This window comes from Carassius carassius, chromosome 13 (genome assembly GCF_963082965.1).
Source record: "Carassius carassius chromosome 13, fCarCar2.1, whole genome shotgun sequence".
Taxonomy (NCBI): Eukaryota; Metazoa; Chordata; class Actinopteri; order Cypriniformes; family Cyprinidae; genus Carassius; species Carassius carassius.
In genome coordinates, this window is record NC_081767.1 from 29,751,280 (window position 1) to 29,823,368 (window position 72,089).

The following is a 72,089-nucleotide window of genomic DNA, read 5'->3' on the forward strand; positions in this document are numbered from 1 at the left end:
AACAGTAATACTCACTCTCTCAAGAAAGTAACTCGTAGTCTTGAACGCAAATGGAGAAAAACTAACTTGGAAGTTTTTAAAATTGCATGGAAAAACAGTATGTCCAGGTATAGACAGGCTCTAAAAACTGCTAGGGCAGAGCATATCCACAAACTCATTGAAAATAACCAAAACAATCCAAGGTTTTTATTTAGCACAGTGGCTAAATTAACAAATTACCAGACGCCACCTGATTCAAATATTCCACCAACGTTAAATAGTAATGACTTTATGAATTTCTTCACTGATAAAATAGATAACATTAGAAATACAATAGCGAATGTAGATTCTACAGCGTCTAACACTTCAGTTTCATCCATCGCACCCAAAGATAAACTGCAGTGCTTTACAAATATAGGACAGGAAGAGCTAAATAAACTTATCACTGTATCTAAACCAACAACATGTTTATTAGATCCTGTACCCACTAAATTACTAAAAGAGCTGTTACCTGTAGCCGAAGAACCGCTTCTCAATATCATTAACTCGTCGTTATCTTTAGGTCACGTCCCAAAACCATTCAAGCTGGCGGTTATCAAGCCTCTTATTAAGAAACCAAAACTAGATCCTAGTGTACTGGCAAATTATAGGCCTATTTCAAATCTTCCATTTATGTCTAAAATTTTAGAAAAAGTTGTGTCTGCTCAATTGAGCACCTTCCTGCATAAAAATGATCTGTATGAAGAATTTCAGTCAGGTTTTAGGCCCCACCATAGCACAGAAACTGCACTTGTTAAAATTACAAATGACCTGCTTCTTGCGTCAGATCAAGGCTGCGTCTCATTTCTAGTCTTACTTGATCTTAGTGCTGCGTTCGACACCATAGATCATGACATACTCATAGATCGATTACAAAACTATACAGGTATTCAAGGGCAGGCTCTAAGATGGTTTAGATCCTACCTGTCCGATCGCTACCATTTTGTTTACTTAAATGGGGTGTCATCTCATTTATCATCAGTAAAATATGGAGTGCCACAAGGATCCGTCCTAGGTCCCCTTCTATTTTCAATATACATGTTGCCCCTTGGTAATATTATTAGAAAATACGGAATTAGCTTCCACTGTTATGCTGATGATACTCAGCTATATATTTCAACGAGACCAGATGAAACTTCCCAATTATCTAAGCTAACAGAGTGTGTTAAAAATGTAAAAGATTGGATGACAAATAATTTTCTCCAATTAAATTCGGATAAGACAGAGATATTAATTATTGGACCAAAAAACACCACACAGAATCTTGTAGATTACAATCTGCAACTAGACGGATGTACTGTTACTTCCTCTACAGTCAGAAATCTGGGTATTATATTGGACAGCAATTTGTCTTTTGAAAATCATATTTCCAATGTTACAAAAACCGCATTCTTCCATCTTAGAAACATTGCCAAGCTACGAAACATGTTATCTGTTTCTGATGCAGAAAAGCTAGTTCATGCTTTCATGACCTCTAGACTGGACTATTGTAATGGACTTCTAGGTGGTTGTCCTGCTTCGTCAATAAACAAGCTACAGGTCGTCCAAAATGCAGCAGCTAGAGTCCTTACCAGGTCAAGAAAATATGATCATATTACCCCTATTTTACAGTCTCTGCACTGGCTACCTATTAAGTTCCGTATCAGTTACAAATTATCATTACTTACCTATAAGGCCCTAAATGGTTTAGCTCCTGCGTACCTAACTAGCCTTCTACCACGCTACAACCCATCACGCACCCTAAGGTCACAAAACGCTGGACTTTTGGTAGTTCCTAGGATAGCAAAGTCCACTAAAGGAGGTAGAGCTTTTTCACATTTGGCTCCCAAACTCTGGAATAGCCTTCCTGATAATGTTCGGGGTTCAGACACACTCTCTCTGTTTAAATCTAGATTAAAAACGCATCTCTTTCGCCAAGCATTCGAATAATGTATCTCTTAAATTGTGAGTGTAGTTGCATCTGCATTTTTATTCTTTAGCTTGGGTTAAACTAATTTTACTTTGTTGGATCAGCAGCTATGCTAATGATGTCTCTATTTTGTTTCTATGTTTTGCCACGGGATTTACATCCCGTGGTAACTAGGATTTACACAAGCTCCAGTCTGGATCCAGAACACCTGAGAAGAGATGATGCTGACCCTCAGAGGACCCCAGATGATGCTAACCTTGAATCAACAAACAGAACTAACAATTATTGCTACATGTGTGACTGCATCCTATAATTACTATTAATTAATAATATTGATAGTTCATCATCTAGCTGACTACGTCTTGTATTATTATTATTTTTATTTTTCTAAAATCCTGTCAAACGTGCACAAACTACTAGCTACTACTAAATATTGTAGAAACATAATTTTCTGTAAAGTTGCTTTGTAACGATTTGTATTGTAAAAAGCGCTATACAAATAAACTTGAATTGAATTGAATTGACAATGGAGGACCTACAAAAGGCCGAATTTGTTAGCCTTACAGCTGACATGTGGTCCTCCATTAATATGGATGGATATCTTGGTGTGACTTGCCATTACATAACACCAGAGGCAAAAATGGCAACTGTTGTACTGGGTGTAAGGAGGTTTTACCAAACCCACACAGCCCAGCATCTCATGGAGGCTAAAGCCTTGCTAATGGCTGAGTGGGGAATAACCTCCAAAGTTCAGTGCATGGTGACTGACAATGCATCTAACATGATCCTAAGTGCCCAGCTACTCCACCTTCGCCATGTCCCATGTTTTGCTCATACTTTAAATTTGATTGTGAAAAAGGCACTAGATCAAACCCCAGTCATCAATGAAATACGCCAGAAGGCCAGAAAGATAGTGGGGTTGTTCAGATCCAGCTGCAAAGCAAAGGACAAGCTTGTGGAGATGCAGAGCTTGATGGGAAGACCAACTCTGAAACTGATACAGGAGGTTGACACGAGATGGAACAGCACATTTGACATGCTACAGCGCTTGTATGACCAACGTGAACCAGTGGCTGCTGCACTTTCCAACTTAAACAATGATACTGCTCCCCTGACAAGTATTGATTATGACATTATTGAACAATCATTGTCAATACTGCAACCATTCAAACTCGCAACAACAGAGATGTCAGAGGAAAAGAGAGTGTCTGCTTCAAAGCTTATACCACTGTACAGGATGTTGCAGCACAAGCTTGCACAGAAAAAAGGAAATGCAACGCAGGAATCAACTGTTCAATTAGGTAGGCCACAATGACCATACTACCCGTGTGATTGGCCATAACTGTCATATTATTGTCATTATTATAAATATGTGTTTCTCCTGTTTTGGCTCATAGGCTCACATCTGCAAGAAGGTCTGCACTCCAGATGTGGAGGTTATGAGAGTTTTAGAGCCTTGGCACTGGCTACACTGCTGGACCCAAGGTTCAAAAATGTGGCATTTGGAAATGCTGCAAAAGCCCAGGAAGCTGAAAAGCATATCACACTGGAGTGTGCTTCACTGATGCGTTCAAACACAAATCCTGGTGAGCAGTTTCAGTCTGTGTTATGTTATGTAATCTGAATCATGTAATATAATATATCCTTCATATATGCCGTCAGTTTAGGATTTGTTACTAATTGCTGTTTTCATTTTTATTCAGACCCAGAAATGTCAACATCACACCCATCATCATCATCATCATCACCATCACCATCAACATCAACACCAGTAGAAACACAGGACAGTTTATGGGAACTTTTTGATACTCGCATCCATCAAACCAAGATGATACACAATGCTACAGCTGATGCCACAGTGGAAGTGAAAAAATACATCAATGATGCGTATTTGCACAGAACTCATGATCCACTAACTTACTGGAAAGAGAGAGCAGTAATCTTTCCTCATTTGTATGTCCTTGCAAAAAAATATCTTTGTATGCCAGCAACAAGTGTCCCTCGTGAGAGGATTTTTTCAAAGGCTGGAGAAATTATCTGTAAAAAAAGAAGTAGGCTAAGTCCTTCCACAGCAGATAAATTAATATTTTTGAATAAAAATCTCTAAAAAAGTGAGACATTGTGGCTTGATTTCTTTTATTAATATTAATTTTTCATGACCAAAATAACATTATGCACAGTGAGGAGCCTATAGGTTACAAGCTTCACATATTAGAACATTATAATAATAAAAAAACAACACATTTTTTTAATGGCTCGTCAAGGTTGTTTCAGATCAACACCTGCAAGTGACCACTAGGTGTCACCGTTGAGACGGGTATCGGATTGATTCGAAGCCTCGAAACAATATGGCACATTTGGTTCAACTGTTTCATTGGTTCACGAGGCCTCGATTTTGCCATCACTAGTCACAGTGACGTGGGCGATTAAGGGGGTCGACTTTTGCTAATGAGCCAAATAATTTCTGCTAAACTCCTTTATGCAATGCTCAGTTTGATGTTAGAATGACAAAAATGTTTAAATAAAAAAAAAATAGGCTACTCAAGACGCTCCTCAATGTCAAAATTATTGAGATGGCCAATTAAATCAGAGTAGGCGGGGTTAAGAGAGCGGAGTAAAATGAAAGCAGCTGGACATTTAATATTTCACACCTGTTTTACCACAGTAAAATGTCACAATATAGAATATGTATTAATATGTAATTCCTCACATTTCAAAAACCTTTTTTTAATCAAAAATATGGTATTATTTACGTGATTCCTAGTTTTCCTAAGCAACCTTTTTGTTTTAACCCCAAAAAAGCGCAACCCTCAACCTTGTTTTTTTCTTCTTCACGCAACTTAACCAAAATAGAAGCCCAAAGTCACGTATTAAAAGCGGCCACTCTGACCTAGAACACAAGGGCACTGCCAAGGCAACCAGAAACAAACGCACCCAGTGGGTCCAGCTCTCTGAAACAGGTTCTTTAGAAGAGACATTTATTTGAACAGCAGAATGCATGCCAGAAATGAATAATTTACAGCAGCATTTTCATGTCTTTGTCCCTCATTTCCAGTTCAGGGGATTACCTGAAAAAAGTCAAAGCAAGGCATGTGTCCTTTTCTGCCCAAAGTCCATCCAAACAGGGCAACCAAGTTCAAGTGCTGTTGAGTTTTGCATTTTAAATCCTTTCATTTAAAACGGTTTCCTGTTGGTTGGATAATTAGCTACAAAGGGAGATAATTTTTCAGGCAGAAATTATGCCTGTCAATAACACCATCTGTCATTATTAGCAGAATATTTTTCAGCACCGCCTGGAATCCAACGCCAGACAAATCACTCAGTAACAAGAGCAGCTACTGTAAACGAGTATAGAAATGAGTGATGCTGTAAATTCACATGCAGTTTGTACTCAGTGGCATATATTTTGGGCCATTTTTTCATAAACAGTCTATATGTTCACAGCTACATTCAAATATATGTGTGCTGTAGGTGTGAGTATGTGTGTGGCCTTAACAAAAAAGGAACAAAAAAACAACTTGATAAAACTAATTCAGTGGGAGAAGTGAAAGTAGGACTTCTCAAGCAGTCTGAGTCCTGTCCCAGCTGTTCTAGCTCTGATACCAGGAGTTCCGGTCACACAGCTGTCCTTTCCTCAGCCAAGGGACAGGCTCGGAATATTGTATAACAGTTGTAAATTTGTCCTCCATTGCCCTCTCATAAAGTCAAGAGAAAATCTAAATCATCCCCATTTACTCTTTTGATACATGCTTCTGGTCTTATTTCATGCTTCATGATTGAGTCCATAAGGTATTTTCAAGTAAAGTAGAAAGAAATAGTCTGTTTTCGTAATCTCTCTTAAAAAAATGTAATAATTGGCTCTTTGAGATTTATATATTTAACATCTCTGAGATTATGTATATAGAGAGCAGGGACAGGCAAGCTCGGTCCTAAAGTGCCATCTGTTATGTTTTCTTTTTTGTGTGTGTGTTTTTTTTTTTTCAAAATAAAAAGTAAATTCTTTTTTTTGTACATGTAGTGAAAACCAGTATTTTCCCAAGTATGTGTGACAAACATGACAACATGATGGCAATACCCCTTAATAAACGCCATCGTATTTCACATACTCGACCACAATCCTTTTATATAAACGCGAATGTGAACATAGACAAAATCATGTCAACAAATAACTTAACTGAGAAGAAAAAAAAATAGTGAAGAGGGCTTGTTGACCCTCATGGTGCCGTGGTTTACAATGAGGACAACTAATAATAAAATTAATCTAGTATGTAATATTTTAGATATACTCTGGCAAGGTACAAAATTAAATAGAAATCTAAATAAAATAGTAGAAAAGATTTTTTGTTATTTTTTTCTCGTCAAGAAGAGCTTATTCAGAGGATCAACACAGTTCCATTAATGGATTTGCCGAGTCGTTGCTTTTGCAGCAGATGAACATAGAAAACACAAGGAGGAAGATAGAAAGATGGAAAAAGAAAGAAGAATAAAACCTAAATGAACAATTCCTTAATTAATGGATATGTACATAAATAGATGGGCCTACTATTTCGAAACAAAGATATACAGTATATGTTAAGGTCAACACACTCTATACACATAATATTATTGACACGTTTATTACCCAGAATGCGTTGTGCTTCAGCTAAATGGAGGTTAAACGGTGGTCTTTCAGCATCCATGTTTTGTCCCTCATAAAATGAAAGACTGAAACCTGTCTCACAGTATATTTTTGTATTTATGTTGTATTTACAGGTATTTCAGTATCTGTTTGCATCTTGTGTCCTGTTAAGTCCTCTCAGAGAGTCTCGATATGTGTGAATGAAGATGTGCGCTCTGGTTCATAAGTAAATCTCTTCCACACACTACAGGAAGTGAAATTCCGTTCTTCCTGTCTCCAGTCTCAAATAGAAGTCTGTTGGATTTCCTCTTCCTTTTTTATGTAGAGTCTATGTCACACGCTACGGGGCGTCCGCTGCATCTCGTGGGTCCTGCGATTGCGTCCTTTCTTGTTTTCCTGAAGCAGCTTCCACTTACTGGTGTGTGATTGGCTGGAGTGGATTAGCTGGCTGGCATGTGATTGGCTGGCGTGCAGCAGATTGGCTTTCTGTCTACGCTGTTTCCGTTCTCTTTTCCAAACCTGCTCGCAGAGCTGGTCGACGCTGTTTGGGCTCGGTGGATTGATAAGGGATAGGAAGTCACGGTACCACATCTTGCCGTTGGCCGGGTCGTTGCTGTCGGCCGTGTCTCGGTGCAGGAGGTCATCCAGGTGTTCGGTGGGAATGACGTTGAGCGTGAGGCGGAGGAGGGTCTGGATGAAGCCGTGTTCAACAGCATGGCAGTAATATACACCTGAGTCCTTCTGATGGAGGGTTCGGATCAACAGACCCTGTTCTGTGCCCAACACCCGCTCATCTGACTTTATCTAAACAAAAACATGTAGACATGCAGATCAGATCACATGCTCTGAGTACTGTAAACATTATTGACAACATCAGTCTCAGCATTATTGGCTACGTTCACCCCATAAACCAATATTATATAGTGATACTTTTTTAGGATACTTTGATGAATAAAAAGTAAAAAAAAAAAAGAAGCTGTTTTTAAATTTATATTTTTAAATTTATATATATTTAAATTTATAAATTTATAAATATTTTGTAATAACAATATACACTACTGGTCAGTAATTTGGGGTCAGTAATTTTTTTTCTTTCTTTTTTTTTTTAAATAAAATCAATACTTTTATTCAGCAAGGATGTGTTAAATTGATAAAAAGTGATAGTAAAGAAAATATATTATTAGAATATATATTATTAGAATTTTTTTTTTATTTTGAATAAATGCAGTTCTTTTTAACCTTTTTTTCATCAAATATATTAGACAGCAGAACTGTTTCCAACACTCATAATAAATCAGAATATTAGGATGATTTCTAAATGATCATGTGATAGACTGGATGTTACATGTGGCATTGAAGGCTGGAGTAATGATGCTGAAAATTCAGCTTTGCATCACAGGAATAAATTATTTTTTAAAGTATATTCAAATAGAAAACTATTATTTTAAGTTGTAATAATATTTCACAATATTACAGTTTTTTCTGTATTTTTGATCAAATAAATGCAGGCTTGATGAGTAGAAGAAACTCCTTTCAAAAACATTAAAAATAGTAATGTTTCCAAACTTTTGGTCTGTACTGTATATATATATATATATATATATATATAAATATATATATATTAAGATTGTTTATGAATTTCTCTACATGAACTTTGTAACATGAACAATACCTGACACTGCTCTGGCAGTCAACATTATTGATACCATGTTGATCATATCAACAAATTTCATAATTTCATCCAATATATATATATATATATATATATATATATATATATATATATATATTTATTTATTTATTTATTACAGCATATGAAATTGTAAAAACTTTACAGTATTTGTGCATTAACATTAGTATTTTAACTTATTAACTTCACAAAATTTGATACCTAACGTACATCCATGTATATTTAAATAAATTTATTTTGCACTATTCTGTGATCTTTAAATACAATTAAGAATATATTTAATGCAGTTCATAAATAATTTTATGATATCAGGGTAAATCAATCACACACCTTGAGGAATTGATGAAAGATTGTTGGAAAGCTTGCATGAATTATGACCTGACATTTAACACTGCAAATATCAAATGTAAATCTGATTTATTTCCACACTGGACAAAATGAAATCTGTCAGATTCAGTGTGACTTTTCTGGTCATACAGTCTTTATTCATTATTTTTTTTTATTTAAGAAAATATTTATATTTCTAGGTCACTAATCAAGTATATGTAACATTGATCATGTGATCTCCTTTACAAGGTCACTTTTTGCTTCCATTTAAGCACATAAGGCTCTTTCTTTGATGGACCATTCTTAAATCTTGCTGGAGATCGTGATCATGAAGTCTAAGAAACTCGGTAAAAGAGGGACAAACCAAATACTAAGAAATGTAACATGGTAATTTTTCAATTCACCTTCTTACTTGTTATGCTGATAACTAGTGGTCTTCTGGTCTCCACTGCATACACAACAGAACATACCTCTTGTTTGCGGTCCTCTCCGTGTCTCTGAAACTGCCAGTAAATAAGGGCACGCTGGGATTTAGGACTGCACTCCAGAAAAGAGCTGCTGTTTTCAACCCCATACACTGTCTTATCCTGCAAACCGTTCTCTCCGTCTGCCTCATCTGCTCACATAGCCAGTGAAACAACAGAGAAAGAAGTGAGAACTCTTGATCCTGATACAGACAAACAAGGCATCCAACAGTGAGAATACAAACTGATAGTTCAGACCATATGCTATCACATTAGAAAAGTAACACCCAGCATGTCTATATCACAACTCTGTTTGTTTCAGGTCTATAGAGATCCAAGCCAAGGCCAAGAGAGAGCCCAAAAATACTAAATAAAAATTATGGAGTGGATAGAAATGTGTAATCATTAACCCAAACTTCATAGTGTGTTTCTGCACATAGTAAACAAGTTTTGTGATTGCACCAGTATTACCGTGATGCTGCAGATCCGAACATTGAGTCAGAGGGTCTCCATTCCTTATATCCTGACGCCTCGTTCTCCTGCGAACATACAACCCACACAGCAGAGAATTATAAAGAGGCCACTGAAACTCACATATCCACTCTTACACACATCTGTCCCACGGAAAATCTCTTACTATGTTAAATAAATCGATCACAGCTCCACGTAAGCATAAGTGTGTCTGAAATAGAACCCGTTTTAGCTCTGGGCTGTTTAGTCTCTAACCTTTATGAAAAGACGTATCATACAACACATGTCCTGAGAAATCTTGTCCTGAATGCACCTTTGAGGCAACTCTGTAATGCTGGCAATATGTGAGGCCTTTTCAGCACTAGTAGCACACAAAGAACCTCTCTGAGAACCTCATCCACAAGCATATTCCTTGCTCCTGGAACATGACATGGACTGTAAACATGAGACCTGTTCTGTTCTTGTTTTTGAAATTGAAGATGAAGTATAAAGTAGTGGTATGTTTGCTTTTCACGGCCCGAAGGAGATGAGTTTAAACAGTGAAAATGATAGTGGTGCTTCTAAGTGCTACAAAGGACAGTTGGGAAATCCAATTAGATTATGATGGACACTTCAAATAAGGTCAAGAACTCAAAGATGGAATGACAGCATTTTGACGTGCTTTCAAAACTTCTAATGTTCTTTCTGTGACGTATATAAAAGTAAAACTGACATTAAAGGGATAGTTCACCCCAAAATTAAAATCTTTTTCAGACATGTTGTTCCAAAACTAACTTTCTTCCACCCGGGAAGACTTGGAATGTAATGCAGAAGTAATACAAATTACTTTTCTGGTATTTCCTATGTACTTCTTTTTTGAGAGCCCTTAGTCAATATATGTTTTTATTATGTAAAGAAAAGAGCAGCTTAGACATTTTACTAAACTTTTTTTTTTCCATGGAAGAAAGATACAGGTTTGTAGGAATGTAAATGATGACCATTTTAATTTTTGTGGTAATTGTTGTCTGGTACCAGTTTTGTTATTGAAAAAAGAAAAAAAAAAAGAAAAAAAGAAGAACATGACAAAATTACTTAAACTAATATTAAAATAAAAGCCAATTAAAAATATTAATAAATACTTTAGCAGTAAAAAATTAATACTAAAATATTAGTCGACTACTCCTTGCAGTGTTGCATGTTACAGCCTAAAAAATAGCAATGCTATTACTGTGAGCTCATTTAAATTACATGTTTAGACTACGCTCCAACTAAAAATTCATTAAATTCATCACCTTGATCTAGTTCAAATAAGTTAAAAAAAAAAAAAGAAAAAAAAAATCTGGCCATTTTTTTTTTGTATATTAGCAAATCTGAAAGGAATTCAGAGCCCTTTGCCGAGAGAGAGAAAAAAAGCAAAGTTCATGGAACATCTTCTTCATCTTAGATCAACATTGCAGTATTTCTGCATTCCTCAGTGTACCTCTTAGCAGTTGGAAAGTATCGGGAACACTGTGAGCCGTCCCAGGCGCAGTAAGGATCACGCGCCAGACAGCACTCAGCGCAGGCCTTCCCGTACACATCACAGCGATGCAGCGGCATTTGAGAAACCCCAATGGTGGATCCCAGATAGAGCTGTTGCTGAAAGATAAAGCAGAGAGATTGGGACTTCCTTAAAACAACAATGCCAAAGTTTTGATGGCCTGTGCTCTGGTGTGATCGCTGAGTTAACGGTTATTTCACTAAGGATGCAGGAACTTTCTCGGGGCTTGTACGCAGCTGTTTAATTATATATCCCTTCAGATATCCTCAGTGTCTGCTTGATTATTCACACAATTTAAAGGAGAGCTCACGCTGCAGTCCTGAGTGTAAAACTAGCTGGTGTGTGTGTGGCCTCTAATGGCAGTACCTCATGTTGCCGTGTTGTGTGAGTGACTGTGACAGCAGCCCCTGCTCTGCGTAATGTAGCTGGAGGCCAAGCAACGTGTGTGTGTAATCCCAGCCCAAGAGTAAGAGATGTGTTGGGGTTTTTTGGTACATGATAAATAAATGACAATTTCCCCACAAAACACCCAGTGCTTACTTGGCTGGCCAGTTCGTGCTTTTTCAAAAAGCTCACATGCTAGGCTAGTTCTGCACTCACAGAGATCACCTGTTATTGGATCTTATTGTGAGTGAATGGTTTCATGCAAAGTTTGCATTTAAATTTAGGATAATATTTAGAATCAATTAGAGCTACATATGTGCAAACAGACTTCTAGTGACCCACTTTCTAACATAAAAAGCATGTTAGAATGTGTTAAGCTGAATTATTTCAACTTTTCTTTAAATATATATATATATATATATATATATTGAGGTTGATTAGATTTTTTTTAAATGTTTTTGAAAGAAGACTTTTATGCTCATTGTGACGAGTGGGGTGGGGCCGAGGGACATGGGAGCGAGGCCGGTGGAGTGATTGGAGATGAGCTACACCTGTTCGACCCACCGGTCTCGAGGCCCACGGAGGAGATGGAAGGATATAAAACTGGAGCGACGACAGTGAGGGAAGAGAGAGGACCAGGCCTGGGCTTTTAGTTGTGTTTTGGTTTTTATTTGCGCGCACCAGTCGTCCGTGAGGGGCTGGTGCGCTGTTTTGTGTTTATTTTGCTTTATTAAAATGTTGTTTTGATTGTCCGCCGGTTCCCGCCTCCTTCTTCCCGATGATTAGCAGGGTTTAATTCATTACACTCACCAAGGCTGCATTTATTTAATCAGAAATACAGTACAACCAGCAAATATTGTGGAACATTATTACAATTAAAAATAACAGTTTTTATTTTAATATGTTGGGGGGGGGGGGGAGGGGGGGGTAATATAATAAAGGGGTGTTGATGGCGCAGTGGATAAGACACATGCCTTTGGTGTGAGAGACAATTGTCAGTCCCTTTGGATAAAAGCGTCAGCTAAATGAATGATGTAATGTAATATATTTTAAAATGTTATTTAATCTTGTGATATTAAAGCTGAATTTCCAGCAGCCATTACTCGAGTCTTCAGTGTCACATGATCCTTCACAAAGCATATTCAGTAATAGAATAGAATAATTTGGATTAAGCAATGTTACAGCAAGGATAGAAACAAATACACCTGTTGTGAATTTTTTGTCCACTTGTATACAAATATTAGTGAATGAGACCCATTGTGTTCTCTAAAGAATTAGGCCTATTTCGCTATTTTAGATTCTTCTTTTCCCTGCACTTCACTTATTAAACCAATTATGTTCTTCAGACTTGCCTAATGGAACCCTGTTCAATGCTGCCACTTATAAAGAGCTGCTTTCACCACCTTTATTGCATTAAAATCAAGATCAGTTGTTTGAAGTTCTAACAATACTAACTTGCTTTGTGGAGAGTTCCATCGCGGTAATAGCTGTTGGCTCCTGTGAAAAAATAAATACATATTTTTTTTACTAATATTACTAAATATTTCTCAGTCTGAAAAATGGAAAAAGAATTAAACCTAAAAAATAATGCCTTTGAGGTATTTTAGTAGAAAAATTCAACAGTATATAATGTGTACTAAATAGTTTTGAATGAACAATCCTACTAATGTACCGATTAGGAATAAATGAGTATAATAAGCTCTTTAAACCCACTCTGAACACAGTCATCTCTTCCAACAGGACTTCTTCAAGGTCATGCCACGTTCCTCTGGGGATGGAAACCACCTTAAGAACTGTGCCCATGTCTATGGTAGAAGAATAACATGATTGACTTATTAAAAATCATGTAAATCACATTATTTAAAAAACAACAACAACTTTATTCTACTCACCAGTGCCAATAAACATAACATCATACTGGCCGTCCTCTGCCTCCACCCTGTCCACCACTATCTGAGTAAACTGATAGTCGACATCGGTTTTAATTATGATTGGACGGTTGTTTATGGGGAGCACTGGGTTGTACATGGCCGGATGGCTTCTGGCAAAAGTGATAACTTCATCAGGAAAGTCCTTTGTTGATTCAAAACCATCAAACGTTTTGCTCGGGCACTGTCAACATCCAGAAGAACATGTGTTCAAATCCAAGCAGGCAAGTCATTTTAATTTGAAAAGTAAAATGTACAAAGGCATCAGCACTGTTTGGCTGTCTTACCGTGCCAGGTCTTGGATATGGCACTCTACCCAAAAACGGTACCCACTGGTAGTTGGGTCCATCTCGGTGGGCATAGGGGCCCAGAAACACCCTCCTGATATCCGCCATACCATACATACACACCGCTGAGCCCTTAAAGATGTTACTGTAAACCCGAGGAACAGCAATTATGAGTTATTTGACAGATTTGCCATTAGGGACTTGAGACACATTTATCAAGCTTTGAATTTCAAAAAGACAGGATAAGCATCCAAGCTTGGTGGGGAAAGGGAATTTGGCGTAAATTGGATGTTTTAATACCTGGATGTTGTGAAAACAGCATAGATAATAGGGTTTTTGGGATCCTTGGAGCTCATGAGAAAAACATCCTCTGAAAAGGAGCAAAACATTTTTTAGTGGGTGGACAGCCAAATATGCCAAATCACAAAAATAGAGCAAAATCTGAAGGTATCGTCATAGCATGGGTCACTTACGTAGTTCATCAAAGTGTGTGTCGATGCCGTTCAGGCCAGGAACGGAGCAGATTAAACGGGCCTTCAAAAAGGTGGTCCATTTGTTCACCAAACTCCTGTGGCCTCCAAAATCATTCTGTCAGGAACAAATTAAAATTGACTTGTATCATTTGACTTAATATTTACTTTAGACAAGCCAATGTGTAAGAGAATTTAATTAGAACTCTGTAAAGCTATAACAATACGAAAAAAAAAAAAGTATGTCAATGCATTTTGAATTTTGACTTGGCATTTGCATTAAAAAAAAAAAAAACTAAAAAAAAAGTTTAAATATTTATAAACTATTGTGGATGAACATTTAACTTCCCAGAATACCATCTGTATGGTACACATTTAAACAGAGTTTTGAATAAAGACAATTCAATTCAGTATCACAGAATCATGAAAAAAGGATTCTGAGACATTCACATAGTTGAAAATAAACAGTCAGCTTTGCACTGACTGATGTATTCGTTTCTATTGCATAAAAGCTAAATGAGTCATTTTGGCAGCTTGGTTTCAATAAAAGCTGTTTTAGGGTTAACAGAAGCTTTTACAGCTGAAACTTACAGTGTGTTTTTATAGTACAATGACCTCTTACATGTCAAAAGATCAAGGACAATTTTATTTCTCATTGCATGACCCCTTTAAGGTAAATGCACACACACACACACGTGTCTTCAGTCTGGTTTTACATGAAAAAAAAAAATAAAAACCTGGCATGAGAAACAACTGAGCAATATAAACAAACAGTCTCCTTCGCTGTTGATTGATCAGCTCTAATTAGCAAGGCGGTAAAATGTGTTGCATAAACTAAACATACACTCGGCATAATAAGACGATTGTCCGTGCCGGTGAAGGGAGGATTCCAGTCATACCGGAATACCGAGCGAGTTGTAAATTGAGAACACCTTTCTACCTCTTCAAGCTGTAGACTCGCACTTGAGCTGAGCAAGTCTGCCAAAGTCTCACATTTTCTCCACAGAGGAGTCTTTGTTCTCTCGGCTGATGGCTCCTTTGACATTTTAAGCATCTCTTAAGTTTCACGGTCGGGGGTAAGAGCAAGGCCACAAAACAGAGGTGAAGCCAAATGCAAAAACACTGGCTGGGCCTTACTGCTGCCTGTATCGCCACCATGAGGAGGAGAATAATCGAGTGATGTTGTGTGTATACATTACCATGGTAAAGAAAAATCACAAATGAGATTGTTAATATCTCAATCGTGTCTTCTATACAAGAAGATTGAATGGAAGCAGTCTCTTAAAGCATTTTTCAAAGAAAAGAGTCCTGAACCGTGCTCAAATTTGCCATGTATTTGTGGTCCTTTTGGTGTATGCATGTGTGAAGAGTAGATTGTACCTTGCACAACTGTCCGATTCTGGCGTGTGTGGCTTTGCTGATCTGCTCTCCATCAATAGCGTTCTCTCTAAAGAACAGATAGATCTTGTCATCTTCAGGGTTGTCGCTCTCTGGGATGAGATGCACGCTGATAAATCTAGGATCTAAAAGGCCAACAAACAGCACATTAAAAGATACATAATACAGCAAAAATAATTTAGCCAAAAATATTGTGGACAAATAACTTTAATAGCAAAGGTACTGACCATTTCAGATTTTCTGATTTTGAAGATTAATTTTTCATATAGTTGAATGGGTCTGACGCTCTAATTTTCGTGTGTATATGTGTGTGTGCATCTTAATGAGATGCAAATTGTGTTGACTTTACGATTACGATGTTTACGATATTGTGAGCTAGCTCTAAACAGACTAAACAAGTTTTTCATGGCTATTCAGGGTTATTGCTGTATTCACTGAGAAGCAAGAGCCACATCACGTACATCTCGCATCACCTTACTGTGTCACCAGCTCACACTGACATATATATATATATATATATATATATATATATCGTGAATAATGAGTGCAAATATGTATTTGTGTCTCACCATTTAGCCATCTGGAGTCATGCTGCTCTGTTCTGATTGGATGGTGCTTGCCTAGCGTTCGGAAAATAGCAAAGTCCCGGCCCATGAAGTCAGCTGATGTCCCAGCATAAAGTTCCCCATCTGATGATCAAAACACAAATTAAAACTCATTTAAGATGGTTAATGTGAGTTCAATATGGATGGCGGGAATGAAATGTCAGGAGACAGGAGGAACTATTTCAGTTGGTTTTGTAAACTTTAAGCACGGCTCAGGTGTGAGAGTCAACACTCACAGGCAATTTCATGCTCAAGGATGGCGTGAGAGAACGGGACTGTGTGTGTGTCATAAGTGACCTTTAATCTGAGATGAGAGATTTAACAGTAGAACGCTCTGCAGGCAGAGCACAAAATCAGAGGAACAGTCTGCACTGGTCATCCTCAAAGAGCCCATTAATCAAGGGTGATGAGTTTCCATTCAGAGCACCTTAGCCGAAGCAAAACAGTCTGGATTACGCACTGCACCACATCAAATACACAGACCTGTATTAGTTTTCTCTAACCAGATCTGCTTTATGTTCTGTTTATAGTTTAATTAATTTCTCAGAGTGACAAACAAAGCAGTTCAGTGAAGTGCAACAACTGCTGTTGAGAAGACAAACATATGCACTGTCTCTGTGTAATAATATTATCAGCATAACAATTTGAGTGAAAATAAAATAAAATTAAATAAAACGAATTATTCCTATTATTATAAAAATGTTGAAAATGAAGTAATATAAAATTATTTAATACTTATACGTTTATTTGTATTATATAATATTATATATTGCAATTTGTGCTTCTAGTTAGATGCTTACAAATTTCATTTTGTGAAACCCTACACAAGGACAATAAAATGCAATGTAATCTAATAATCTAAATTTCAGAATGGAATATTGATCTAGTCATGTGACTTTACACCACCCATGTTTGACTCCTAGCCATAGGGTTGTGGGTTCGAGTCTCGGCCCGGCAATACTTAGGTGCCCTTGAGCAAGGCACCGAACCCCCAACTGCTCCCCGGGTGCCTCAGCATAAATGGCTGCCCACTGCTCTGGGTGTGTGTTCATGATTTGTGTGTGTTCACTGATGTGTGTGTGCACTTTGGATGGGTTAAATGCAGAGCAAGATTTCTGAGTATGGCTCACCATACATGTATGTCACTTCACTTTTTCAAAAATGTGTCACTTCACTTCAGAAAAATGTGAAGCCAAGAAAAAATTATTAATTATTATTATTATTATTATTTGTTATAAAAGACATCTACCTTCACAAACCTTAAGAATTACATTTGACAGGTAGGATTACAGTAAACTTAAATATTAACCAGAAAATAAATCGTTCATATTCAGCATCACTCACCGATCAGCATGGAAGCAGTCAGGAGTTTGGGGTCATAGGGACTCTTTCCACGGCCATTCTCAAAGTTTGACGACTCTAGCCGAAAGATGTTGTCCTTGATAGAAATGAGCACAAAGTCAAATTTTTGTGCAAATGACAAACCACATTGAAACAATTATCAAATTTCCATCGTATTTTAAGGCTACACAGTGATTTGAAAATGTTTTTGCATAAGACCAAAGCCTCTAAATAATCAAAAGTGACATAACAATAATTTGATCAAATAGAACCACCAATAAACATTTAAAGAATAACTGATGTGGGATGTATTTACCTCCGGGCGTTTGCCCACTTCCACATAAGCACAGACGGGATGGAAGGCTCCTGTTCCACACACATACAAGTGCGTCTGATTGAATGGCTGCAGAACCTTTATGAAGTTAGAGCACTCCTTCTGCAGAGAAAGAGAACAAAACAACATCAATTTATGAACAGAAAACATAGCATTTATAGTGATGTAGCCAATATTTTACCAACAGAAACTTCCAAAACAAAAACTTGAACTTAACAGAGAGAAAAGCAAACTACATCAGTGGTGCATCGATTTTTCTTGATTCACAGTCGTCACTGTGTTCTCAGATAAATAAACACTTCCCATCTGTGTCAACAAATGCTGACAGACACCGCTTATCACCCACACACATGCATACAGTGGCCCCAGAAAGTATTTGGACACACTTAAAACTGTCTGAATGCCAACCAGATAAAAATAATAATAATAATAATAATTAGGTAGCAAAATGTAAAAACAAGTGGCATGCATTAAAAAAATATGATCTGTAAAATAAGATAAAATATAATCCATTAAAATATTTTAATTTAATTTAGCAAGGATGCATTAAACTGATCAAAAGTGAAAAAAAATATTTAGCGTTTTAAGGGGCACAACTGTTTTTAACATTGATAATCAGTTTTTTGAGCAGCTAATTAACATATTAGAATGATTTTTGAAGGATCATGTGACACTGAGTAATGATGCCGAAAATTCAGCTTTACCATCACATGAATTAATTACACACACACGCACGCACGCACGCACGCACGCACGCACGCACGCACGCACGCACGCACGCACGCACGCACGCACACACACACACACACACACACACACACACACACACACACACACACACACACACACACACACACACACACACACACACACATATATATATATATATTTTATAGTGTTCCTGTAGCTCAACTGGTGCACATTGCGCTAGCAAGTGCAAGGTTGGCGGTTCAAATCCCAGGGAACACATGATAGTAGAAAATTGTTAGCCTGAATGCAATTGTAAGTCGCTTTGGATAAAAGCATCTGCTAAATGCATTGATTTAAATTTTAAATTTTATATATATATGTAAAATAAAAATTTACAAATTATGGACCCTAAGCTTTTGAACAGTAGGGAAGATGGATGAAGTATTTATTTTATTTTCTTGTTTTGAACAGTTTATGGAACATAGTTAATGTGATGACAAATCCTGTGATTAGGACACCTGTGTGAACCTGAGGGGAACTGGCTTCATATATTAGTTAATAATTACCCTTACATTATCACCTCCATAAGTTTATTTATTTATTTTTTGATTTCCTCAGATTGTAATGCTGTAATTTGTGGACTGACCCAATCATTCCATGTTCTTTAATATTGCATAATTCCTTTGTTTATTGTGGATAATGTATGTCATTTCTGTGTGCATTAAACTCCTGTAGCAGAACTCCACATGCAGCAGCACAGCTGACCAACATGCTCTCACAAATCTCTTTTTTAAAAGGAAAATATTACAACAGCTGGAATTGTTTTCCAGCCGGGTGTTTAGTGCATTAACAGGGAAATCCTGTTATGGGCGTCCATAGCTCCCCAGTGGCCTGTACTCTCAGGGTTAGTGTGTGTGTGTGTTTGTGTTTGTCTGAGCAGGGATTTTTCCTATGGAAATGTGCATGTGTATGTTCAGAAGCTCCTCAGTTGTGTTAAAACCACGTGACTGAGCAAGTCTCATCTGGAACGGACTGAAGTGACTCGTCTAATGTGGAAAAGGTTTACAAAAAACTATGACAACATATAATATGTGACTCAAAGATTTGGCTTTTTCTACTCCAATATTGACTGACTGATACTTTAGACATAGCTGAATTTCTCCAACCTCCTATCCCAACATAACATACCTTGATAATTATATGTAACTTATTTGTACGGTGATTTCTCCCAGCAAACATTTGTTAATTGCATGACTCATACTTAATTTAAACTGACATGTTTTGTCTTTTAAGGACAAAAACGCATGGTTTTAATTAAAGTTTAAGTTCTCCTGTCCTCACAACGTGCTGCTTTGTCCATGCTGTTGACTAAGCTTGCCTGTACTAAACCAAAATATATTAAAATAAAGTAAAATAAAATAAAATATTTTACATTTCTATATTTATACTATTAAATTTATATATCTATACTTGTCTAATTGAGAAGGGTCTGACTGCAGACATGCACTTGAACTTTCAGACACCTGCGCTTCTGCAAGTGACGTCACTTGCAAACTTTTTTTAATTTTTTTTTTTTATTAATTTTTCATTTTAGTTTAGTTTAGTTTATTATTATTATTATTGTTATTTAATCTCTCAACATTTCACAACAGAAGCCAGGTGGTAGAAAAACAAGAAAGAAAAAAAATTAACCTACTGTACAATGTCACTTGCAATCGCCACTTGCATGTTCCGCTACCTGTGATATCACTTGCAATAGACACAAATGGTGTGTTGCCAATAAAGACAAGCCACTGTAGTGGTTAAATGATTAAACCTAATTTAGTACCATAATGTACAGGGTCCTGCAAGTCACCTGTAGGAAAAAAAGAAAAGACCCGCAAATTAAGTTATGGCGAGGAAAACGCTAAACGAGAGACTTTGTGCATTATGTTCATATTCTGCAGTTCTGTGGCCACGGATTTGTGGGTCTTTTCTTTTCCTCCTACAGGTGACTTGCAGGACCCTGTACATTATGGTACTAAATTAGGTTTAATCATTTAACCACTACAGTGTCTCGTCTTTATTGGCAACGCACCATTTGTGTCGATTGCAAGTGACGTCACAGGTAACAGAGAGTGCAAGTGGTGACTCCAAGTGACGTTGTAATTTTGTTTTTTTTCTTTCTTTTTGTTTTCACCACCTAGCTACTGTTGTAAAATTCTGAGAGATTCAATTAAAAATAAAAATACAAAAAATGCAAGTGATGTCACAGGTAGCAGAGGGTGCAAGTGGTGACTGCAAGTGACATTGTATTTTTTTTTCTTTCTTTTTTTTGTCTTCACCACCTAGCTACAGTTGTACAATTCTGAAAGATTCAAAAAAAAAACATTCACTGCTTCTCAAACATTTTGGGTCAGTAAGATTTTTTTAAACAGTCTCTTATGCTTACCAAGGCTGCATTTATTTGATTAAAAATTAAATAAAAAATAATAATAATGGGAAATACTATTACAAGGTCAGATAATCAGTCCGTTCACAGCTACAGATTTTTGTGTAATCATTTACGTAGTTTCATCTTGCTGATCTAATCATAAAGTTAGATCATCCATATGTGTACTACAAAGTGAGACATGAGTGATGAAGCAGAGAGCAGTGGAACAGTACAGACAAACAAGCAGTTCACTGCATCAGTGAGAACTATCCGACAGATCTCAGGGTTGCGGAGAGGACAGAAGAGAGAGGATGGGGGGAAAAATTCAAAGCGAAAGAGAAGCACTTACCTGAACGTCCTTCCCAGCCCACTTGCATTCATCTCGTCGAGAAGGTGAAGGAGGCCAGGATATCTACCGGTCAGAGAGAGAGATAAAGAGAAAGTTATAGGCGAAAGAATACTTGAAATATTTTGTTGGGAGCTTCTTGTTGTCTGTTAACCCTCATAGTCCTACTGTAGCAACCTACTTGTTTTAAGAACTAAATATTATTATATTAATATTATATGCTTTTTTCACTAAATATGGGTTGAAACTACGTACATCAGCAGTTCAGACTCTAAAATGTATCATAACAACAAGTTTAGCATGACTGCAAAGCAACAAAATGGGATTATTTTAAAGGGGGGTTGATTATTTTCTATACCCAGTGTATATGCCATTCTTTAACACAAATCTGTATAAATCAGTATTAGCTATTGCATTAGCCAAGGTCTAGACACAACTTTCCAGACATGTTGTGTAAAAAAAGAGGCCTTCAGTGGAAAGAGTAATGGAATTGTATTAGTGGGAAGAACGAGGCTTCTGTGGGACTGCTGTCACAGCGAGTTCCATTCTCCCTGTGGCTGGAGAGAGTTCAATGTGCTGTAATGGAGCTCCTGTCTGATGGCTGCGAATGTGTAAAACTGCACCCTGATCAGATAAGTGCTGAGTGAAACTGTGTTTCCAAGGGACAAAAAAAGAGAGAAAGTACTATACAGAACTTGTATAGTAGTTGGTATGGAGGAAGAAAATGGTACATGTTACCCTCATTAGATCTCAATTATAAATGTGGCATAGTACAGTATACACCACTATTCCTGACAATAACTGAATTCGTTGACCCACTTTTTTGTTTTAGAATGCCAATGGAAATATCTCTATATACGTAATTCAACTCAAGAATGAGGTGTATAGAGAGCATGTTCTGTGTGAACAGCTTCTTACAATGTAACTACGATAGCTGACTAAAGTAAATTCTTCAGGATAAATGATATATATCCTATGTTTCCTCATATGATAACATTTATATTAGCTTTGTTCTTGTTCTGTTATGTTTATAAAGTTGTATATAGGCTAAAATGGTCTGCGGTTTTGCCCTGGCGCCGTTTGTCTTTAGTTGGCTACGTTTATTTTGTTCATTATTTATCCAGGTGAATGGATAGCAGCTCTTAGCCAGACTCTATGTGATCAGTATGACAGCTGTGCTCTGAAATATTCATACACTTTTCATTGGAAACAGATCCCCATGTGTGCTGATGTGTTAGTGTTTGTGTGAATAAGAAAGAGAGTGAGGAAACAAGATAATGGAAGAAAGAGAGAGAGACTGTGTATGTTTAAATAGCAAGTAAATCTATTATTTATATATATACTTTTATATATCCTCATGTTTTGTTCCAGTCATTTTGACCCAGAGAGGATTTTTCCCCACGAAAATTTGAGTATATATTACTTTATTAGACTAAAACCTACTGACTTTGCTTACAGAGGGTTTAACAACATCCCAAAAAAGAGCTGGTCATATGTGAAATATGTTTAGCACATCCCTACAACTAGCAACTTTCATTTGAATGATGTGATGTTCCATGTGCAATGCTGATCATCTAATTAATTTTAAGTTATCCTGATTAGTTTAACAGTTGTTCTAACACCCTCGTCTTACCAGATCCATGTCCAGATTGATGTCCACCAAGTTAAAGGACAGCACATGGTCTTTTGCCCCGACAAAGAGCCTTCCTTTCTCTTCGTCCAATAAAAAGGTGTGATAGGCAGAGCTGTTGGGCAATCCGTTGAAAGTGAGCAGGTTGTTAGACTCCAACATTTCTGTGGGAGAAAAAAAGGGAATATAATATATAGGATTTATCTGAGAATGGGTAACCTACAAACTTACGAAACAAAAGCTTATAGAAAAAAAGCTGAGCTTTCAACTATGGCAGACGATACGTTAAACGTGATGTTTTCCAACCTCATCTTCATTTTTTAGAGTAATATGGTTGAGAGGGAGACAGATAGATGGACCTTGGCTCTGACAGCGAACAGCTCAGCAGGGACTTCAGCTCTGCTCTAGTGTGTGCGAGACAGACGTGTGACTGTGGTTGTGGCAAATATGCAGCTAGGAAAGCTGGCGGTGCTCATGGATACAAATACAGATATTTGCCTGCAGATTTTTCTTTTGTTTCCTATGTACTTAATTCTCTACAGAGCAAATAGCTGAATGAAGCCAAGCCATAATAAACAAAAGTAATCTACATACAATAATTTCAAGTAGCTTCATAATAGTGATAGGCCACATTTGCTATTTGCTTATTTCTTTACTATAAGAGTCATTCAAACATGACTGTCAAGCCACAAAAAAGGCACAATAAAAGAATCAAGTCTTCAGAAGACATGCAGTAGCTTTGTGTGAGGAACAGACTGGAATTTGAGTTATCTTGAAATTCGATTTTGCACGCAGAGATGATTTCTGAGGGTTACAGAGGATTTTTGTTGTGCTTTCAAGTCCTTTTTGCAGGACTTGTTATGCGTTCACTGTATGAAAAAACAAGTTGAACATGCCTTACATCTTAAATATACTCTCAGAAAGAAAGTACAAAAGCTGTCACTTGGGTAGTACACTTTTAAAAGAAATGCCTTTGTCCCTTATTTACTAAAGAGTGCATAATTATAAAAGGTACAGCCCCAGTGACAGCTTCCATACCTTTCTTTCTGAGAGTGTACATCTCTTAACTTATGTTCCACACAAGAAAGAAAGTCATACAGGTCTGGGGGGTAAACATTGGCAGAATTTCTATTTGTGGGTGAAATATCTGTCACTATAAGACAAAAAATAAATAAATGCAATTTATTTATAAATGAAGTCAGCATCTTGCATATCTAACTGAAGGTTTCAGTCCATCATTATATGCAACTCTTAGGTTTGTTCTGTAAGTTGGCATGTGGGGTAAAGCCACGTTAAAGAAAACAGAAAATGTGTGATGGGACTAGCCAGCTGTAATTACAGCATTTGTCCTTAAGGGAAGTAAGATTTTCCCTGCCGTCACACTTAAATTGCACTCCAGAGGGACATTAATAGTAGCTGAAAAATATGGAAGCGTTTGGACAATTATTGTAACCTATGAATGTCTAGGTGCATGTGTGTGTGTGTGTGTGTGTGTGTGTGTTTCAGCTTGTATTCAATTTTATAACCCAGCAGTATTCATCGTACAAAAGTAAACATAAATACATCTACTTAAATTCAAACACATGATCATGAACTGACCTTTTAGGTTAATACCTACCAAAAATAAATAAATTAATGAATTAAAAAATAATAATATCACACACACACAGACACCTATACATAAACATACACACATACACACATAATTTGCATATATATTTAATAAATGAGTTAATGGAAAAATGAAGAGCTTTTCAAAGGGCCTGAGGGGAGGAAGAACAGAAGAGAGGAAAGAGTGAAAGGGAAAAGTGTGAGAAAGCAAAGACAAACCTGTGGAGTGTCACATAGGAGAAGAGAAGAGCAGAAAAAAGAAAGGTTAAGAATAAGGTTGAGATGACTTGAAAGAGGTCAGTGAGAGAAGAGGAGAAAGAGAGAATGCAAGTGAATCTGTTACTCAGGTTTGGAGTGGCTGTGGTGTTTCCATTTGGCGCCATGACTCAAAAACACTCAGAATGCCTTTTACACACTCAGACACACTAGAAACCCCATGGAATTCATCTCACCATCACTTCAATGTGCACACTTACTCACTCACAAACAGGCTTTTTCGAAGACAAACCTGTTTCTGTTCAAATAAAAATCCTTCCGAAAGCTATGCTCGTTTCATTTCAGCCTAAACCTCAAACAACTGAATAATGACTGTTTACTATTATTTTTTGAGAGCTGCATTACAGCGGAATTAAATCTTGTTTGCTTCACTGAATCAGTATTTTCTAACTGTAAAACTGCTTTGTATAAAGCACTCTATAAATAAAGGTAACCTGACCCCAAAATAAGAAACTTTTTTCCCATATCACTGTGTTCACTAGGGAAAAGGAAAAAAAAAAAAAATCTGTGAACTGATTCAAACATGGTAAATGTGTAAAACAAAGCACTATTATTTATGACTGAAAGCTTTAGCAAATTAGCCCAACTTTAAACAAAATAAGTGAAATGCAAGTCTTCAAATTAATCAGTTCAATCAGATTACATTTTGTAATATATTTGCAAAAATATATTAACAAAATATATAATACATTTGCATTTTACAATGTATTTGCTTCTTACAAGTCAATATATAAATTATTATATTTGAATATCTTTCAACATAAGCCTATCACTAGCATCCAGTTCAAAGCAATGCATTTAACAATTGACAGTGTATAGGACTTTTGTGTTTTGTGTTTTACATATATTTCAGTTACTGTGAGGAAATTAACAGTGCAAAGTTCAACGAGTGTTTCCTCTGAGCTCTATGTCTTAGAAACGTCTCCTAAATTATGTCATTATTTCTGTCATACTCTCTATTTTTGCTTTTTTCACCTTTTTTATGAGTTTAATGCTCACTTCATGCCACGGCTGGTGTAAATGAGTGACTTTGTGCACAAGCATCTCATTGGATTGTCAAGGGTCTGCTTGTTTAACGCACTTGTGCTGGAAAGAGCTCTAATTAAACTATGTTTATATCAAACTACACACAAACACTCTCTAGAATTGCAAAATGACTCCATCAACATTCACTTTTCAAGAGGAAATTAACTACACTTGATTATTGTCAAAAGCATTGCAACAAATAGTCTGTGTACAATAAATGTCTGTGAGTATTCTGAAACAATGCTGCTTTCTTTGTTATAATTGTGTGTCTTCATCAAAACAATAATTCAATCGTCAAGTTTTTCTATGTCAAATAGGTGAAAACAAAGCCTCTGTTATGATCCAGACGGTTGCCAGGGCATTCCGAGCTCATAAATCAGATACCCCAGATAGAACATCTTGTAATTATTACATCATTCTGCTAATTGTGCATGTCTTTGTGAGTGTGTGATCAGATTGAGGTGTGAGAAGTAAGTTTAATTTGGCCTGGTAATCAAATATCTAATGAAAACATTAAGTTTTCAATCTGGAGTAATAAAACCTGATCTTGTGAAAAATGTTAACATGAGATGTATGATCTAACTGCCTAGTAAAACAGAGAAAGGTGCTTTTATAATCAGTAATATCCATTACACACAGAAACATAACTCTGATATAAATCTCAAAAAGTGACTGTTCTTGGCAGGTTTCTCTAGCGACAGTTGTTGTAATTATCATATAGCCCAGAGTTATTTATCTATTAAAGATTATCTGAGAACACCTTCAGAAACAGGTTCTCAGTATCAAGAATTTGAGATGCCACATACCAAAGACACATACCAAATGGTTTTAAAGTTCATTCTGCAAAGATTTAAGCAAAAATGTAAGATTGTGGGCATCAAATGTAAAACTTTAGCAATCGATCACTAGCATCAGAATACTGAAACTAAAAAAAAAAAAAACGCATTTCAGTTCCAGGACAAATTTTTTAACTACTGAGTGTAGGTTTGTTCATGAACTAATAAAAGTTACAGTCTACAAGGAATCTGCAGATATATTATAGAAAATGCTGTGATTTGGAAAGAGATCATTTTGATTGCCGTGTTGCTGAATTGAGATGAGAACATGTTGGAAAAGAGAGCAGGGCTGTGTTTCCCAAAAGCATCGTATAACTCATAAAATCATAGAACCATTGCCACCAATGGTGTCTGCGATCAACTTTGCTTACAATGCTTTTGAGAAACACAGCCAAGTTTCAGTAGTTAAGAGAAAACTTTCTATTCATCAAAGAAACCTGAAAAATTGTATCAAACAAAAATATTAAGCAGCGTAACTGTTTTCAGAACTGATAAAATCAGAAATGTTTCTCAAGCAGCAAATTGACATATTAGAATGATTTCTGAAGGATCATGTGAAACTTAAAACTAGAGTAATGATGCTAAAAAGTCAGCTTTGCATCAAAGGAATAAATTACTAATTAAAATATATACCCAATAAGGGCATAAGACGTCATTCTTAAAAAAAAAATAAAAAAATAATAATAAATAAATAAATAAATAAAACATTTAAAAATCTTACCAACCTTAAACTTTTAAACAGTAGTGTATCATGGTTCAGCTAAGTCAGTGCAAAAATGTTCTGTGTCAGATTCCAGAACATACGGTGCCCCTGCCTGGCATTGTGGGTAATCTACAGTAGCAGCATGCGGTCACACAGGAGGACATGGCTTTAGACATGCTGCTAATCTGAAGAAGAGCTAGTCTCTGCCTCTTCAAACCACTGAGACCATCTCTCTGTCTCTTTCCCTCCATCTATTGTTGTGGAAAAAAATCTGAGAGCACAAGCGAGGAGGGGAGGGCAGGTGGAGGCAGAGAAACGGTCCCATCTGAGGCTGATAAAAATAAACTTCCCTACCCTACATACTGCCTGCGCTCTCTGTGTGTGTGTGTGTGTGTGTGTGTTTGCGTGTGGGCAGATGAAACATGAGTGCTATCCACGCATACCTTTTTTCCATTCATCACAGCATGCATGTCCATCTAATCAAATCTGGAGTTCTGATTATTAGCATACCTTATCGTTTGAACTCCTTCCACGGGGTCCAAAGATGATTTTAAAGCAATCAAAAACCTGAAATCAAATCTAATCCAAATTCCCTGAAGTCTTTTTGCTTTCCAAGGGGGAAAATAAGTATTGCGCCATAAATATTTTCCATTTCATAGGAATTTGGCAGCGTATTGTTTTAGGTGTGTGTGCTCTAACACTGCGACTTTATAGGATACGGAGAGTTCACATGCTGCAAATGCAACCCAACACCAGATTCCTGGCATGTTTGTGGATTAAAAGCTTAATTAAAGTGAAATAAAACTTCTCTTATTCCTTCATGAGATTATAGCGTCTTAAAACATTCACTTGGATAGTTTTACACCAAAAACATTATTCCACCACACAAATCCACACACACACACCTACAGTACACACACACACATACAGTATGCGTGGACTGAAGTAGCCAATCTCTTGATTCTTTACCACTTATTTGAGACAACATGCAGCTACACACATTATCTTATTCTTTATGTCTTTCCACACCGGTTAACATTTATGTAAAGGAGATACTGTTAAGCTGCTCCGGGAACACTCGGCTCAGAGGGGATACCTATACCACCCATGTGAGGAACACCAGTGTTCAGTCAGGACTCCCTCATGGGTTCTTCCTCTCTCTCCACACACACACACACACACACACACCTTCGTTCTTTGGAGATATGGATATAAGGACTGAAGTTGGGTTGTACATGTGAGGGCCACAATTCTATCCTCACAAATATAGTGAAGTGAAACACATCAAAAACAACTTGTGGCGACATTTAAAGTGGTCCTCGATATTTGAAAGGTTCCTTATTTAGCCAAATGATGTTTTGATTCAAATCTGATAATGTCAGCAGATTACTGTGAAAGTGTCACATACAGTTTTGTAGTGTCTCATTGTCTTCATTAAATCTCATTAATCTCGCACTTGCTTCCTGCCACTCCTTCACCCTGTCGTTTTAGAAAGTTAGAGCATACTGTTAATATCATTATCATAGAATAAAAATCATTATGTCTCTGGAAGGTTCTCTAGGGAATTGTGTCTGCTTGTAAATGGCTCAACTTGTCTGGAAGATGTTGTGTTTCACGTGGTAACATTTAAATCAAAATAAAATAAATGTTTTCGTATAATTTTTATATTTCTACAAATGTAAAAGTAAACAAAGTATCAATTTATATTGATATATATATATATATATATATATATATATATATATATATATATATATATATATATATATATATATATATATATATATATATATATATATATATATATATATATATATATATATATATATATATATATATATTGGATATCCGAATCAGTCTTGGCATTTAACTAAGCTGTGTTTGCTTAGATCAGCCTAGAGTACAGTGTAAACACACACACACACACACACACAAACACTTCTTTCTAGATGCAAAACACAAACATATGTTCTCTCTCCATCTCTCTTTGTCTCTTTCTTCATGTGTGTATGCCTGTAGGTGTCAGTGTTCGATACGGTAAACAGCTCCAGAGTGTGTGTGTGTGTGTGTGTGTGTGTGTGCTGTGGCAGATGAGAGCTCTGGGTACTTCAGGTGCCCCCCGTGTTTGTGCATGTGTGCATGCTGGATCGAGGACGTCTGTCACCTGACAGTCACACACCACAGTTCATATAGAGCTCAGCTTCCACCAGCCAGCTAATGAGGAGCTGTCATTGCAATTAGAAAGCTGGCAAAGAGAGAAATGGTTCACTTTTATACAGCCATCTGCCCTGACTTTTAAACCTCTCTCTCTCTCTCTGTCTCTTTCTTATTACAAAGGGAGGGTGGAACAAGCTCTCGCATTTAAACATTCGTTCTGTGAATTCCCTTCTGACAGTTCACTTCATCATGAATGCCAATCAGATGGGAAGAGTTGTAATGTTTTAACAAAACTGCACAGTTAAAAACTGCCACCTTGTGTTATACAGTCTGCGATTATCATAACACACTCCCTCAAAACACTGGGAATCAATTTACTCTAGCTGAGCAACAAAAGTGGAGGAAAGTACAGTACATTTACATGCAGAGAAGAATACAATAGATCAAGTAATGGGTCGCAATCCAAAAATGGGCAAGTCTGTTCTGATAGAATCAAACATTGTATAAAAATAATAAAATCCATTTGAAGTTATTAATAGAAAATAAATAGGCTTATCCACATTTCCAATATCTGTTGATGATTTTAAACACTGCATATCCAAACAATTTCTGCAATATTATGGTGCAAATTTGGTATAACTTAGCAGATGCCAACATGGAAAGTCTGAATGACATGTTCTCATACATGAATAATTTAATTGAAAACAACTGTACTCTGTTGGATACTGAAGCAAACACGCCATGATAGATCATTTATGATTGACTGCTATTATTAAGTTAGACTCAAAATGTACAGCATATAAATTAAAAATGAGTTTAGTCTGTATTTTTGGCGTATGAACTGTACATGTAGGTGTTTCAGGGAAACAATGAATGGCAGCAGGTTTAAACATTCCCACCTGTGCATCCAGACAAACGCATTCAGCCCAAAGGCACTGCAAATGCACAAACATTACAACACATGCCTGATTTAACCTGTGCATGAAACTGAACTTATTACCTGTGTCTTGTCGAATTAAACCTAAATGCTTCCTTCAAAAGTAAAACTGTTAATTAAAGCTCTAAACTGTACAAAATGCTTAATGTGGTAACTTTAAAAAAAAAAATCCTTTAAGTGGTAATAGCTAAAATAACTGGTGTTAATCAAGTCAGATGTATTTTTTATATTACCAAATTAACCATAACAGGCACTACAAACAATAGTAATATTTAAGAATCAGATCAGGTTGAAATAGTGTCTTAAATAACTATATAGAACCATTTTTTAAGGTTAATTGTTAAAAAATTAAGAAAAAGAAAATGCCATTGTTGATCAAATCTAAGATTATGCAATCACTTAATAGAAAAAAAAAGATTACTGGAGTATGTTTTACAATAAAATAATATTTCTGCTTTCTACTTAGAAATTTCACATTCAATTAAATGTGTTACTTTGTAATTATTAATTACATTTACTTGCAATTTCTAAGTGAAAATTGTTAAATCCTACACTAATATTTTTCTATTTCTTTTTTTATCTATAATTTCAACCCTCAGCACTAGCCAAACACAAAAAAAGACAATGTCTCGTTCAGTAACACGACTCTAATATTTTAGTTTTGAATAATGAACACAAATATCCATTTATATCCATGACTATCAATATGATGTCCAGCTTCACTTTCATTCTATCAAAAACATCTTTCAAAATGACCAACCATGCATAATTAAACCATGTGAATCATATCAATGAAAAATCCCCCTGTAGCAACCAGACCCGTATGCCAGCTCAAGAAACCATCTAACTTTACCATCTGCTCTTCTAAGATTCCTCAATCATTCTGATCAATGTTCTAGAATCCCCATCAGCAGCAGAAGCAGAAGGTGACTGACCTTTATATGAGAGTTTAAGCCGGGGTACGTTGTTCTTGCTCCTCTGTGCATTGGTTCCTCTTTCCGGTGCACCAAGCGTCCACAGCAGTAGTACAATCCCCCACAGGTAGTCCATGTTCGCCCCGGCTGTGTGCAGTCCAGTGGCCTCTGGTAAACACAGTGTCGTATCAGCAATCCAGTCCTGAATGGAGCAGGTGTGACTGTGTGTTAAATAAGTCACACAACGATCACATCTCTCCTGGTGAAGCAGTCACAGCCTCAGGAGAGGACCATAAGTGTCCACACCACTCACTGTCTCACTTTAAAGTGTGTTTCTGTGGTTGTTTATCTCCTAGATGTTGTGTGCTCTTCCTCTCTGACTGTTTTAAATAGTAACACTGTTGAGACTAAACTCAACCAAAGCTTGGTGAAGCCCTAGGCGCTTCTCTCGCTCTCTCTCTTTGCACAAGCTCAGCACACACGGTCACAGCGCAAGACTGAGAGAGAGTGGAGCCAGCTGAGAAAGACTGTGAGTGAGAGAGAGCGAGAGAGAGAGAGAGAGAGAAAGAGAGAGAGAAAGAGAGAGAGAGAGCAAAGGGGAGGACTGTTCTTGCAGTGGAGGACCCTCTAGGTAGACTTTTTTCCTTCTTTCACATCCCACACACACTGTCAAAGTTGCACTCACTCTACAAGAATCATTCTGACATTGGAGGGCATGTGTGGTGTGGTGTGGAAGATATTTCCTAACCTCACTGTCCTGGTTTCTCAATGTTTATTTTGCTCTGTATCTAATGCAAGAACAGACTTTATGTCCTAGTCGAGACATTAGGAAGTTGTCCCTTCCTGTCCATGTCTCGCATGAAAACACCCGTCGAAACTCCACCCTCATTTATTTTTAGCATGTCACCCCGTGTGAGGTGATATTCAATGTTTAAAGAAAGGCTGGTCAGGGAACTTATAAAGTTAAAGGGATAGTTTATTATTTACTCAATTTCATATTGCATATAGGTCGTTTACACTGACAACCTACAAAAGAACTGCATAAAAGTATCATAAAAGTGGACTCTGTGTGAAGAACAAAAAAAAAAAAAAAATTTGTTAAAAATTATATATATATATATATATATTTATTTATTTATTTTTAAATGTTATTCACTGATAATCTCTTCTGATGGAGCTCACAAATCATATCTCCATAAAAAAATGTAGATCAACTTAAATATAAATATTAAGAAATATATAAATAAAGAAATTAAAAGTTTGCGGTCAGCAAGGTTTTTTTTTTTTTTTTTTTTTTTTTTTTACAATGACAGCAAATAATACATTTATATGTTGCAAAGATTTTCTGCTTTAAAGAAATGCTGTTCTATTCTGAACTTTCCATTCATCAAAAAATCCTACAAAATGTATCATGGCTTCCACAAAAATATTAAGCAGCAAATTTGTTTTCAAAATTGATAATGAGAAGAATCATTTCTAAATAATAAGAATGATTTCTGAAGGATCATGTGACATTGAAGACTAAAGAAAAAAGACATTTTAAAATGCATTAAATTAGAAAGCATTTATTTTAAATTGTAAAAATATATATATGTTTTTATAATGGCTGCATTTTTTGATCAAAGAAATTAAGCCTTGATGTGCATAATAAACTATGAAAAAATAATAAAAAATATGACACGAGGGGTGAGCAAATAATGACATTTTTTATGTATTTGTCCCTTTACTCACTTAAAGAGAGCTAAATAAGTTAAGATTTCATTGTGTGCATGTTTGATTGACACCAGTTTCTGTCACTCCGCCCACTCCACCCCAAATCCATTGATCTTATTATCAGTGATCCCTCCCCGACAGAACATACCAACACTTCTAGAAGACAATGAAGCAGTCCATGAACAATTCCAGTGCTTTCAGTCTAATCTCTTTTTAATAACCCAAAGCCGCGATGCTGCCTATTGTAACATGATAATGTTGAACTACAGACCACCAGACTCTCTTCATATTTCTGTTTGGCACAAACCACACAGAGCATGAATGCTTCAATAATTGGGATTTAACAGGTTTTGACAAATGAGCTTGTGACTGACAGGACTGTCCAAATCTCTCAGCAACAGGCGCCATACGAGGGGGAAAAAAGAGATGGAGAACACTGGAAATATCTCATGATATGATAGAATTACTTTCTCAGTAAATTGTATAATGCAGGCAAAAAGCCAGGACAAATAAATACATCTGATTAAAAAATATACAGTAAAAACAGCAATATTGTAAAATATTATTACAGTTTAAAATAATAATAATTGTTGGCTACAGTCTTCAGTCTTAAGTGTCACTTGATGCTTCAGAAAGCATTCTAATATGCTGATTTATTGTTCTATAAACATTTCATATTATTATAATGTTGAAAAGATTTTTCGCTACGTAACGTTTTTGTGTTAAGTAGCAAAAATGTATATACAATAATACAGAAAAGTGTAATAATACTGAGAAGTCGTGGCCTAAAGGTTAGAGAGTCGGACTTGCAATTGGAGGGTTGTGAGTTCGAGTCTGGGGGCCGGCAGGAATTGTAGACGGGGGGAGTGCATGTACAGTGCTCTCTCCACCTTCAATACCACGACTTAGGTGCCCTTGAGCAAGGCACTCAACTCCCAACTGCTCCCCGGGTGGGGGATTTATTTTTGATCAAATAAATGCAGTCTTGGTGAATTTGAAAAACTCACAACTATTTTACACGTTGACCGGTGGTTGTGCTGGAATTACTGCTAAAAGTGATTCTGAAGAGAAGCTTGAATTTTCTGAACATGAAAAAAAAAAAAATTAGTTTAATCTTGGTAGGAGTTAGTCCTAACTTTTTGCTTATAGACAACAAAATTTTTGCTTACTATGTAAACTTAAGCATCCATTTGTCATAATAAGAATTGCCAGCTGTAAGATTAGGCTGAGGAGACTAAACTCTGTTTATTTAAGTCGATGTGGAGTCATGATAAAGTAGCAAGTCTTTGCCTGCTATAACAGAGAGTCTGTTAATGGGTAAATAATGAGGCCGGCATGCAGAGCGAGAGCGGCGGTCTGCCAAATTAGTTCAAGTGGTGTTCAATTTTCATTAAAGTTGCCTCCTACTACAGTGAGCTCCCCACTAATTCTCCATCTAATTGATGTCTGCTTCCAGCGGGCAATTGAACTTCACACCTAAATAAACACATCCGATTATACTACTGAACTCAATGAAAAGGCTTAAACTGTTGTTATATACTGTACATGTATATGTGCATCGTAAAATGTCTAAAAACAGTGCATCAAAGAATTTATCAGACAACCATGCAAAGGGTGGAATATGTGTAGAACATCCAGTGTTCCAATTCTACAAAAATCTGCCAGACTCCACGTGGGCCTGGCAAAAATGAACTGCGTGTATTCTAGTCTTTTCTATCTCACCTTAGTGTTTTCTCTGCTTCAATCATCTATCCCATGAGTCTTACTGACAGCACTGCTTAAAAAAGAAAAAGGAATCCGCCGAAGCATATTCCTGCATGACTCCAGGGTCCAACTATTACACAACTCAATTCAATTCCACTCACTCACACACACAAGGCCAGTGTGGCGTCATACAGCATTCCGGTCTTAACTAGCAAATCTCACATTGAAATCAGATGACCAAGGGCCTGGGGTACATCATTTCAATATCAGATTGGAAAAGTGAATGTCTGTGGAAAGCAAACATGCATCCATGTAATTCACGACAAACAAGGGACTTTCATTGAACATATCGGCCTTTCATTTTCCAGATATTCTGCTCCAGTGTAAAAGGGCATCATTTGCACAACATAAATGAATAAATGAATTATATATATATATATATATGTGTGTGTGTGTGTGTGTGTGTGTGTGTGTGCAGTCTTGGTGAGCATAAGATTATACAGAGTATGAGTTTTTGTCAAAACTTAAATTATGTATGAGTTGTTTTTTTAATCTCATCTCTCAGTGGCTTTCAAACCACCAAGTTTCCAATTTGATTTTTTTTATATTGCTAGCCCAATAAACTGCACAGGCTCAACAATAAGCAAAATTATTGAAACAATATAGGCTGAATAGGAAAGTTTATGTGTTATTGCTTAAGAATCTGTGCTAGCAGGCAGAAATAAATAAAGCCCTTTGGAGAAGTGTGGAAGATCCAGAACTAATTCTCTTTCAAACACACTCTATGATATGAAAACTGAAGCTCCTGAGAGTTTGTATATTCAGACTGGAAGAAAAACCTTCACCTGGAAGATTGTTTGGCTATTACTTATTGTCTTTGTGTAGTAACCCAGGCTGATTCTGTAAATCCTCCCCAAACCATGTGTCCTGCTACTCAAGTGCATGTGCTAAGAACTAATTAATGAAGCCTTTAAAAAAATGTACAGGTACACTGTAACAAAAGATTTTATTTCAAATAAATTATGCTCTTTTGAATTTTCTATTCACCAAATAAAAATAAAAATGGATCAGAGTTTCCATAAAAATATTAGTTAGCACAGCTGTTTTCAACATTGATAATAAATCAGCATATTAGAATGATTTCTGAAGGATCATGTGACACTGAAGACTGGAGTAATAATGCTGAAAATTTAGCTTTGCATTACGGGAATAAATTAAATATATTCAAATAGAAAACAGTTATTTTAAATTATTATATATATATATATATATATATATATATATATATATATATATATATATATATATATATATATATATATATATATATATATAAAACATGTTTTTATGTTCAAAAACATAAAAAAAAAATCTTACCAACCCCAAAATTTGCATTAATACTTAATTGTACATCACATCAAAGCTGAAAATTTACCAAATAAACAACTTTTCACTGAACACATATCAAAAGTTTATAAGGAATGCTAATACAATTACTATAATCATTTGGAACCAATCATAAAAGGGTCAAACAAGAATCCGCTAAGATCTAACTGCATAAACTCCAAGTAATAAACTGAAAGAGGCATTTTCAGTTTATCCAATCTTATTTCATTCTTTGTGGATCTGTATATGATCCTCTTTGGATTGGCTCCAAATTATGATAACATTCCATTAGCATTCCTTAAAGAGAACTAATTAAAATGGCTCTGAATTACTTCAGACTGGGTTCTTTAGTTAACAAGCTGACTGAAAGAAGAAACACTTATCTCTAGGGTTTAGTCACAGAGTTAAAATAGAAATACATAAAATTAAATATTAAATATTAAATATTTTCTTGCACTTTTAAGGATATGTTAATAGTGAAACCACAGGAAACATGAAGATCCCACTCAGCACTTATTAATACACTACCAACCCTTCCATCAGCCCACACAGAACACCCTCATCCACAGGCCCAAAGACAAAAAGGCATGGCCACACCCACACTGATGCCCACACCTCTTCCATACCCAAATCACCCTCTAAAAACCCCTTTCATCCAGTCTTCCTTGCCCCCCATCGACCTCCACCCACTACTGACCACTTGGGTTGAGTGTCCGAGTCCTCATCTGTTCAAGCACTCTGGGATAGTAAACCCATAAATGAGTCTGTTTAGCTCAGCCATTTGTCCAAAAGTCCACGCAGAGTCTGTCCCAGGACTGTGGGACCATGTGACAGGTGTGTGAAGTGTGAATTGTGATGAAAGAAAAAGTGAGGATTTATGGTTTACCTTATGCTAATGTAAGATGACACGATGAGTTTCCACAAACACTGTTTTATCAGACTGAGGGAATCCAGCAGTCAATGAGGAGTGGGAATCAGCCTCATGGGGTTTTATGATAAATGTGATATCACTTACTGTACAAAAAGTACTATAGTATTTTGGACACGGTACTATGGTAAATATGATTTCACTTACAAAAAAAGTACCATTGTACTCCGGTAAATGTGATACCACTTACAAAAAGTACCATGGTTCTACTATGTTTTTTTTTAACATGATGGTTCTTTAATGCGATATCAAAATATCATGGTACTACATATCATAAATGTGATATCACTACAAAAAGTACCAAAGTACAACTGATACCACTTACAAAAATTCATTTACAAAAGTACCATTGTATGACTAACATATTTCGGGCATTGTCCTGCATAAAATACCATATTACTTACCAAAAGTACTATGGTATAATTACGGTATACGATATGTTCAATGTTAAATGTCATATACCTAACAAAAGTACCAAAGTAATACTATATTATTTTGGACATGGTACTATGTTAAATGTCATATCACTTACAGTACAAATAGTACCATGGTATTACTACGGTATTTTGGACAAGGTACTAGGGTACATTTCATATCACTTACAAAAAAAATAAAATGGTGCTGCTATGGTATTTTGGATGCGATCTCACAAAAAGTGCCATGGTTTTTTACCAATGAATACTGTCACTGTATCCTGGTAATTTCACAGTATTTTTTTAAAGGAATATATTTGGATGTTCATTAAAAACATGGTATTACCATGTTATTATCTACAATATAATAGTAATAGTAATAGTACTTTTGGCAGTACCATCCATGGTACAGTACAGTGATAGGATCAGATGAAATTAGCAATTGTTGTGAGTGGACCAAGGTACCATATCAAAACTATGGTAATATTATGATCTATTATTATAATATCATGATGATGATCTGATATTCAGTATTTAATATTACATATAAAGGTGTTGTCAAACAACACAAAATCCTCTACTATAAACCATTAAATGTTTTAATCTGAAATTAAATACTTTCATAGACTATATTGTTTTCTGAATGTCCCATCGTGGTCCAAACACAGACCGTCGCCTTTTGGGTGTCGACAACATGCGCTAACCAGAAGCAATTATTTACTCTATAAACATTTCATGGTAGAATCCTGGCTGTGACTGGCATGCAGTATTAATGGACAAGAACACCGCGCCGTGTGAGTCAGTGTCTTTCTCTCAATAAAAAATGGATGGCAAAATATCATAAAAAAAAACACAAAGCCATGAATAAAATACTCTGCGCAATGTGCTCGCCTTCCCAGCGTGCAGAGGTTGACTCGCCCTTCCCTTAAGTGCCATCGAGCACATGGTGAAACTGGGACCTCACAGTACTGACCTTTAACACAGCTGTTAAGTTCCACAGAAGCCGCACATGTGGTTCAAATCAGATAACATTTCTTTCAGCCATTTTGCGCCATTTTACACATAAATGTTGGTTTGTGTGTGTGTGTGCCAACTATTACACATTTATGTATTTATTTTCAAATTTTGGAGTCGGTAAGATTTAAAAAATGTTTCAAAAGTAATCTCCAATGTTCATCATTTACTTAACCAAAAATACAGAAAAAGAGTATTATATAACATTATTAAATTTAAAATAACATATACAAAATAATATAAATAAATATATTTGAATATATTTCAAAAAGTCATTTATTATTGTGACATCAAAGCTGAATTTTCAAAAATCATTTATAATTATCAACATTGAAAACAGTTGTGCTGCTTAATATTTTTGTGCAACCGTGATTTTATCATTTATAAAATAAAAACATTATTTAAGTATTAATTTCCAGGTTAACTGAGCTACACAGAAACACATGAAGGAGATTATGTGCTATTGACTCTCTAAGCTGAAGAGGTGCACTCTGGGATGGCTATGTGTCACTGCCTACATACATTTATTATCACTAATACATTTTTCAGGCCCATTCTACTTAGAATTAGAAAATAACTACTTAGAACTGTTCAATCTCACTCTGCTTCTAAACCTTCTCTCTCAAACCTAAATATGTGCTTGATTCTCAAATTAAATCCATATTGCTGTAATTAACCTCATTTTTAAGAGCCGAACCCAATTACGATGCAAATTCCCAGAGAGTGAGAAACTCCTACCTGTGGCTTAAGGCAGCCAGAGGCTTGAAGAAGATTTTACCCAACAGCCTCAGGTCTGCTAAGCGAGATTGAAGCAATTCATTCAAGTCTTTCAGCTGTAGACAAAAGCAGGTCTTTAAAGCACTACTCTTGACTTTAATCACTTTCCTAACCCACATAAATGGTGGCACGAGCCAACCTTAAGAACAGAGGGAAATACAGAGACAGGCAGATGGAAAATGGGATGTGAGGGAGTTTGAGGAGATGAAGGGATCACAACAGAGTCTACGTTTTAAACTATGCAAAGCTCAACTGAAAAGCCATGGAGCTGAAAGAAACATCACTATTTTACACATTTCAGACTCAGAATTGATTCAGTGCTTCCTTTACTGATTTTATATACAATAATGGAAGGCCAAATTAGTGACAAGCCAAGTCAAGATAATGTCGTCTACTTTTTGCACATAAGAACAGTTTTTTTCTAGATAGCACAATATAAACAACATGAATAAATGTCAAAAATGCAAGCATGCTATTATTGCACTGGTAAAGGACCAATATAAGCTCTTGCTGAAGGGTCTTGGGACAGTCACACTACTTTGGCATCCCACCCATTTGCCTTGCCGACACTTGGTCTTGGTATGGGGAGGAGAAATGCCAGGAATTTTCTAGTTTGTACTCATATAAACTGGATACATAAGCACTTTCAGTTTTGTGTCTATATGCAACCACCAGCCCCTGAAAACCATCCATCATCCAGTCAACATATGAAGGGCCACCTTGATGTCAAAACCCAGAACAGTCAAAAATACTCAGCCCTTCAGAAAAGCTGTTCTTGAACTAGTACAAAAACATTTTTGAATGCATTTGTGAACCACTGTTGTTGCATGGACTATTTAAACAATATCCTTACTATAGACCTTGACCTTGGTATACTATAATACCATAATTCCAAGAGGAATATGACAAAAGATACTATTGTTGAATAGGTAACTGAATTTATTGATAACAATATTCACAATTAACAATGCTTCTGTCAATTAACAGGATCTTATATTAAATAAACTCCACTGAATGTGTCTGTACTATGTTATTATGAGACCACAGAGGGACAAATTGGCATCAAGATTTGTGGATACCCTGACACCACTCACTGTTTTAAGCCTTTCCTTGGAAAAAACTCCAAAGGGACATGTCAAGGCTAGCTGAGTTCATTTAACAATATACAGGGAGGAGAAAGAGGGTGGACAGAAAGTGAGTGGCCTGCATGTAATGTTACACCTCCACAGAGTAGTCATAACAAAAAACTTCACCAAATCCATAAAGCCTGTACCACTGGCTTCCATTTTCCCCTATAACAGCACCCACACACTTGACACGTGTCACTGAAATCTCCAAGAGTCGTTTACTGAAGAGTTCAGCACAGAGTACAGTAAAACACTTCTGTAAGACACTGTAGAACATCATGTTCCACTGTATCTTCCGCGTAATCACATTAGTGTTTGTAGGTATTCCTAAATTTTGTCTGTTTAAATATAGACTGAAACATATGTATTAATAGCACCAACAACATAAAGGTATTTATGTGCACAGATTCAGAAATGTACAAATTTACAAAAAAAATATAGTTAGGCCTACTTTACACAATATTTTTGAACCCACCTGCTACCTTAAACTCAACCATTTCTCAACAATATGAAACATGTAATATGCAGATGGATGTAGTCACAATACTTTAAGCAACAATGTAACATTGGTAACAAAGGTTTTTTAAGAAATGTTTACTTTTATTCATACAGCATGGATTACATTTTTCAAATGTGACAGAATTGGAATGTAACATAAGATTTCTATTTCAAGAAAACCCTTGTCTTTTTAACTTTCTATACATCAAAGAATTCTGAAATAAAAAAACAATGAAGCAGCACAACTGTTTTCACCACTGATAATTATCTAAATTATTTATTGAGCAGCAAATCAGCATATTAGGATGATTTCTGAAGGATCATGTGACACTGAAACATGAGTTATGGCTGCTGAAAATTAAATGTTGCCATCACAGGAATAAATTACATTTTAAAATTTATTTAAAGAGTTCTGTTAAATTGTAATAATATTTCACAATCTGCTCTGATTGTATTTTCAAACAACTAACTGCATTCTTAGTGAGCATAAGAGACTTTCAAAAAAACTTTGAATGGTAGTGTATTTTTTAAGCAGATTGATGGAACCCTTTGAACCAAAAAAAAGTCAAATTAATTAAATGCATTATATGAACATAATGCCATTAAAAATATTTAATTAATCTCATTGATTAAATACAATAAAACCAAGCTATAAAAATCCATGAATTCCATTTTATATGAACCTAAAATGAAACCAGCTGTTAAAACATAAAATACTTACATTTGAAATACTGTAAATGTTCATAATGCATGTTTTTAGTGTTTCTGCAAAAATACAAAATTGATGCAGGCTTTAACAATACTTCACATACCTACCTAAATGCTTCTTACATTCTGACAATCACAAGAAAAAGTCGCTAATGGGAATTCTTTTTTTTTTTTTTTATTTTACATGTTTTGTCAGTCAACAATGGATCACTTTTGGATTTCTTCAGTCAGTTCAGATCAATGTACTGTTGTTTGGTGAACCTCTCCTGAAAATACCTAGAGGTGTTCATAAGGGATGGTTAAATGCATTTACTGTACTAAGTGTCCAGTCTTTCAATGTCCACTCAGGAACAAAGCACTATGTAAAGGAGGTAAAACACTTCAAAAAGAAAATTTCTGAATAAACATTGTCATCTACTCCTGCAGAATAGAAATGTCTGGTTACCTAAGTCTTGCATCAATCCTTCCGGCAACCCTCCACCTACACACCCCCTCTTTTATTTTCCTGTATACCGTTAATTAAGTCTGGGTGGAAGAACACAGACCTCAAATTGAGCCTATTTCTCAAGTACTTCCATGGTGGACAACAGTTCACAGAAACTCAATGGCCTCATGAAAATGTTAGATTCTGGAGCTCAGAAGTGGGTAAATTACTGGTGACATCAACCATCTAAGACTCAAAGAGAACTTTACATGGCAAACCATCTCCAAGTTGGCAGCAGCAGAAGGTATGGATTCATTAAAACCTCATTAAGATTGAATGGAGGGAAGCCCTTCAAGTATCTTTGATCAGCAGTGAGAAGCTCGATGCTTGCAGACATGTGCCACACGGCATTAGGTGTGAATGCCCTCTTCATAGACCCAGAAGAACGGTGAACTGTAAACACTAACGGAGAAGAAGTGTGACTGAGAGAGACTGGTAAGAGTGCTTCCGCTGGACACTCTCGTTACAGCAGATTGATTTCACCTGTGCACGCTCTCTCTTTGCGTCATAAATCACTGGACGCTGTCAACGTGGCCGGTATTGTTCTACAGCAATTATTTCCTAATGAGTCATTTGAGTTAAAGCCACAGCGACAAAGATTGATATTGTTGTAAAATGTCTGAATGTGCTTTTTTGGTGATCCATGGAGAAACTAAAAGTCAGATACTGCTTAATGCTCAATGTATTTGGGAAAACGTCTCTCCAGTGGCATAAATTGACTGTATTTCACACTTTTAACTGCTTCGTAGACAAATTCACAGTTGAGGCTGCAATGATTGAAAGCCAATGTTAGTGTAATGCATTGTTCACAAAAGGATCAATGGAGAAAATACATCATCACTGGTGTAACATCAAGGAGATAAATTGCAAGTTGAGCAGATAATCAGCCATTTTATCAGAGACCCAACAGGAGGACAGTAGTAATGACCCTGAGACAAAGTCACCTGCTAGTGCAACAAGAGCCTAGGAAAGAGTGATGGTACACTGGGCAACTTTTTGAGTAATGTTACCATCAATGGGCAACCAGATGAGATACAGGGCCCAAAACTGATCTTTAGTATCCAGATAGATATTTGTTACCCATCCTCAATAAAAGAAAGTGCCCAAGCAACATTGCTCAAAAAAACTTGCACCGTGTATCATCAGCCTAACATCTGCCGTGTAAAAGCCAACCGCACCAAGAATAAAAAGCAACATTCTAATCCTTGTTTTTTTCTGAACAAAGCAATCAATCTACAGGTGTGAAAGCGCTTTAAAAGTCTTCTTTGTTGTAAGTCGGCTACAGTTCACGTTTCTGTCCAGTCAATGGTGTGATTACATCTTGTCTCAGTGACATTGATAAGGAGGTGTATTGATCAGAGCTGTGTTTTACACTGACTGTGACGAGTGTGAGGCTGAGGTCACAGTAAATGCAATGCTGTTCTGTATTTTCATTTTCTTTCTTGCTTTTCTAGAATGAAAACAGTCAGGGAACCCTGAACAGCTTTTACAGCTCAACGCATGACAGATGCTTTCCATTCATGAACCTGACCAGAGTGCACACTGATTTACCATGTGAGCTTTCAAACACACTAAATGCACTAAAACCATCAGACCATATGCATAAGCAGAATTGCACCCTTTAAAAACCAGTGTTGGGGGTAATGCATTACAAGTAACGCGAGTTACGTAATCAGATTACTTTTTTCAAGTAACTAGTAAAGTAACGCATTACTTTTTAATTTACAAGAAAATATCTGAGTTACTTTTTCAAAAAAGTAACGCAAGTTACTTTGTATTCCCATTTTTTGACTGACAAGCCTCCTGTTCCCATATTGGGAGAAATCGGAAGTATGGAGGCGTTGTGTGCGCTGTGTGAACATGATGTTACTGTAGTTCTAGACTAAATGTGAATGAGCATTAATTCATCCCACTCACAAAAAAACAAAAAACAAAACAGATTTAGTATTCATCAAAATTAATCAAAACAGTGAAATGCAAACTCAGAATATGACGCAAACCTGCAATAACTAAATATATTAAATAACACAAATGTATCTACTATTCCCATTTTATTAACAGTGTCTTTGCTGCTGACCTTTAATGATCCAGTTCAACCATACTAATAATTAAAAAATGACTTTAGATAAACTAACAATTGTGCTTTGTTGTTTTTTTTTATTGCTGAAGAGTGTTGAACCTTCTTCTCCTGTGTTCTACTGTACAGACGTGAATTTACTTTTCCTTCAGCCTGAGGTTTATTTATTACACTTTTTGGTGTGAAAGGGCTTTTACATTTGCTATAAGTAGAACTTCTTATATTAAAAACAATCAAGCCCTGCTCATAGTTAAAAAGTAACGTGAAAGTAACGCAATGATATTTCCTTATCATTAGACATTAAAAGCAGGACACGTGAATAAATGTGTTCATTGTTAGCATGTTCTTTTTTTTAATTCCACTAAATGAACATGTTAAATAGACATAATGGTAACTTATGGCATATTGTGTAAATATAGACATATTGTGATAGTATCAAGTAGCCTATTCCTTCACTCATGTAACGACATGTCAATCTCTCCCTGTAGCCTTGGGCAGACTGACTAAACAGACACTGCCAATTTACTGCTAATTAGACTGGAGGAAATTGCACCTCGTTTTAATTTGCTGCCCCACAGCAGCCAATATTTGACACAACACACCCACACTCCACATCTAACCAGGTGTTGAAGGAGAAAGAGACAGATAAACAGCCATGCAGATTGATAGACAGACAGAGAGAGGGAGCACTTGATTATGAAGTCCAGACAGTGATGACATGCATATGCCAACTTCCTAGGATTGCAAACAGGTGCACTACAACACTTTTCCCTATGTATACACACAAAACATTGGTTTTTGTGTGTCTCATATCCAGCACACTCTCATGACTACTTAAAAGTTGGTGAAATTGTAAATTATTGTGTGCCTTTGCTGGCTGGCTGTTTATTGTTTTTCTTTTACAATCATGGTCAACCAAGTTGAGAAAATTAGAGTGTGTTATGTTTAGGTTTAAGAATGTTTTTGTACAAACCCAATTCCAAAAAAGTTGGGACACTACAAATTGTGATTAAAAAAGGAATGAAATAATTTACAAATCTCATAAATTATTATATTATATTTTATTCACAATAGAATATAGATAACATATCAAATGTTGAAAGTGAGACATTTTGAAATATCATGCCAAATATTGGCTCATTTTGGATTTTATGAGAGCTACACATTCCAAAAAAGTTGGAACAGGTAGCAATAAGAGGCCGGAAAATTTAAATGTACATACAAGGAACAGCTGGAGGACCAATTTGCAACTTATTAGGTCAATTGGCAACACGATTGGGTATAAAAAGAGCCTCTCAGAGTGGCAGTGTCTCTCAGAAGTCAAGATGGGCAGAGGATCAACAATTCCCCCAATGCTGCAGCGAAAAATAGTGGGGCAAAATCAGAAAGGAGTTTCTCAGAGAAAAAATGCAAAGAGTTTGAAGTTATCTTCATCTACAGTGCATAATATCATTCAAATATTCAGATAATGTGGAACAATCTCTGTACGTAAGGGTCAATGTAAAACCTTACTGGATGCCCGTGCTAAAACTCTATAGGTCAAAAGAGAAGCCATATCTAAACATGATCCAGAAGCACAGGCGTTTTTTCTTGGCCAAAGCTCATTTAAAATAGACTGTGGCAAAGTGGAAAACTGTTCTGTGGTCAGACGAATCAAAATTTGTTATTTTTGGAAAACTGGGACGCAATGTCATACAGACTAAAGAGGACAAGGACAACCCAAGTTGTTATCAGTGCTCAGTTCAGAAGCCTGCATCTCTGATGGTATAGGGTTGCATGAGTGCGTGTGGCATGGGCAGCTTACACATCTGGAAAGGCATTATCAATGCTGAAAGGTATATCCAAGTTCTAGAACAGGGGTTGGCAACCTACGGCACGCGTGCCAACAGTGGCACGCAGAGGGATAATCGCTGGCACGCAAGCAATAAGGAAAACTGTATAATGACGTACAGTTTGATGTAATAACTTCTCATAGTCACACAGCCTGTTAGGAGCTACAAATACTATTAAAGTGTGAGAATTAACTTGCATGGATGCACGTGCAAACACTGCACATACTAGGTGCTTCAGATCAAAGCCTCGGTCTAACAGCACTCGTCAATGTCAAAATCACTGAGATGGCCAATCAGATCAAAGTAGGCGGGGTTTACTGTTCACAGAAGCAGAGCGCAAAGCGTCAGTTTAACGTTAAAGAGAGTGAGGTAAGATGAAGCTGCAAATCAATTAACATTAGTCAACTTTTAATAATACGTTTTACCATAGAAATGTTAAATGACCTAAAGCTATATCCAGTGATGAAAAATTTTCTGAAATATGGCCATTTTGAGAGAAAGAAATTGGGGGGGGGGGGGTAAATTGTCTCTCTCTGCAGACAATGAAGCGATTTTGCCCCTTTGTTGTTGAGAAATATAATGTAGCGATTCAGTATCGATTAATAAAAGTAGCGTGACAACACTCATAGGTTTATGAGCTTCTGAATGCTACTTTTTGCACAGCACGATCTCAGATCTCTGTGTGCGAGTGGTGTGTGTTGTGTGTGTGTGTGTGTCTGTGTGTGCACGTTCATCAATTAAAGCAGTGCATTAACGTTGATTAAACGTTAAAAAAAACTTTTTTTTATCGTATAATAAAAAATTGTGTATGTACCGTTTAAATACAGAATTATATCGGGGTGTGGGGGGGGGGGATGTGCACACTTGGCACAGTGGTTAACCATAAAAATAAAAAATGGCACGTCATGCCGAAAAGGTTGCTGATCCCTGTTCTAGAACAACATATGCTCTCATCCAGACGTCGTTTCTTTCAGGGAAGACCTTGCATTTTCCAACATGATAATGCCAGACCACATACTGCATCAATTATAACATCATGGCAGCGTAGAAGAAGGATCTGGGTACTGAAATGGCCAGCCTACAATCCAGACCTTTCACCCATAGAAAACATTTGGCGCAGAGGAAAATGCGACAAGGAAGACCTAAGACAGTGGAGCAACTGGAAGCCTGTATTAGACAAGAATGGGACAACATTCCTATTCCTAAACTTGAGCAACTTGTCTTCTCAGTCCCAAGACATTTGCAGACTGTTATAAAAAGAAGAGGGGATGCCACACAGTGATAAACATGGTCTTGTCCCAACTTTTTTGAGATGTGTTGATGCCTTGAAATTCCCTTAATATTTTTCCCTTAAAATGATACATTTTCTCAGTTTAAACATTTGATATGTCATCTATGTTGTATTCTGAATAAAATATTGAAATGTGAAACTTCCACATCATTGCATTATGTTTTTATCCACAATTTGTAGTGTCCCAACTTTTTAGGAATCGAGTTTGTACAAGGGTCTACGCAGAGACATTCCATTTTGGTGTCTGAAAATACGGTAAGTCATACAGGTTTGGAATGACATGAAGATGAGTAAATGATGACAGAGTTCTCTAATTGTATTTATTCTTTGAGCTATAACTTTAAATGTTACTTCCTTCCAGCAACTGGTGATCTTGAGCTCATGTTCATGGAAACCATATCTGCCAAGCCACTTAACCCCGGTAAGTCTTGATCCCTGAACCCACTTGCACAATGTTATTTTTACCAGCAAACCCTCAACCGTTGCAGGTATAAGCTTTGGAATTTGGCCTGGAAGAAAACATGCGTGGAATAAAGGAGGAATCATCAAGCAATACTTCCTGACCCTTACCTGACTGCAAAAGACCCTGTTACCCTGAGGAGAAAGAGTATAAACACCCACAAACACAGCCCAGATATCCGATTGCAGCCCTGATAAGCAGAAACACTTTCCCCTGGCAGATCAACTGATGTGTGTAATACATTGAGAGATGGTTTTCACAACCTCCTGACATCAGGACCCTGAACATATTGAGCCGTCTTTTTAATGCCAGACCAGAAACTCACAACACATTAGTAGTCTGTGGCAAGCCAAGTGTCCCAGTCCCAGCCTGAGAAAGGCCTCATTCATGAAGAAAGGGAAAGATAATGATAAAGAAAAGGAAAGAGAAAGAAAGCGGAAGCTTCGATCTTCTCTGCCCATCTACTCTACATGGGGTTGTGTTGTAATCGCGTGACAGCCAAGCTGATTTACCATTCAAAGAAGGGGCCCCTTGGTTCAGTAACCTGTTTACTGCAATTACAAATGACCCCTTCCCCCCAAACACATATGCACATATTGCAATCTGCATGTCTCCTGCATTCACACACCCTCTTTACAGGACGTCTGCTGGGATATCATACGATTGCTTGTTTCAAGAGCAGTCGGAAAATATGTTGCTAAATGCAAGTAATGAAATAATAATGATAAATAATGATAAAATATATATTTAATTTCTCTACAGGTTATCTTAAGGGGGTTTTCATTGTTTTAATTTTAGTTTTAGTATAACATTATAATATCATGCATATTTTTAATTTTTTATTTAAAGAAGAAACAAATCCAGTGTATATTTGACATTTGAGTCTAAATTCTAGAAAAGCAATAAAAGTTAATAAAAGTTTTTCAGTTAGTGTTTTCAGCTTGTTTATTTTCATCTAAAAATATGACATGCAGTTGCTTCAGACAATAGTAAACATCATTCAATATAAATTGTGATAATCGGAATTACTAATAGAGATTAAAATTTCAAGGGAATAATCAACAATTATGATTTTTGTCATAATCATGCAGCCCTAGAATCAATTTTTATATATAGTATACTACCAATAATATACAAATTAATAAATGAACAAATGTATGAATAAATGAAAGACTGACTTTGCATCTACTTTTGGATGGCATTTGAGCACTAATTCATAGTCAACTGGTGTGGCTAATACAATATGACTGAACGGAATGGAACTTGACACTGCACCTTGAAAGCATAGACTGGTTAAAAACATTTGCATTTATTTTTATACAATAAACTATTTTGGCACCATGTTGGTTTGCTACTGGTTTGTCCACTATAAAATCTGGGTCCTAAAGCAAAATCAGCTGAGAACCGCTGCTGTATGCCAATATGTGTGAGTGTTTGTGCACTGAAGGAGCTCTGAGAAGGGGTGAGCCATACAAAACCCTGCACCCCAAAAAAACAAAAGCACTCTTGACCGCTTGAAACTCTGAATGCTCCCAACTCAATAATGAGAGGAGGCAGATATAGGGACAAATTGTTCTCATGATCGTATGATGTATCTATCAGGAGTGAGGAGTTTTTACCAACAAATAAGTGAAAATATAAGAACAAGAGAAGTGTTAGACCACGAAAGCTGTTCACTAGGTTGTATAATGACAGAGTCAGTTACCAAAAATAGCATTATTGTTTGAAACAGATTAATTTGCATGACATTGCATTTGCATGCTTTAATCTTTTAAAGTACCACTTTTGACCTCAGTGCCAATTTTTTATCTTTCAAAGCAATTAAACAAACAAGCCTGAGCGCTTTAGAAATGGTCACTGGCAGTCTGATAAATTCTGCCAGCCTGATGCATAATGCATCAGAAAGATTGTGTATCTGTTGTCCCCAGACTGTGTGCACCATCTTACTCCAGTCTCATGAACTTTGCCAAGAACAGTTTGTCTTTAGCTCACATTAAGTGGGTCGTGGTGCTTGTTCTGTTGTCCCAAGGTCTCAAACTGAAACTGGTTACGTGAGGAGTTGTAAGGATGCTGCTCACGCGATGAGACCTAGCCCAACTTACAGAAGACACCAGATAGGACCCCACATGCTTCTCTATTACATGCAACCTACTGTATAACGGTCACTAAAGAGGACTTAAGGCTGATTTATACTTCTGCGTCGAACCTACGTCGTAGCCTACGCATAGACACACATCTTAAACTGTAGCCTACGTCGTAGCCTTACGTGCACCTCTCCAAAAATCTAACAGCGCATCAATTATACACGGAACGCAAGTGCTGTGATTGGTCTGCTAGAACCCCTCCCTTGAGTTTTGTGTGTAAATGTGCACTTTAATATATTTTACACCTTATATAAAATAAGACAAAGCAAAGAACAAGGATCTTTTTTATTTATTATACTACATAGCTTTATACATCAGTAGTTGTCCGTGACAAACAGTGTTGATCTGCCGTGATACAAGTCCTTGTGGAAACTAAAGAAAGGCCATTTTTCCCTGTTCCATTGTTGTCTCCTTTTTGTAGTTTTAAATAATGATTTAATGATTTAATATTTATTCTTTTTTGGCTTTTGCCGTGGTCTGCGAGTTACACAAGCAACATGTCCATGGACACACATGTGTTTGCCCATAGACTTGGTTGACAATGCAGAAGTATAAATGAAAACTGACGCATAGCCTAAGGCTACAGTGTAGGACTGATGCAGAAAAATTAATCAGCCTTTACGCAGCAATGCCATAGGAGAACCATTCTTGGTTCCCCAAAGAACCTTTCAGTGAACGGTTCTTAAAATAACAATTTTTTCATAGTGTGAAAAAACATTTTAAAAATATATAGAACCTTTTGTGTAATGGAAAGGTTTCATGAATGTTAAAGGTTCTTTTTGGAACCACTTATGCCACCTTGAAGCCTACTCTTACACTCTTAATTAAAGCTTCCAGAAGGGGGTTTTGCCACAGAAGAACCATAGCCTGGGAAAACCCAGACTACTTCCGGCGAATTTCAATTCTCTCTACAGAATAGTCTGGCAAAGAGGACTATCTAGCTCGTTTCTGTGCCGCCGAAATCGCGGCACCAATCAGAAACGTTGAGGCGGGGTTTACACGATGACGACAGCGCAGCGACGGTAAAGCAGATTTTGTACATTACAAAGATGGATGCTGCAAAGGAACATTCGTTCGAAACTGCTATCGCGTCTGTTTTAAGTGATTTAAACTTTAACTTTGCGTTAAAACCCGAGCAAAGAACAACACTTGAAGCCTTCATATCTAAAAAAGATGTTATCGCTGTCTTACCGACTGGATTCGCTCTGGATTCGCTCTGCATACGTCATCTCCTTCATCGCTCTGATTGGTTTTAGGTCTATCCAATTGCGCCCAGAGGCATTTGAACGAGGTCCGTCGGTGACGCCCCTTTAGAAACGAGACGTCTAATAGGCTTTGCCAGACCCTAACTCAGTTTCAACTGAAAAGGGTCTGGTTTTAACCAGGCTAGAAGAACCATTTTGGGTTCCCAAAATAACCTTTCAGTTAACAGTTCTTAAAAGAACCATTATCTTCTTAGTGTGAAGAACATTTTAATAATAATCTGTAAAAACAAATTCCACTAAGAACTTTTTGTGCAATGAAAAAGTTCCATGAATATTTATCATTGATGCCTACTCTTAGGTAGGATGTTTAATAGCATCAATGGATCCATGAAGAACTTTAACATCCATGGATACTTTCCACAGCACAAAAGGTTCTTCCTAGTGGAAAACTGGCAAACTGTTCTTTAGATTATTAAAATGTTCTTCACACTAAGCAAACTAGTTATTTTAAGAACTGTTTACTGTAATGTTCTCTGAAATGGTTCTATAACATAGATATATATTGGAACCTATATTTTTAATGTTTTAGTGTATTAATGCCTGAAAACTGCATAGTACACCTTTGCAACCACTTAGCAATGCCCTGGAAATCATCCATAGCACATGATGGCAACTTCTGCATGACAAGCACAACTGATCTCATCTAGTTTAATGCAATGAAGTTGCAAGACTTGAAATATATTGGAATAAAATAATTTCTTCAGTAAGCAGAGAGAGGGTGGTGGGTGGGGGGAGAGAGAGAGATCGAGAGAGAGAGAGAGAGAGAGAGAGAGAGAGAAGGAAAGAGCAAATTAACTCGTCTTGTCTGTGTCAAACCCGAACAGAGCAGATTTACAATAGTTCTTGATGACAGTAGCACTCTAACAAGAGTGTTTGATGATTCTTTTGTTCTTATCTAAATTCAATTGTACATTCATTAACGTTATCTTAATTAACCATTCGGCTCTGTTATCTTAATTTGTCTCCCCAACATATTCTGCATTTAAGTAATTAAGTATTCATAATGAACTCATGGTTTGCTTAATTAAGATATCTTTCCAATTGTTTTTGAAAAACCTTGAGCTTAACTTTGAACTGTAACCATTTTCTCTAAAATGACAACTCTTTTAAGAGCCTTGTACTCTGCTGATAACCCCATATCTTATCTGAATTGACAATTAAGTGAATCCTGCAAATCGATTTTTATTTTATTTTTTTGGTTTTGCATGGTGACCCCATTTTTTTTTTTTTAAGCTACATTTAAAATGTCTGATTTAATTGCATTAAAAAATTGCACTTTTATTGAACATTCTAGTCGATAACCTTAAAGGTCTAACAGTGATTTCTAATAGTGAAGTCAGTTCAACGCCATCAATGCCAGTAAAGAACCTTCTCCAAACTTCTGTCTTTTATCATATAAAATGGTTCTTTAATGAACTTTTCAGTGAAAAGTTCATTGGAGAACCAAAAATGGTACTTACTTCTATGGCATTTGTTTCAAAAACCCACTTTTGGATCCTGACAGTCACAGAGTGTCTATATATTTTTTGAAACTACATGAGTGGCTTATAAGTGAGCATTTTTTTTATCCCTCTCTGTTTGTTCTGAAAGAGCATAGTGATTGATTCCACCATAACTGGAGGAAGAAATCCTGACAAACAGTTTTGTAATAGCTCAACTAACATTTCCGGATCAGGTGCAGAGACCAAAAGGAGGAGACCGGAGGTCATTTAGGGTGATGGCAGACACACAGAGTCAGAATGCAGCTTTGACACAGGCTTTGGAAGGCATTCACCCCCAGCTAACCTGATATGTCCAGATGTGAGGACCCATGGAGGTGGGCTGCACATCGCCGGAACCAGTCAGCCGCTCCACGCTCACTGCATTCTGTCAAAGAGGAATCTGATACTCGCACACAGTTTGCAAACAAAGCAGGGTCAGAACGGGGGCTACCTGCAGGGTAATGCATGTGCTATATTTACTCAGACACAGAGGGGGAGACAGAATGAGAAAAGACGAAAGGAATTATATACTAAATTAACAATATTATATATCTATACTAATCTTATTAAATACATTTGTGACCAAAAATACAAAGCACTACATGAAACAATTATTAATATACAGTATGAAAAATAGTCATTTTAAAAATTGAGTAATTATTACATATAACAGTGTTTACTCATTTTAAGATTTTTTTTAAGATTATCTTTAAAGTGAGTGTTTAATGGCAAAATGAATACAATTTTAAAAACAGGAGAAAGAACAATTACATATTTTATATTGGCTGATATAAAAAATATTTAAATATTTAGTGCATCCTAATATAGCATTTATTGAAATACATGCATCACAAATTTAACAACATTTCAAATTCCTTAAAAGTACATTAATTAATAATATAACATGCCACTGACATGTTGCCAGTTACTTTGTTTTATGCATGTCAGGTAAATTCCATACTACAATAACATGAGACAAAATATAATATAAGTAAAAAATACTAAGTCAAAAGGTAAAAAATACAATATTCATTGCAGACTAAAGAAGACTGCTGTGAAACCCCATTCATTTCAGTTAAATACCATTATATCTATTACTAAAATCACTCTAGATCATCTCATAGTAATTTAAAAGCTTTTAGGGCTGGTATTTTAAGTGTCAGCCTTATTAAAATGCTAAGAAGAGCTTATCCTATCACAAAAAAAAAAAAAAAAATGATGCTTGATGTGCTTTAGGTCCTTAGGATTCCACATGTAGGATATCTGTGCTCACCAGTATGGCTGCATTTGGTGGAGTGTTTAGGATCTGTGGGGCGAGCGGGTAGGCAGTGTTTTAAAGGAAGTCATTTGTTCAGGCAAACTGGAAATGTGGAAGAATGGAAACCTGAGCATTCTCTTAAGATGACCTTGTGGATAGAGAAAGACCTAAAAGCTCAACAATGGCTAAGCTTGTGCTTTTAATGGCACACGTGTGCAGAGAAAATACTTTTATTGAGCTTTGGGAAAACTCTAATGAAACTGACACAAAAGTATAGAGAAATAGAAATGTTCCCAATGAAATTTTTTTTAAATGCTGTTATATAAGAAAGGTTTCTGAACTTCCAAGTTCAGCAGGTAAATCTAACATCAGCTTTAGTTTAAGCTTTAGTGTTTGTTTTTGTTATTTTATTATTATTATTATTATTATTATTATTATTATTATTATTAGTATTAGTATTATTATTATATATATATATATATATATATATATATATATATATATATATATATATATATATATATATATATATATATATATATACAGACCGAAAGTTTGGACACACCTCATTCAAAGAGTTTTCTTTATTTTCATGACTATGAAAATTGTAGATTCACACTGAAGGCATCAAAACTATGAATTAACACATGTGGAATTATATACATAACCAAAAAGTGTGAAACAACTGAAAATATGTCATATTCTAGGTTCTTCAAAGTAGCCACCTTTTGCTTTGATTACTGCTTTGCACACTCTTGGCATTCTCTTGATGAGCTTCAAGAGGTAGTCACCTGAAATGGTCTTCCAACAGTCTTGAAGGAGTTCCCCGAGAGATCCCACATGGAAAGAACCTATATGTGGATATATGCACATATATGAAACCTATATGCAGTGTATATGCACATATATGCTGCATATATGCACATATATGATAATATATATGCTGCATATATGCGCATATATGCTGCATATATGCATATATATACTGCATATATGCTGCATTTATGCCATATATATACTGCATATATGCGTATATATACTGCATATATGCTGCATATATGCGTATATATGCCACATATAGGCAAAACTGAGGTGCATATATGTGCATATACAGGAAATATAGGTCTCCTGTATTGCTTCTTCATATCCACATGTAAGCCCTATACATACAAGATATGTCTTCTATATAGCTAATGGCAGGATCTGGTCATTTTGTAGCTCATATCCCATTTTTGACTGTCATACATGATGCCTAGCTCATATTATCAAGGCAAAAACTAGGAATTAACAAAAAAAATTATGCAAGAACTTATGTATGTGTGAACATGTGAAATTGGTATCACATGTAGTTGGCATGTTATGGAATTTAACTATGGCAATATATTAACATGATATACAGAGCTGGACAGTAACGGAGTACATTTACTTGAGTACAGTACTTAAGTATAATTTTGAGGGATCTGTACTTTACTCGAGTATCATTTTTGGGGAGTACTCATGACTTTACTCAACTACATTTGAGAGGCAAATATTGTACTCTTTACTCCGCTACATTTCTATCCATAACCGTAAGTACCCGTTACTTCTTTTTTTCCCTCGTCTCAAGAAATATCTGCGTCCACACGAAACCGATGTAGTATACATGACAGACCAGCATGTGGCGCTGTAATTCTGCCACAGAGATACACTTAAAACTGAGAAGAAGACATGGATTTGCTGCGCGTGGTACACAAACGAACATGGAACAATACATTTATTAATCCTTGTTAATGTTAGCGTTCAGTGTTTGTTCATGTTTTTGTTGCTGTTACGTGATGTAGTGGTGTTTGACTATGGGCGAGACGTGGGCTGATGACGCCATATTTTCAGAAAATGTACAGATTCGCCGTCGAGAAGAAACGCAAAGGCGGCGTTTTCAAATATATCCACTCTGTGACCCGGTTTCAAAACATCGGTTTCACTCTTCCAAAACGCCAGATCCGTGTGGACGAAAACACCTATCCGCTAAAAAATTTGTGCGCCGAAAAAAAAGAGGAAAAAATAAAAATCTCGGACACCCTATCAAATGTCACTGGATAGTGCAGGAAGGAAGAGGAAGAGGAGGAGGAGGAGGCGGCAGAGGAGTATGATGAGGCGCGTCATGACAGACCTTCAAAGAATAATAAAGATAATTTTTTTTTTCTGTTCAGTTTTTTGTCTTATTTTTGTTCTTGTACTATATTTTTTGTTTTGTACTATTTGATTGATCTTGAGTAAATAAATAATGTACATTTCTACATTTTGGACTTTTATTTATGTTGCCTAGCAGCTATGGATTTTAATTTTACTATTATAGGTGAACATATAGGTACATATATACGTACGTGCATATATGTACCTATATAGGTATATGTATGCACATATATGTACATATATGTGTAAATATATGTGTGCATATATGTACATATATGTACATATAGGAAAACGGCCAATTTTATATATGTCACATATATTAAAAACCTATATCAAAACCTATATTGAAACATATATGTTTATATAGGTTTTTTCCATGTGGGATGCTTAGCACTTGTTGGCCCTTTTGCCTTCAGTCTGCGGTCTATTAATAAAAATAAAACAAAGTGACGTGACGTGACGTGACATAGCCAAGTATGGTTTCCCATACTCAGAATTGTGCTCTGCATTTAAGCCATCTAAATGCACACACACAGCAGTGAGCAGTGAACACACACCCTGAGCAGTGGGCAGACATTTTTGCTGCGGCGCCCAGGAAGCAGTTGGGGTTTCAGTGCCTTGCTCAAGGGTCTCACCTCAATTGTGGTATTGAAGGTGGAAGAGAGTGCTGTTCATTCTCTCCCCCCTCCTACAATTCCTGCCGGTACCGAGACTAGAACCCATTAGGCCACAAATGCGCCGAAAACAAAACAAAGCATCAGTGGAACATATTAAACAGTTTAAGCTTAATTAATTGCATCATCTAATATTTAGCGTTTAAAACAATCCCTAACCAGAAGGTATTTCTGCCTTCCTAGCACTGTAATAAATGTCAGTTTAAATCTAGAAACCATTTATAAGTGAAGGCAAGAGCCTAATTACCTTATTTGATTAGCCTAACCACAAATCATTTGAAAAAGAATACAGTAACATTAAATGTAAAAAAAAAGAAGAATTAAATTATTTCATGTGAGACAGAGACGCTGCTTACACAAAGGCTCAACTAGGAACTGAATCTCAAGCACATGGAATGCAATGCTCAGCTGTCAGCAACTATTTCAAAGCAATCCTCTATCCTGACAGAAACCCCTGTGGTCATTAGCTCACTGTTCAGTACCACAACTCTGAAGTTTCAGTGCGGGGAGACAGGCAGCATACTTTCTACAAAAATACAGAGGTCTTTTCCTGTCACAAATCAATTAGCCATGTGTGCAACTACTCATATGCCATTTAAGAAAAGTGGAAGCAATTACATAGAATAGTTTAAGTGACTCCATGCACACAGCAACCATGAATAATATTAATAAACCCTGCAAAGGCCACATTGTAAATGGCTCCCTGAATTCCGCTGTTATTCACTGCTATGAATATGTCTTTCATGGGACTTAATTTAAGTAAAGTTAGCAAGAGATCATTCCGATTGATCAACAGATTGAACAAAGGTTTATGAATGTCCACAGAACACCAAAAATGGCAAGGGCTTTTGAAAACTAACTAAAATCTGATTGGACGGCTAATTCTCAGGAACCATCCGAAATGCCACCCACTTGCAGTCCTCCAAGTCTACACTTATGTGAGATAACGCCAAATAGACTGCTACAAAGTATTACACAGAGACCAAGTACAAATTAGGTAATCTTACATTTTATGAATCAATATTGACATGTGAAAATTAACCAGCCATCCTTGAAATCCAAACACAAGATTACCTCTGTAAGGATTTTATTTATTTTTTACTTTGGTTTGATTGCCTCCTTCCTCAAAAGCAATCAAATTTTACAAGTAGCTCTCTGGAGCTGTGTCCAATGTGAGCCACTCATGGCCAAATGTTAGCGGCCAGCTCTAGAATGAAAGGTGTAACATTACATTATAAATCTACACATGGAAAATACGAGCACAGCATACAAGCATAGCAAATGTCTAACACAAACGCAAAGGTTTCATCTGAGCAATCTGTACAGTAGTTAAGGATGCTTGTCTAACAACACCCACAATCTTCTAGAAACTCCCTAGAAACCACTTACATCCTTTGCAACACCATATCAACCACTCACAACATTCTAAAAAAAAAACTAAAAAAAAAACACAGAAACCACTCAGAACCTTAGCAACCCCCTAACAACCACCAACAATGATCTACAAGTTCCATAGAAATGAGGAATAATCCTAGCAACCACCACAAATCTCTAAAAATTCCTTAGTAATCTACAATGTTCTAGTAACTTCCTAGAAACCACTCAGAACCTTAGCAACCACCCACACTGCTCTAGTAGCTCCCTAGAAACTATGCAGCACCTAAGCAACTGCCTAACATTGTAGAAACTCCTTAGCAACAACCTAGCAACTACCCACAACCCTCTAGCAATGTCTTGGAAACATGCTAACTAATCTGTTTTGTATAAGGGTGCGTGTCCTACAAAGCATTTTTAGCCACCTGAAAAAAGCCTAGTTGTGAGCTAGCGGTTTCTGTTGTACAGCATATTTTTATTTTATTTATTTTTTTCATTTAAGACACTTTGGCTGCTGCTATGGAATATCCGAGGAAGTGTAGCATCTGATTTTGCAGTAGTTTATTTCTGAATATGAAATTGTCGACACAGGGTAAAGCACTTTTTTTAAATGATTTTGTTTCATTGTTGTGCTTCTTCTTGTCATCTGTTGCTGTTGTACAAGCAGGATGTGGCAGTTGGTCAGTGTTGTATTTGTCCCGCCCCTCCTCCAATGTGATTGGATGGCAAATGATGAGTGTTGTGTTGTGTTCTCAAATTGGAACATTCTTCAACTTCAACGCTTGGCTATTGTGAAAAAAAAGATGCAAAAAAGATGCCCAGTGCCTCATCACACTTTTGGCATTTAAAAAAAAGAACAGCTCCCATTGAAAACATCTGGAAAAATATGTTAGCATCAGCAAAAAACGCTTTAGTGGACACACTGCCTAAGGGTGCTTTCACAACGGCTCCTGGTTTAGTCCAAAAATGATCAGTACTTTTTGCAGTTGGGTCTGTTCGAGGTTGCATCACATTCTCACCACAAACGAACCGCTCCAGAGTTCGTTTGAAAGCGTACCGAGACCACCTCATCAAGCAGGTCTCGGTACGCTTGTTTGGTCCACCTTTAGTGCGCACCCGAGTGCGATTGCTGCTTTCACACCTGCCCAAACGAACCGCATCAAAGGGGGAAACGAACTCTGGTACGATTCAACCGAACTAAATGAGGCAGGTGTGAAAGCACCCTAATTCTACTGTACAGTTTTACATATTTAAAATAATGTTGAATTATAGAATAGGGCAAAAATATAATTGCTAATATTTATATCTTCAGTGATACTGTTCTGTATTTAATCAGTTTTGTTACATTAATTCAGTGCATTTATGATGTTCTGTGAAGTAATGGTTGTGTAGCCCTAGCTGCTTAAAAGCGTGAGTCTATGTGAAGTCTTTGAAAGCAGTACAGTCGAAATCCCCTGATAGCTATATGCCAGTTCAGCGCTTTTCAGACAGACTGTGTTGAAAGAGGTGAATGGGACATTCGTCAACATTATACCCTCAGGAAGCAAGGTCATACTTGTCTCCACAGTGCTACTAACAACCCTCTTTCACTCTTAATTAAGAAATGCACAAAGGGAATAGTGGACATTAAAACTGTGCAGTGACACACATTCAAACATCTGAACAGCTGGTAGATATGTATTTCTGCCTAATGGCCCAGAATTTAGCCAGCAGGCATGAGTGAGCACACTCACCCTTAACTAGTCCCTCTGGAATAATATGACCACATGGAACCATCCTACTGTCTGTCAGCAAAACCATCTCTCGATGAGATAATCACCAATGCATTTATATTACGATTCAATATGCGTGATGGCTGAACAAAGTCCTGCTGTAATCCAGTCACATGACATGATATGAATAGTGCAATTATCTTAAAACTATAGAAAGCATTTAAGAAAGATGGTCTCATACATATGCATGGAGAGCAGTATGTTAATTTTTAATTTCACTTTTTTCATTCAATCAAAGAGGTAAAGTACATAAATTTACCATAAATATATGAGCAAAAAATAAAAATGCATCGATCAAATGTTTAAATGAAACATGAAAAAAATTATGAATTTTGGGATATACTGGTAACATAATATGGTTCAGTTTGTTAACATTAACCAATGCATTAGGTATAATGAACTAACAATAAAAAATAATTATTCTGCATTAATCTAATGTTAATTTCCACATAATACATATTAATTCTTATAAATAAATAAATGAATACAACTTTAGTTAATGCTTTATGAACAACTATCATGAAGCAGCCACCTTTTATAAATTAACACTAACAGAAAATTAAAAACATGTTAGAAATAAATAGATTTTTCACCATCTAAAGTTATAAAGTTTGTTAGTTAATGGTATATTAAACATATGTTAGTTAATGTATAATGAACAAATAAGAATGAACAATAAACAATGTTTTTCATAAATTGACATTATTAACATTAACCTAGATTAGTAAATGCCATTAAAATGTTCATTGTTCATTCAAAAAAATGCATTATGGTTAACAAATGTAATGTTTCTGTAAAGAATTACTCATTAACGTATGCATTATGGAAAATCTCAGTATTCCTGGTGAAAGATTTTCTTAATTTCTTCTCAATTAAAAAAAAAAAACAGCTTTTACAGTGTGTGCTACGTACACAGATTACGACTTTCCTGTATAAACTTCTGGGATCAATTCTTGTTTCTCAGTAATGTCTTGAATTTACACTTTTTCATAGGATTCTACATCAATGTCTGTCAAAACATAGAAAATGCTCTTTCTCACTGATAGTATAAACACTATCATTGTATTGCTTTTTCACCTGAGCCATGATATTACACATGGGCATAACTTACTATCATTGCAGGTCTCAGAGCACATATACTGACGCTCGTTTGGCCTGCAGGGCTTGTGTCAGGATATCCCTGCGTCATTAAATTTCATAACAGCTGGATTCACCAAATTACGTTCTCTGTACTTTCAACATCTGCAGCCATCCATCACAGCCTTAATACCAGAGCAATAAACCTGATGAAGACAAATAAAGCTAAAGGAACATAACGTAAACCAAACAAACAGCAAAAACATTATAAATTGCAGGAAAACAAAGGGTTTTAACTCACAGTTAATGTTGGCAGAGAAGTCTTTCATCCAATATCCTGTGAGACAGAGACCTGGACCTGGATGAGAGTAAAGCCCATGAAATTGTGTGTCTGATGGTAGTTGTATATGCCACACCCATTCCCGATTTCACACAATCACACACACACACACACACACACACACACAAAAGATGAGGGGACCCTCCTAGTTACAGCTCTAATTTAGGCACAAGGTTGTAGGTCTCATGGGCTGATGATGGTTTAGCCCCACCTGAGTACATGCTGACGTCAAGATGCTCTTGAACTTGGGATTAATATCAAACCCTCAGTGTATTTATGCATGAAAAAAGAGGAGGTGCAAATTGAGCTCTGCAGAAATGTGTGCATATGTTCCCATGAAATAATGTGATACATCACATATGCAATAATGGCACTTCATGCGAGAGATTGCAATTTCTCTAACTCTAGTAACCACTCAGAACACTTAGAAACCACCCACAATGTTCTAGTAGTATTTTCCCATAAACACTGCAGAACCACAACATTCTCTAATAACTTCCTAGAAACCAGTCATAACACATTAGCAACCACCCACAACAATCTAGCATTTTAACCTCTCAGAATCAAGAAACCTTAGCAACCCCCTAGAAACCACCAACATTCCAACAACTCTGTAGAAACCACTCAAAACACTTTATTAACCTCCTAGTAACCATCCACAATGCTGTAGTAACTTCCCAGAAACTATGCACAGACTCAGCAACCACCCACAACATTCTAGAAATTCCCCAGACACCACTCAGAACACCTTAGCAACAACCTAGCAACCACCCACAACACTCTAGTAATGCCCCAGAAGTTCATCTGAAAATGTCAAAATCTAATTTAATTCAATAGTACAGTTTTACACATTTAAAACAACTTGAATTATATAACAGGGCATACTTTGTTACAACTAACATGGATATCTTTAGAGATATTATTAACGATGCTTCCTGTGAGAGAGTGGAATGCCTGTGATGTTAGCCAGACTCTGCAGGTGAGTGGTCGTCTGGAAGGCCAGTCTGCATGCGGGGGGTGGGGGGGTGTAAGGAAATATGCAGTGATTAGCATGAAAGTCAGACAGAGAGGGTCCAGCTGACTGTGTCCATATGGGTGTGTTTTATCCATTTTCAATGTTTCCTTAAAGATTTGCAATAAATGTATTCCACAGATCGCAGGGTCCTTCATCTGGACTGGTACTTAGAATAGTGTTCAGTTCCAAGAGCGGAGCGACATCCAAGTTAATCATTCCTATTACGCAGAACACAAAAGTATTTTATTGCTTGAGCACGATCAGTGAGAGACCACATTTAAATGACGTGACCTTTATACATTCTTAATGCAATTTATATTATTTAAAAAACTGCATTGTATGAAGAACAAAAGTGAATAACTAAATAACTGCCCACTTCTCATTGCCACAACTAATACACACTATGTTCCAGTATAACCAATGCAACTTATATATTGACAATCATCATAATTTTTATTTATTTAAATGTCTTCTTTGGGAACACTTAGCAACACTTTAGCATGCAAGAGATCATTTTTAGTTCACTAAAAAACAAGACTTTAATACATTTTGGCCTGTTTGTCATTTGACTTCAGAAGACTTGTACTTTTTTACTTTTATTTTTTTTTTTGACATTCTGTCAAACATCTCATATTGTGTCTCATAGCAGAATAAAATATTGCATGCATTTTAGACAATATGGGAGTGAGCAAATTATGACAGAACTCTTATTTTGGGTAAAATAATCAAAGTAGGACAACAGTTATTCAAAGTTTTGGTGTTGCAGTTATGTAATTTTGACTGTTTAAATTACAATAATTGTGCTGTAACTGGAAATTGTGTGTTTAATAATGAATGACTGAGATTTATGCATTTTCAGAAATACACAGTGTTATTTAAATAGCATGAATGGAATTGTTTCCCCATGCTTTAATTTATTTTTCACATTAGCATGCATGGCTACTGAAATGTAGGCTTGTGGAAAGGTTTAAGCTGCTGATTAATATCCAATCTTTGTACCTGATCCTTTTAATCAAAGCAAGCTCATTTGAACTTTATAAAAATGTAATATGCACCAAAAAATAAATAAAAATAAAGATATAATTTAATAGACTGTTCATTTTTCATTACAGCAGCTGTGTGAAACAATTTTCTTCAGGAAATGTTTACTAAGAAAAATATACTGAGGTTACCACATTTAGCCACAGTAAACAAACACATCATCATCTACCCCACTGTTTTTATAAAGTGGTAGAACAGTCTATTGCAAACATTGCAGAGCTAGTCTAGGGAATATCATTAAAGCATTATTAAACAGATTACTCCTGGAAATAAGAAAAAGACATCTGTATTTATAAAAGTAAAACCGAACTGAGTTTTATGTATAGTTTAATCAAACACACATATGGTCTATATACAAACACATGACCTCTCATGCGGCTCTCCTAATGAAGGATGAAAAAACAAGCAGGAAATTATTTTTCTGATTGAAAATGTTTGGAATTTTTCACCACCCTTGCAATATTAATATGAATTAGTGCGGTGAAACTAAATGAACGTGAATATGCAATTTTTTCAACCCATAAACGTCAATCATTCCTGTGGTAGACCCTGTAACCTTGACTTGTAAACAGGCTAAAAAATAAATAAAAAGCTTTGCTCTACTAAAAGCCATCCTGATTCTAAATTGAAGGGCATTTTTATGCACAAGCAGCGTAACCCGGGGTCATTCTATTTGGTTTTCTTTAAAGAGCTGTCAGCCTGTGAGGAAATGCATTTCCTTTTTTTAATGGATCATATCTGCAGTCTAAATTTATGTGTCCTTCTCCCCCTTAACTTTTAACCTTTTTGAAACATGCAACAGGCCTGGGAATTTAAATTTAGTTTCAACTTAAGGTTTGCCTGCAATGGCATTCTCCTCATGATTCCATGAGGCAGCAGCCCTTGGTGACAATGCCAATTATCATGACATCATTTACTCACCCTCACGTCATTCAGAACTTGCATGACTTTCTTCTTTGGAACACAAAAGACGAGAAAAGAGGAAAAGCCATTGAAAATGCGAAAATTCATTTTTGAGTAGACTATCCCTTTTATCACTGGGTGAATTTATGTTTTGTTGTCCTTTAAGTTTTTAAAGGAATAAGAACACTAGATATTTGTACTAGATATCTGACCATATGTGAGTAATCACACAAAAACAGCATATGAAAAGAAAAACAAAAAGCCCCGATATCCTCCTATATTGCATCCGGAGCAATTGCTCTGTTTATTATTGCAGGAAGTCAGGCAATCAATGACGGGAAATAAGAGCTGCTTCAGGACTGCATTGTCCAATAACATAGCATAGGCCTAATAAGGCACCATCATTGCGATGTGTATTTATGTGAATGCATGTCCTGAGATCAGCAGCTCTTGTGGCTGTATCTGATGAACAAGACTCATCTGTTCCACGAACACATGACTGAAAAGACCCATTATGCAAGATGCATTAATCTGAACACAGATATTACTGAGATACTTTACTGACAATATACTGAAGAAAATAAAATTAAAATAAAAACTGGTGTAGAAATCTTTGAAACAATTTTCACTCTAAATTCACTAGTAAATTTCACAAATAATTTCACAAAAATAAAGGACAAGTAACACACTGAATTAAATGTGAAATTTTGGAGTACAAAAAAAATGAAATGGCATTTTCTAGTAAATGTGCATTTCTTGCAGTATTCTTTGTTTAACTTTAAAAAAAAACAGCAATAACAAAATTTAAGAGTAATTCTATACCCAAAAATTTTAATTTTGACTATTTAGTGCCTCTCGTGTTGTTGTTCATCTCACAGGTTGGACTTTTGCAATTCTCACAATACATGTACATCTTTCAATTCAGACTTCTTAGAATTATCTATATTATTATACATTTATATCTCACAAAAAGATATGAACTCAGAATGCTAGAACAATTGTGAGATAAAAGTTCACAAAAATTTAAAAAAATAAAAGAAAGAAAAAAATATATATATATTTTATATATATATATATATTGATGGCAAGTTTAAAAAGGGTACCTTCTGCAGAAAAATGAAGGGATTCTTCAGTCCAGTCACAGGATATCCTAACACAGGAAGAGGCTAAATTTTGCCATGACAACAGTAGCAAGAGTCACCAGGGTTACGGTGGTATCTTCCTGTACCAGACCAACAGGCTTCAGTCGATAACCATTTATCCATGGAATAGCATGATGGCCTGTGCTGTCTTTTCTTGTTCCTTCTGCTGGCACAGGCTGGACATCTGAAAGTATTCAGTATTTATATGATATTTGCTCAGCATTTTTGATGTTATAGAGTCTATTAAAAAACTAAAGGAAATTACAGTTTATTGTAAAAAAGTTCAAGGACAGCATGGAAGAGGAAGTCAAGTCAAGGAAATGAGAGGGAGGAGGAAAAGTGATGTGACAGCAGTAAAATGAACCCTTTTGCTGGAAAGGAAGGCAAGGGTGAACAATAATAGGTCTGATGTGATCAGTTCATGAACACCATCGACCATAGGAGTACATTTAACATCTGACGTAAATCAGTCACAATAGATAACCAAAACAGAAGGATCTGTCTCTCAACAGAACATCTCCCTGTTTCTGACCTCATTATTAAAGTGCATGCATGGAATAAAGTAAGTACAACTACTTAAAAGTGAACTATCTACATTTTTCATTTTCCAATAATTTAAGCTTTACCTTCCTCAAACCACTGTGATCAGGTCATTGATACATGAATGAACACAATAAAAAGGCGCCACTGGTATGTAAAATGTAGTATTGCTTTCGCCAAAGAAAATTATGACTAAATATCATCGTCAACGAACCTAAATGCGGCAATCACCTGTCACTCAAGTGACCACGCCCTTAATTATGCAGAACTTCAAGTCTTAATATAATTTAAACGGATGAGTTATAAAAAAAATTCACCCCACTCACAGTTGTCACGAAGGGCAAAATTAGCCTTTTAGACCACAATAATTTTTTTGCACCAGGCTGTAAACATGTTTTTTCTGCTGTAAAGTTGGCCATTTTAACATGGGGAGTCAATGGGATTGACTCCCTTTTGCAGGCATCAAGCGGCCAGTCGATGAATTGCAGTTTTAGCCGGGTTGCTTTACTGCAGCAACAAATGCACATATACAACTATCCACTGTAATTACGACAGTGACATTTTTATGACAGTAAGTTCAACTGAGCCCTAAAGTCGAAAAAAACATACAGTTCTTTTAAATACTTTTGATGTAAGGCCTAACCCCTAACCCTAACCTAACCCGCAGTTACCAGCGTGGAAATATTAGAAATATTCTTGGAAATCTAAATCTAACTTTGTGTAACTTTTGACACTTTCATAAAATAATGAAAAAGATGCTTTAAAAAGATGCCTAAAATCAATAAAGTGAAGTGAAATTCAGCCAAGTATGGTGACCCATACTCAGAATTCATGCTCTGCATTTAACCCATCCGAAATGCACACACACAGAGCAGTGAACACACACACACACACGGTGTGGGCAGCCATTTATGCTGCGGCGCCCGGGGAGCAGTTGGGGGTTCGATGCCTTGCTCAAGGGCACCTAAGTCATGGTATTGAAGGTGGAGAGAGAACTGTACATGCACTCCTCCCACCCACCCACAATTCCTGCTGGCCCAGGACTCGAACTCACAACCTTTCGATTGGGAGTCCGACTCTCTAACCATTAGGCCACGACTTCCCACTAGATGTGGAAAATCATTACTGAGCTGACAATTATATTCATGTAAAACATATTAGGTGTAAAAGGAGTCGATGATGAAACAAATGAGGAGAAAGTTCAGTGGAATTCTAGAGCTCATAACTGAATGGCAAATTAGTGGAACGAGCCGTGGGAGATGGAAAATCTGTCCCTGGATACAAAAGAAAAAACTGTTATTGTTTTTAGATCAGTGAGGTGTTTAATGAGGGAGGAGTAAGACTATCTCTTCCTCTTTCTCTCTTGCGAAAGTGGTGGTATATTGCACAGGTGGCAGTAGTTAACAGCAGGGGTGAGCTGCTCTGTTTTTACACACTCTTTCTGTTTGTCTTTCTGCCTTTCACCTCATCTACACTGCTAGTGATGCAACAAACACTTCAAGCCATAATCAGTTGAGCTTTAAAATGAAATGCATGCTGGGAACATTAAAACTCTTAAAGGAGTCATGACCCACAATTTGCACTTTTCCACGAGAATCAATGTATGTTATGATTGCCTAACGATTATACACTGGCCGGGAAGCCGTTATTTAAAAGTGAAGCGTTTGTTTACCTCAGGGTTTGTAAAGTAGCCCACGTGCACGCGCACTCAAATACGAGATTTTGATTTCTTCCCCGTCTTGACGTCAAGACGGGGCAGGATATACCATATATGGACACCGCAGCAGGAAGCTCGCCCTTCCCCTCTCCCCCTCATATTCAGTCGAGAAAGACGCTGAAACTAGTGCACACGTGAGTTGCTCTGTGGTTGACTGCCAGAATCAACATGTAAATGTGTTTTCTCTACCAAGAAAGGACCTAGCTATCAGAGACCAGTGGATTAAATTTATTTTTAATGACGTGGTTCCTTCAACCCTTCCACTGGTTTATTGTTACGTGTTTGTGCTAAACATTGTACGCCGAAATCCTTCACAAATTTGGGGCAATATCAGGCGAAATTGGCATCGAAGCTCGGGAAAAGCGCCATTCCAACAAAATTGCCTGCAATTGAAATGGTAAGACTGTGTTTTTATTGCTCTGCTGTGTGTAACAAACAGCATCTAACTGCTAATGCGCTATTGTATGCTGCTATTGCTTCTGTCACTAGACAAATAAACGAAAGACTCATGGTGAAGTAATTATTTATGTTCCCTGTAAACTGACTGCAAAAACGGACTTTTGACTGCATTATAATGATTTCTTAATTCAGAATATGATCAAGATTGCGTAGGTTGATGTGTTCGGGGAATTTGCCAGTTAATAGTAACATTTAAAGCCCCTTAAGTGAACGAAATTACTCGAAAAAAGATTTGTTCATTTTGATGAACGAGCTTGAACAAGAGAGTCTGGCATTGCCAGATTGGGTGTTTTTTCCGCTACATATTAAGGCCGGTTTACAGTGGGTTTTAGGTGGGTTTTCGCCTGGAAGGCTTTATAGAAATCTGGCATCCTACTGAACGAAGTTAAACTGAGAGAGAGCGTGGCGTTCACAGACACCAGAATGAACGACTTCACAGTAACGTTCATCAGGCAGTAATGCGGTACGTTCAGTTCATGTTCGCCCAAAATATGAACGAGTTCATGAACTATCGTTCAATGAACGTGTTCAGGCACAACACTGGCAGGAGTATTAGCTTCGAGGTATGGGGAATGGCTGCTAACGTACTTTGCAAAAAACAAATGACTGAGATCATCATGAATTCGGTTATTGTTTATTTGTTGCCTAACGCTTATATATGAGGCGGCGTCTAGTTTGTGTGTGTGTGCTGTGCTCGTCTTATATTTGTGTGTGTGTGCTGTGCTCGTGTCTCATATGAGTAACGTTATGTGCGTGAGTTCATATACATGTATGTGTGACCACTTAGTATATATGCAAGCGTGTTTCATATGTGTGTGTGAATAAAGTTTGATTTAAGCCCTAAACGGCGCCTTATACTTATACACTGGCCGGGAAGCCGGTCGCATTCATTCACAACTTGCGCCATGATGTCAGTTTGTAATGATATGCTAAAGCGTTACCTGCGTTGTCAACCCCCCCCCGCCTTCCTGCAACCAATCAACGCGCCCCTCATTTGCATTATTATAATAACCGTCCACGACAGCCAAAATATCGCATCCGATCTCGCGAGACAATAATGCCTACAGAGATAAGGGTCTGAGGAGCTCTGTTTTTATTTTTTTTCAACTTTTCTTTTTTAGAAGGGCCTGAAAGACTATAATACAGCAGTAGGTGTCCAAGGTAATACGAGGGTATGACTCCTTTAAGAACATTATTCATTATGAAATTAACATGGCTACTTTTTCTTAGGTGCTTGTTATACAGTGTCCATCAAGTAACAAGAGAGAGGACAAAACCTACTACTTCGGACAACTGTGTAAGCAATTGCCTTTCAAGCAGGTGTTGTGCTGATGATTTGCACAGACAGCGGAACACTTGTTGCTCTGTCCATCAGGAAAAACATCCGCGGCAGGAGTGGTAAAACTATTACATGTAGATCAATGTGTGTTTGAGAGGGGTAAAGCTGGACTAACGTTATTCTAACAGCTCTCAGGTCATTAGCGCTCTGTGGGGAAACCAGCGGGGGAGCGTTACACAAGACCAACCTCAGGACAGACACCTGAACTCGTACCCATGAAGAGTAATGGATAGCTGTCTGACCAGTGGCCCATGGATCTCTGTGTGAGAACAGGTCAGGCTTATATGGAGTTTCCATTTGATTGTCTCATCTTGTAAAGACAGAAGCACACAGATGTATATATACATCATTCTGAGGTTTCAAGTCTTATAGCTGTTTGTGGGTTTAAATGCAGGTAAAAGACAGCAAAAACAGAAAAATAAACTTTGAATAAATGCTAAATAACTATCCAATGCTGATCAGCAAATCATACTTAGTATTTTAAAGGAATAGTTCGTCCAAGCAAAAAATCATTTCAGATTAATATTTACCTGCCTCCATGTGATTCCAAACCTACGGTTTTATTTTTTTCCATGAATCAAAAGGAGATATTTTGAAAAATATTTTTATCTTATTTTTTTCATACATGCTAAAATAATAGGCATAAAAGCACCATAAAGCTGTATACAACTTTTGTGCTCTATTCAAAAAAGTATTTTAAAGCCATAGAACAGCTATTGTGTAACTGAAATTTCAGTATTATTAACTAAAAATTCAAAAAAATGTCTCAATTCTGAAAATAATGAAATTAAATGAATGAAACTAAATTAAATTAAATTAAATTAAATATAGACGTTATGATGTTTATTGTCCTCATTATTACCTGAGAGCCTTATATTGTCACTTAAAAAAAAATGCGATTGTCAATGCTCCACTTGAGCGATAGGTGGCAGTAATGCACTTATAAGTCTGCGATCCACCATAATGCAAGAAGAAGAAGAATGCCTCACATGCTTGCTGCTGTGAAGCGCATTCACGAGTTCTAACAGTTCGGACACTGCGTGAATTAGAGGTAAATACTGTTCAGTTTCTTGCACAGACCGATGGTTTTGTGTCTTAAAACATCAATGTATCGTCATGAAGAATTTGTCTGTGCATGTTTTTTTTTTTTTTACTCTAATAGATTCTGTTACCATTTGCCATGCATTGTATGACTGAGACTGCGATGACTGAAGCTAAAAATCATAATTTGTGCTCTACTGAAGAAACAGTCACCTACATCTTGGATGCCCTGGGGGTTAGCAGATAAACATCAAATTTTCATTTTTAGGTGAACTATCCCTTTAAGCCTGCATTCATACCAGGCGAATGTTAAATAAACACTACAGGTTAAAGTCTATTCCAGAACATTGCTCCTACAGCATCTGGATTGTTCAGTTGGATAGGTTTCAGTCATTTAAGGAAAGACAAACTGAGCTCCAGCACAATGGTGCCTGTCTCTTGAACCACAAGCGCTCGGACAGAACTTTTCCCTGACATTGACCATTCTCCTCACTTCCTGCACATATGCATGATTTCATCCATCACGCCTGGACCCTGCCACCAACATCTGCAGTCCTGCGTGAGCTGCAAACACAATATAAACCTTTCTGGAGCACAGATCTCTGGGGACGGCTACACTTTTGTCCATCATACCCAGTTTCCTGAGGAGAAATCTTGAGCCTGGCCACTGAAACCCAATCTAAGTGTCAGCGAAGTACAGAGAGTCTCCACCTTCTCTCCCATGAGACGCTTTTTTCACTGGGGTTTAGCTAGATGTCAGCATTCAGAACTGCTCTTAACCTTTTGAGAATGAAAAAGGAGAAACCTTATCACAAAACAAAAGCCTATGGTGCGATTCTTCATTTGGGGGTGATTTGTGAAATATAAAAATGTAATAAATAAAAAAAAACTTTAGGTTTTCAAATTATTTTTTCCTCTGTGTTAAAACATTAATCGCATTACCAAAAAAAAAAAAAAAAAGTATATATATATATATATATATATATGAAAAATCAAATGTTATGGCCATAAAAATAAAATAAAATAAAATAAAGAACATTTCTATCAAACACCACAAAATATCATATTTTTTCCAATAAATGTAAAGGCTTTGTTTTTGAAAAGGCAAAAAAATATAACTATAAAAAATTATTGACTAGTGAAGATGCAAGCACAAAACTTATTTAAGCTCGCTAGACATACATACAATAGTATCACTAAGTAACGCGAATGCCTGTGCCATGGTATAACAGTAATACTCACTCTCTCAAGAAAGTAACTCGTAGTCTTGAAATGGAGAAAAACTAACTTGGAACTTTTTAGAATTGCATGGAAATACAGTATGTCCAGCTATAGACAGGCTCTAAAAACTGCTAGGGCAGAGCATATCCACAAACTCATAGAAAATAACCAAAACAATCCAAGGTTTTTATTTAGCACAGTGGCTAAATTAACAAATTACCAGACGCCACCTGATTCAAATATTCCACCAACGTTAAATAGTAATGACTTTATGAATTTCTTCACTGATAAAATAGATAACATTAGAAATACAATAACGAATGTAGATTCTACAGCATCTAACACTTCAGTTTCATTGATCGCACCCAAAGATAAACTGCATTGCTTTACAAATATAGGA

General features: G+C 36.5%; 1 protein-coding gene across 1 annotated transcript; it reads right to left on the reverse strand.

The window, feature by feature from the left end:
• Positions 1 to 4,888: 4,888 nt before the first annotated feature.
• LOC132156304 (semaphorin-3ab) lies at positions 4,889 to 31,854 on the reverse strand. Its single transcript, XM_059565249.1, has 17 exons — positions 31,324 to 31,854; positions 22,846 to 23,006; positions 21,216 to 21,278; positions 17,746 to 17,865; positions 17,433 to 17,526; positions 16,053 to 16,172; positions 15,466 to 15,608; positions 14,089 to 14,203; positions 13,916 to 13,985; positions 13,616 to 13,760; positions 13,293 to 13,512; positions 13,114 to 13,205; positions 12,856 to 12,897; positions 10,957 to 11,114; positions 9,498 to 9,565; positions 9,033 to 9,178; positions 4,889 to 7,349 (listed from the first exon to the last, which is right to left on the reverse strand). The coding sequence occupies exons 1-17, from the start codon at positions 31,436 to 31,438 to the stop codon at positions 6,879 to 6,881; spliced, it is 2,343 nt and encodes a 780-aa protein (XP_059421232.1). The 5' UTR covers positions 31,439 to 31,854; the 3' UTR covers positions 4,889 to 6,878.
• Between the last annotated feature and the right edge of the window lie 40,235 nt (positions 31,855 to 72,089).

Excerpts from the sequence above, each read along its gene's own strand:
- LOC132156304 (XM_059565249.1), bottom strand. The coding sequence starts at position 31,438 with ATGGACTACCTGTGGGGGATTGTACTACTGCTGTGGACGCTTGGTGCA. Across the intron at positions 13,986-14,088 it reads CACACACTTTGATGAACTAC|AGGATGTTTTTCTCATGAGC; the intron begins GTAAGTGACCCA and ends GCTCCTTTTCAG. Across the intron at positions 13,206-13,292 it reads TGTTATGTTTATTGGCACTG|ACATGGGCACAGTTCTTAAG; the intron begins GTGAGTAGAATA and ends CTTCTACCATAG.